Source organism: Carcharhinus amblyrhynchos, chromosome 6 (genome assembly GCF_965287045.1).
Source record: "Carcharhinus amblyrhynchos chromosome 6, sCarAmb.v2.hapA, whole genome shotgun sequence".
Classification (NCBI taxonomy): domain Eukaryota; kingdom Metazoa; phylum Chordata; class Chondrichthyes; order Carcharhiniformes; family Carcharhinidae; genus Carcharhinus; species Carcharhinus amblyrhynchos.
The window spans coordinates 45,817,051-45,877,998 of record NC_137329.1 but is presented as its reverse complement, the minus strand read 5'-3'; the positions used below and the strand labels follow the sequence as shown (position 1 = coordinate 45,877,998).

The window sequence follows — 60,948 nt, the reverse complement described above, 5'->3', positions numbered from 1 at the left end:
ACCTGTATATTATGTTTGAATAGAGCTGTAACATTGACTACTCTTCAATTCTCAACAATTGTTGTATATCCACTGGTTTGAAAAATTATTTCAAGCTGCTATTTTTCTCTAATGTTCACAAGTTGTGGAAAATCTTTAAGATACTTGTGGCCAATTTTTGGAGTTGCACTCTAGGAAGGATATCAAGTCCTGAGCAGAGAAAAATTACTGGAATCCATATGATGCATGTAGTGCAGAAGGATGCTATTCGGGCTATTGAATCCGAAAGAGCTTCACACTCAGTCCCATCCCTCTGCCCTATCCCCATAACCCCACGCAATGACCATGGTAACTCCACCTAACTTATGCATCTTGGACAATAAAGGATAATTTAGCATAGCCAATCCACTTAACCTGCAAATCTTTAGAATATGGGAGGAAACTGGAGCACCTGGAGAAATCCATGCAGACATGGGGAGAACATACAAACTCCACACAGTAACCCAAGGCTGGAATTGAACCTGGGTCCTTGGAGCTGTGAGGCAGCAGTATTAATCACTGTGCTGTCCCAACCCAAAATGGAACGGTACCAAGGATGAAAGATTTGAATTCAAGTTGAGGTACTACAGAAACTGGGGCTGCTCTCTGGACAAAAAGGTTAAGCTCTGAAAGTGATGGAAATGTGCAGAAAATCTGGCAGCATCTATCCGTGGAGAGTTACCATTTTAGGTCAATGAGTTTTCATGAGAACTAATCTTCTGTTTTTAATCTCCAGCATCAACACTCCTGACTTGTGCCTTGTAGACGGTGGACAGGCTTTGGGGAGTCAGGAGGTGAGTTATTGGCCACAGGATTCCTAGCCTCTGACCAGATTTTGTAGCCATGGTGTTTAAATTGCTGTACCAATTCAGTTTCTGGTCAATGGTAACCCCAGGATATTGATAGTGGGGCTTCAGCAATGGTAATGCGATGGTTAAATTCTCTCTGGTTGGAGTCATTCTGTGGTGCAAATATTATTTGTTGCTTGTCAGCCCCAGCCTGGATATTGTCCAGGTCTTGTTGCATTTGAACATCGACTGCTTCAGTATCTGAGGAGTTCTGGATAGTGCAAAACGTTCTGCAATCGTCAGTGAACATTCCCACTTCTGACCCTGTGATGGAAGGAAGGTCATCAATGACACAGCTGAAGATGGTTGGGCCTAGGACATTACCCTGAGGAACTCCTGCAGTGAAATCCTAGAACTAAGTTAGTTGACGAACAACCACGAACATCTTCCTTTGTGCCAGATATAATTCCAACCAGCAGAAAGCTTCTCCCTAATTCCCATTAACGCTGGCATTTCCACATGGCTGCCAGTGGGACAGGGTATGCCCAGGTATCTAGGACATTCTGTAAGGTATGAATCTATGAAAATAACTATCAGGCTGTTGTCTGACTAGTCTGTGAGACATCTTCCCCAATTTTGGCACAAGCCCTAAGCTATTAGTAAGAACTATTTTGTAGTGTTGATGGGGGCTGTGTTTACTATTATTACCAAAGCTGATGTTAGGTGGTCAACTTCCATATTGACTTTCCAGCAGAATGACACAACTAAGTGGTATGCTAGGCCATTTCTGAGACATTTGAGAGCTACCAACACTGTTGGGGGTCTGGAGTCAGGCTAGGTCAAGTAAAGACAGCATATTTCTTTCCCAAAAAACATTATTGATCCAGATGGGTTTTTATGACTTTTTTTCATGGTTATCATTAGATTTATTCCAGGTTATTGACTGAATTCAAATCCCACTATCAGCCATGGTGAGATTTGAACAGTTGCCCAGAACATTATCCTGGGTCTCTGGATCACTAGTCCAGTAACAATGCCACTGCTTCCCAGGTTTTTACAAGGGAAGGAGATAATTACATGAAGAAAAATTTTCAGGGTTATGTTGAAAGAGCAGATTAATTAAATAAATCTTTCAAAGAATCAGGGCACAGGGAGCTTATTAGCCACCTCCTGTGCCATTCTCTAATTCTATCAATAGGCTAGGGCTGGTGATCTGTCCATTAATTTGCCAGAGTGAATAACTTTCGACAATCTTGCACAATTCTTCAGTAACTTCTTGTACACATCTTTTTACTACCATTGTTTCTGTCATCCTTGGATGCTAAGACCAATTATGATTCAAATACTATTTTGGATGTGATCTGCAAATAGCACTGATAACAATCTATTGATCTTTATGGGCTGGGTGATGCACAGATGTATTGGGCAATGCGACTCTTTCAATCTGGAGTACTGTTGCACCTTTTATGGGTAAGCTTTAACATTTTTATTTGCAGTGAAACTTAAGTTTATTTGGATAATTTAAACAGCTTGCTTTTGGTTATACTGACCTTTTAACCTGCTTTTTTTTTTACTATCAAGGACATCATGGTTTCAAGAATAGCAATCACGTTAGTGGACACTGATAACATGCTGAAATTTTTCGGTGAGAAACTCAATACGCTCATTGAAGGTTTTAAATCAAATGAAGTATGGCTGAAAGAAATCCAGGAGGAGGCCAAAAAGATGTTTGTCAAGTAAGAATAATGTTCTAGTCTTAAAAGATAAGAATATTGAGTAAGAGAGATATTGTCTGAGATTACAAAAATGTTGTTTAGCAATAATACTGACTTGCACGTGTATGGCATTGTAAAACGTTCCAACATACTTCACAAAAGCATTTTCAAACTAAATTTGACCTATTGAGCCAAACAGATCATGTAAGGAGCCCATTCTGCATGTTTGTGGTCTCTAAAGAGTTGCATATAATTAAGTTTAACTTACAGACTAGCCCATTGGATCCATGCTGGTGTTTATTCTCTGTTTGGGCCTCCACTTGTTCTTCCTCATTTAACTCCCATTAGCATAACCTTTTTATTTCTCCACATGCTTATCTAGCCTCTAACTCTGGGTAAATTTAGAGAGAATGGTGGGGAGTTAAGTGTTAGAGACCTACAAACATAAGGTGATGGAGAATAATGTCAAATTACATCAGTAAAAATATAAATCAAGGAATGAAAACATCAGGATGCAGTTAGAGAATCCTAAGGTGAGGAGTGAGCAGCTGAAGGAGTTTAGGCATAGAGCAGCAGTATGGATATTACATAAGAACATAAGAAATAGGAGCAGGAGTAGGCCTTTGAGCCTGCCCCGCCATTCAATAAGATCATGGCTGATCTGTCGTGTCTCAGTTCCACATTCCCGCCCTCTCCCCATAACCCTTAATCCCCTCGCTTATCAAAAACCCATCAACCCGCGTCTTAAAAATATTTAGCGAGGCAGCCTCCACCACCTCAACGGGCAGAGAATTCCAGAGATTCACCACCCTTTGAGTGAAGAAGTTCCTCCTCAACTCCGTTCTAAACCACCCCCCCCCCCTTTATCTTGAGGCTGTGCCCCCTAGTCCTCCTGTCCTTTCTGAGCGGGAAGAGTCTCTCCACCCATATCCTATCCATCCCATTCATCATCTTGTATGTCTCAATGAGATCTCCCCTCGTTCTTCTAAACTCTAACGAGTACAAGCCTAGTTTATTCAGCCTCTCCTCATTAGCTCAACCCCCTCAACTCCGGTATCAGCCTAGTAAACCTCCTCTGCACTCCCTCCAAGGTCAAAATATCCTTGTGTAAGTGCGGCGACCAAAACTGCACACAGTACTCCAGCTGCGGCCTCACCAATGCCCTATACAGCTGCAGCAAGACCTCACTACTTTTATATTCAATCCCCCTCGCTATGAAGGCCAGCATCCCATTAGCCTTCCTGACCACCTGCAAGCTGGGTTTTTGCGACTCATGCACAAGGACCCCGAGGTCCCTCTGCACTGTCGCCTGCTGCAGTTTTTCGCCACGTAAGTAATAGTCCTTCCTACCAAAGTGGACCACCTCGCACTTGTCAACATTAAACATTAAATTCCGTTAATGTCAGATATTCTCAACAACTTGGCCCAAAGGAAGATGATGACTTAATTTTTTTTTAACAAGTCTCTCGAGTCTTTAGTTTCTGGTAACTTCTAATCATTTTGGCATTCAGTAAGATTACAGCTGGTATGGCTTTGCCTCCACATTGCTCCCTATCCTCCTTGATTCCATTGTAGATGAAAAATCTGTAATTTTGGCCTTGAATATGTTCAATGACCCAGACTCCACTGTTTTCCTAGGGCAGACAATTCCAAAGAGTAATAACCCACTGTGGGGAAAAATCTCATTTCCACGTTAAATAGATGAGCTTAATAGCCCCTCCCCCCAAGGGAGGTGTTGATCAGGACTCCCCACCCTAGGTGGCTGGTTCCTGCCCAGGGCAATTTAAACCCTTAAGGCTAATTGAAGATCTTGGCACTGGGGAGGGAAGCATACTGAAAACCACCACCTTTCCCCTCTTGCTTTCAACCTCTCTTGCTATGACCCCAATGCCACCCACTCTGATCTGGGGATCTGATGGCAACCTTGAAAGTAAGCTGAATGATATACCAGCAATAGCCACAATTCCTGTGGTGCTGCTAGTCCTGGAGCACTGTCAGTCTCTTTTTGGCGGCTAACCCTCAGGACTGAATTTTTGTTCTACTGGTGGTTTATGTGGGAGACCAACACTATCCAGGATGGTGTCTGATTGTGTTGTGGTTCCTGAGAAGCATTGTCATATTCCCACCAGTTCTCGTACTGATGGGCAATTCTGCCCCATATTCTGGAACTCTGCCTGTAGTCTACCTTTGGATCTTCTGCCAAGATCCCTCAAGATCTGATGTTTCAATACGATCATCTCTCATTCTCCTTCAGCCCCTAGGTGCGTAAGCTCAATATTTCCTCATCAGATAATCCCAACGTTTGCTTATCAGATCACCCCTTCTAGTGAACCTACTCTGAACTACCTCCAATGCAAATATATCTTGTATGAAATAAGGAGACCAAAACTAGATACTGTAGGCTAGATGTGCTGTCAGTGCCCTATAGAGTTTTAGCAAGACTTGGCTACGTTTATATTCCATCTACTTTGCAATGAAGGTCAACATTCTATTTGCCTTCCTAATTATTTACTGTAGTGGCATGTCAACTTTGTGATTGTACAAGGACACCCAGATCTCCTGCTTCCACTTCTGCCAAAGTGGAAAACTTCTCATTTTCCCATATTAAATGCCATCTGCTAATTTGTCAGCCACTTGCTTAACCTATCTAGATCCCTTTACATATTCTTTCTGTCCTCATAACTTGATTTCCCACTTATTCCAGCATTAGCTCAATCCACCCTGTCACCCCTACTTACCTTCTCATCCTTCCGTTAGGAATTAGAGATGATGTAGAAAGGATTTACATGAATGATATCAGGGATGAGGGGCTTCAGTTAGAGGTTAGATTGGAGAAACTAGGACTGTTCTTTGAGAGGAGATTTAATGGAGCTATTTAAAATCATGAAAGGCATGGACATTTTAGAATGGAAGCAGAAAATGCCAAAGCGTTGTGGAGGCTGTTGTTAAATATGTTCAAAGTTTGAGAGATTTTTATATTGGTAAGAGAATCCAGAGTTATAGGGGTAAGGCAGAAAAGTGGAGCTGAGGATTTTCAGATCAGCCATGATCTTGATAAATGGGAAAGCAGATTCAATGGGCTGAATGGTCTACATCTTATGGTCCAATTGAAAGTAAGAGTGGAGAATTAATTCTAAGTGAATCAAACTTTGGTTTCACTTGAGTACTACTATGTCCAGTTCCAGTTTGCATGTTACAAACAGGATATAGAAGCATAGGAAAAATAAAACTTATCTGGATTAAAAGATTTACCACAACAGGCTGGATAAAGTGGATACAGCAAACGTTTTTACTTTTGTTCTTGCCATAAAGACAATCAATTTAAGAATCATCAAGCAATCAAATGGAGAATTCAGATATTTTATAGAATTCTAGAATGGTTACGGTCATTCAGCCCATGTCCCTAGCTAGTTCCACTTCACCTTTTCCCTAAAGCCCAGCAAATCTTCTCTCTCTCTGGATAATTATCCATATCATTTGGATGCCATGACTGAATCTGCCTCCAAAGATCTTTAAAATTGTTTGCAAAGAAGTATTCTCATGTCTGTTTTTTGTTTCTTTGCCATTTGTTTAAATTGGCATCCTCCTTGCACTTCAGTGCCCACTGCTGATCTTTGATCACCAAGTGCAGAGGGAGGAAAATCTCATAAGCCTGGACTGGGCAAAGGTGATCTTCAGATACAGGCAGCAAGAGATCAAGGAGGCCTTCTGACCCAACATCCTCTCCGCTATGACTGTTTTGTGGCCAGGTGGTCCTCGTGAGGGGGACCATAAGATGTAGGAGCAGACATAGTCTTTAGTCCATCACACCTGCTTTGCCATTCAACGAGATTGTGACAGATCTGATATACTGATCCTCAATGAAGCTTTCCACCTTATCCCTATAACCCTTGATTCCCTTTGTGGATTTCAAAATCTGTCTGTCTCTGCCTTGAACATACTTAATGATCCAGCCTCTAAAGCCCTCTGTGGTAAAGAATTCCACATATTTGCTAACCTCAGAGGAAATTCCTTTTCATCTGTTTCAAATATATGCAGAAAAGGTACGCAAAGTAGTGGTATTGTGCTAAATTTTCTTATTTCTTGCTAGTTCACAAACTAAGTCATTTAATTGTTATTTTATGTCAAATTACCACCTGTAGCTCCCAGATTAAAGTGAAGCATAGTTTCTACTACTTTAAATGTCCAATTTAAAATAATCCTTTTTTAATTTCTACAATTAATGTTGCCATTTGAAATGTGTTAAGTGCTCTGCATTTCAAACAAATGGCCGTTTACTCCATAGCTTACTCTGTCTAATGTTCAGTTTCTCACCACCTCTTGTCTTTTTTTCCTTACACTGGTATTGAGTCCCCATCAACTGATTCATTTATTCTGATTCTCCTTGAACAATTGTGATTTTCTTCTCTCCTGAGAAAAATCTGTATCTTCAGGTGCCCATATATTTTGTTTTTATTGCCAGTTTTTCATCTTCAATCGAAATCCCTGTCCTTTCAGACTTGAAACAGAAAGGACATTAGATGTCGAGACAATTGTACTGGTGCAAATTACAGGTGTTTGATAAACACTAGAATATTCCCTTCTGTGCAAATCTATTCTCTGGTGGCCATGGGTTTTCCCTTTAAACCATCCCAGCACTTGTATTTAAAAAAAAAAATCACTGGCACTAGTGCATTGCAGAGACCGTAATAACTTGAATCTATCCTTAACTCCCTTGTGAAGGGACATTGTAGTGAAGAAATACTGTAATTCATGTAGAAATTAACTACTTAAATAAAAATATTTTTCAGTGACTTTAATGCAGAGCCTGAGTTGATGCCAAAAACACCTTCAGAGAAAAAAAAGCTTAAGAGGCGCCCATCAGTTGTCCAGGATCCAAATAAGAGGTAAGGGTATCAATGCTGCAAGACAATGGCATAAACTCTTCCAAACATTTTCATTAACTGAATTTGAGGTCTAACCTTGTAACAATTTTTTTTATATAAGGTGAGTTTCCATTCTCTATTGACCCGTACTGGTCTCCACTGATGTTGTGCTGAACAGTCATCTAGGAGATCTCAATCAGAAAATGCTGGGTAAACTCAGCAGGTCTGGCAGCATCTGTGGAGAGAGCAGGATTAATGTTGTGTGCCTAAATGACCTTGATCCTGTGGCAATAAATCTGTGATAAGAATGGGAAAGGTGGAAGGAATGGAATTTTCATATAGTTTCCTTTTAAAATGTTTGTGCTTTGGAAGAATTAAGAGCCTTTCCAGTTAAGTGGAGTGCTTTTATCGGTTCTTGTTGACTTGTATGGTAAAAGTAGTTGCAATAGAGTTTGAAGGTATGACTTAATTGCTAGTCTCGGGTCATTTACTTGACAAACCACGGTGGCATTGCATGTGCTGTGGCTACCTTTAGTGCCTCAGGACTTACTGGCAGAAAAAAAATTAAAGATCAGTCTTCCTGATGGAAAAATGCTTTCTGCTGAAAGCAGAATTCGGCTCCAATATTTCTCTTTCCATTCCATAATAAAAGCAACAAGCACTCAGTGCTTTTGTGGGAATTATTTGCAAGCTTCTGTACCTTTAGAACGATGGTTGTTAAAGTCGTTTTTGTGTATATCCTTGGCCATAGCATTAAAGAAAAGAGACCAGAATCCTCAACATGCCTGATATTTCACAATCTGGCCAATTTCTGCATATGTATAGTTTGAGCTGTCAAGCACAAGACCACATGTAGTTTTATAAGCAGAATTTAATTTAATGTTGATTTAATATAGATGTTAGTTTCTCAGATTCTTGTAATTTAATATTGGAATATTTCAAATGTCTTGTATTAATGTTTATAATATCAAAATGCCTTTTCTGGAATAAATTTATTTGAGTTTTTGTCATGGCAAGCAAAAATAGGTGGTCAGCTTTTCTGTGGTTCACAGACAGTAAGTTTTAGATTCGCTGCTTGAGAAAAGAACTGGAGAACGCAGCAGAAAATCTTTAATTCTGATAAAACATGCTGTAATGGCATGGATAAATCCAGATAAAAGGCTGTGTTTGGTTGTAATTGGTATAAATTTTACTGCACTTATTTGAGTAGGGAAACTTGTAAATTGCCAGTTGTTGGAGTATATTTCAGTTTTTGAACTTTATTTCCAGGTTCTCTCGAAGCAGAAAAAGTTTAAGGCGTTCATCAATTCATCGGCCAAAACAGACAAGCCGTATCTTTGTGGAAGATATCAGTGACTGCAACAAAATAGTTGAGCAAGCCCATCCTGTTCGTCTGACACGATCGGCATCACGTGCAGCAGCAGTGACTGCTAGTCTAGAAACTGAAAAAATAAGTGTTTGTCCTATTGTCCCAGTTAATGGTAGAGTTCCATTGGCTGAACTGTCACTGAATGATTGCAAGAGTGCTGAATTACAAAAAAGTCAGGTGGCCAGCTTAACCCAAACTCTGACTTTTGAAGATGTGAACTTGCTTCAAAAAGCAGTTGGAGGAAATCTACCTCCTCCAAGTGGACCTGTTTTGGGAACATTGAGTCCAACTGCCTCTGCAGTGAACACTAATAGTCCAAACCATGAAGAAGCAAAGCTGAAAACGGATGTTACGAAAGAAAATGCAGTTTGTGAAGAGGCTGGCTCAGCTAATTGGGAGCTGAGCAATGCACCATCTGCAGGTGGGGGTTCCATACCTAGGGAAAATGAAAATAAGCTTGTTTGTAACAGCACAAACCATAGATCAGTACGGAAAAGTACTGCTGGTCGCAGATCCAGTTGCGTCAGGTTGATGGATAAATATTCATTGAGTGTTCAAAGGGCTACTATGGTGCAGGAATCTACCAGAAAGTCATTGCGTAAATCTATTGCCAGGAGAAAAAATATATTGGAGTCCTCTGCTTCCAGTTGTAAGTATACCTGTTTAAGGAAAATTAACAGCTTTATGTTGCATTCTGTATGCAGAATGGTAACTGCAATACCCACTTTGTAGATGATGGACATATGCAGTAAAATGATCTGTTATTGGAGGGGTTACATAGCCTACATAGTTAATCCCAGAATTTGCCCAAAAGGGGAGGTTTGTTTTAGGATGAGGGTAGCAGAGTTTTAAAAAAGAGATCGAGAAATTACTTTTGTCAATGAGTCATGAGTCTGGAATTCAATATCTTAAAGTGTGGTGGATGCTGGGAGTGAATTTAAGAAGATTTTTAATTGTGTTTGAAGGGCTAATGTGAACAAGCAGTAGTTGAGGCCGTGTTGAAATCAGCCATGATTGTATTAAATGGCGGAGCCGGCTCAAGGGGCTGAATTGACTATTCCCACTCCTAGTTCTTATTCTTAGGAAATGTTTAAAGTTGTGAAGGATTTGGAACAAGACCTATCCATGAGAGGCTCTTGCCTTCTCTTCCCTAAACAGTTTAGCGGCTGAGTTTCTGTAATTCGTTGGAAGCTATGTATGGAGACAACCAGCAAGAAAGACAAAATTTAAGATGGATAATGAAATTATACAAGACTAGGAATAATTGTAAGTGAGAAAACAAAAGTCCAGATAGTAAGAGGAAATGGCTCATGTCTTGTTGCAGTGGTGACTTAAATGGGCAGTCCCGATTTTCCCATTGCCCACTGCTTCCTCCCTCCTGCACAATGCGCCTTAACTTCAGCACATTTGAATCCAGGATGCTATCATGTAAAGATGAAAGGCAAGACAACCTTCCCCATCCGCTTGATGAGGGAATTTCATGTATGAAATACATTTTACTAATTTTGTTGTGTTGTGGTAGACTAATTGCAGACTCTTTAAATTTGCTGCTCATGCCTGACATGAATCTTGATTGAATTGATTGAGCTTTGTGAACTTTGTTCTGTGCCAGTATTCTTTTCTCTGATATTGAAAAATGCCAGTATTATTTTCGTTTTGTGGTGAAATGGTTTGCTTCATTAATGTCCATCTGTTTTCTCCATAGACTGTAGCTCCATCGAGCAAGTGGCAGAAAAAGAATGGTGAGATTTTGAGTTTTTGCTCAAGTGCAAGTATCACTGGGCACAGGAAAATAATGCTCCCTGTTCAGGGGAGCAGCGAGTGTGGGGAAAGAACCTGAAGAACTACTTTAATCTTAAATTCAATATCCCATGGCTGTTGCTGCAGCTTTTCCATTTACAGGTTACATCCTTCCTGTTCTTGCTGCTCCTCCAGAGACATTAGTTTATGATTGAAGGAGCAGCAATGGCAAGAAACTGTGATCTGGAGGAGCTGGTGTAGTTATATTGGCCAGTTTCACTTCCACCACACAAGGGACTTTCAGCTGCAACATTACAAATTGCGTTGAGGTCTCTGAGGAGGGGAAGAACCCAAAAATAATAAAAGGAGGGAGATGGCATCTGGGAAACCCAGTAACAATGCTGGGAACCAAGACCTTGGGGATGTCATCACTTAACCTCTTGCCAATCCGGACCTGACATCCAGCCATGCTGATGGGGAGGAGAGTGGTCTCACCTTTTCACAGTGACGGAGCCCAGATCAGTTTTTGTTTTGTTTTTAAAAAAATGAGAAGTTAAAATAGTTTGCTGAATCGCCAGTTAACTGTATGGTGCTGGGTCTGGTGCCACTCATTATCGCTTGGTGATGTAGCATTCATTTGTGTGTATTTTCTTCTGAGTAGTTGGATTGTTTAGTAACTTGATGTGTTCTTCGGCGCTCACTTCATAAAAGAAATATGAAGTGGGCAGCAGAGTGCTAATTACTTGCTGTTGCATTTTAAAAGGGGCTGCAGATGGGAGACAAATTCCCTAATTTATACCAAGTAGTTAGAATTTTCATTTTTTTAAATTGAACATAAATGTATTTATTGTAAATTAACAAAAACGTTCATAAATTTATAGGAAACTGAAAACCAGATCTTGGCTCTCGCCTTCCAACCTAAGATGATATATTTGTTCTGATATTTGTGCTATCTTCTCTATTTAAAGAGAATCACCTTGTGATTCTGCTTTTTTAGATTGTTACCTTGTAGCTAATGTATACTTGCCAAAAAGCTAATGATGTATCCATTGCTTAACATCTTAGTTTCAAAATGTTGCATGATGTAGGACATTTGGAAATGCCAATATTTTGTAATTGCAGTGTTGATGTGATTGAGCTTGAGCAACCAAAGCAGAATCAGCTGGCCCTTTTGGTAGGTATAGTGCAAATTGTATTTTAATAAATATTTTTAGCATTTAATTCTGTTTTTGTTTTTAATTGGTAAAAGTGAGAGTAACTCATATGCATGTAAACCAAGATTGAGCTGTTTTGTCTACAGGTTCCTGAAAATCAAGATAATAGATGCACTAGAACTCCCATAAAAATTGCAATGAGCAATCTTGAGAATGTGTCAATGCCACAAGGGTCCAGGAATTCACCAGGAATCCAGAGCAAAAGTGTAATTGGTAAATTTTAAAACTTCAATGGGCTGTATTTCAATTTTACTTTGGAGAAGCTGAACATAGTTGCGTGACTTGTTTTCTGAGATGTTATATTTGTTAATCTGTTTGTTTCTTTATAAAGACTAGGCTCTGTAAAGTTTCCTGTTTTGAAAGTACATGCGCACACACCAGTTCCAATGTGCCAAATCTTAGGTTTATTTGACTCTTCCCAATACCACTGTCATGTGACTTGTCCAGAAGTTACACCTGATCCCTACATGAGGTTAACCGAACCTGCACAAATTGTCGACTTCAATCCCCTCTGATTTGACTGCAATTTACAAAATTACCTCAGTACACATCTATGATTTGGCAGGAATTTGGAAATACTGTCTCAATTGGGCATTATTGGTGTTGATTGTAGGACTGAATCTGGAGATGACCAATCTCCTTTCACCTTCCTGACTGCTGTAACAACATTCTGGTGTTGTCCTTCTCTTATGATCACATCACAAATCATAAACACATCTCCTGTTGAATCATCTGGTATCTTTTCATTCCATGCTCTGGTCTGGACAGGACTGAATGGAGATAATTGGTTCTCATCTTGTTTCATTGAAGAAACAAGACAATCTCTGTCCCAGTTAGGGATACCTGGCTCCAGAGTTCACAGATGTGTAAAGCCCCCTCCCTCCCTGTCAGGGGCTATTTGTACAAAGTAGTAGCTGTTGTCCAGGGCCATTTGTTTATGATAATTGCATTCTTAATTGATTTATAAGACAATCGTCCTGTACTATTTGTTAAATATTCTTTTCAAGTCTCTCAATGAGCTAGGATGACCTTTCTGAGCTGTTACAGTGAACCCTGTCCTACCTGTATAGCTCACCTGTGAGGTTTATTTATAATTTACAGTTTGTATTTTTTGGGGGTTTAACATCCTATGATCTTGCAGTTCAAGGAGGTCATGTCCTTTTGCTCTGTATATAAAATGCATTAAAGCTTTTAGAAAGTGAAATAGGGAAGAACAGTAAAATTTTGAACTGGGCCTTTAGAACAAATGGGGAAGAACTCAACTTTTGGGGGCAACAAAATTGTCATCTCCCAAGAAGTTGTAAGAAAAATACTGAGCACCAAGGAAGTGACTGTGTTTAACAAAAATAACCATTGCTGTACAGCAGCAGCTATTGAATGTCCTCAAAAATATCATTTGATAATCAAAATTGTAACCTCAACTGAGCTTGAAGGCAGCAATGCTGCTTTAACAAAGCATACAATTTGTATCACTGTGTACTTCATATCTAAGACAAATTTACATTTAGAGAGCCTGTGTAATTTGGATAAAAATCTCATGCAGAAGGTGGTGCGAATATGGAGTGAGCTGCCAGAGAAAGTGGTTGGGGTAGGTACAGTAGCAACATTCCAAAACTATTTGGATAAGCACCTGCATGGGAAAGGATTAGCGGGATATGGGTTAAAAACTGGCAATTGGGGCTAGCTGGGAGGGCTCAATGATTGGCTTGGGCCAAAGGGCCTGTTTCTGTGCTGTACTGCTCTGACTCTAAGATAGCAATTTAATATTTTTGTGAGATAAAGAAAGCTGGTGTTCTGGTATAAGTGGCACATGGGTAACTTGGTAAATTTTATAAACTTTGAGGTGAAACTTGAAAGTGGGTGAATTCTTTGTCATCTTGTGACCTGTTACTGAATCTACTGTTCCAAAAGGTTCTTGTTCCAACCCTTGCTTACCTTGGAATGAAGGGGACTGCAGTTGGCCTCTGTCCTTGAGATAGATACAGGAAAATAGTTCTGAAAAACAGACTTTACTAAATTGCATGCGCTTATGTCATAGTGCAGGATCAGGGTTGTTGTCTCCCACTTATTTCCTCCTTTACTATACAAAAATATTGTAAACTTGCATTCAACTGTGTTCCAAAAGAATGTCATTTGAGGAAGGTGCCCCAGAAATTCTAGCCTTGTATTAAGTTACTGCTTACAGCAGCTGGCAACACTACTGTATATCTGATTGAGAGCTACATGGATAGCACATTTTATAGATGTGGTCACCCCAGAGTGAGAAGGAATGGGTGACCACCAGTTAACTTAAAAAGAAACTGGCAGGTAGTGCAGGAGTCCTTTTAACACATCCAGCTATCCAACCGGTGTTCTGTTTTGAATACTAATAAGAGTAATCGATGACCTGGAGTGACCACAAAGGCATACAAGGAAAATTGGGAGAGCAAAGTTCTTTAGTTAAGGGAAGCACACAATCAGAATTTAGAGTGGAGGGGGTGGGGGAAACAAACTTGGCAGGGATGTAAGAATAAAAAGATGATGATGATCCTAAATTAGGGTTACTGTGCATGTATGTAAATGCGTGAGGTGTGGTAAATAAGGTTGAATTGGAGGTGCAGATTGCCATGTGAAAATATGAAGTGGCTATAGCGAAGTCGTGCCTTGAAGAGCAGGACTGAGTATCAAATATTTGTGGATGTAATGATAAGGGAGAAAAGGAGGTGGGGGGAGGGGGCACAGGAAGTACTGCTGTGCTGAAGCAAGAGTATGTTCCAGAAGGATCAAGGGTTGAATTTATTTGACTAGAACCAAGGAATAAATAAAAAAATGCAGTTACTTTAGTTGGTGACCTATTAGACCACACCAAGCAATGGGAAGGATGTAGAGTAACAATTCGTAAAAAAAAAAATTACGAAGTACAAAATTGAGCATTTAAAATGGGAGAGTTTAAATTTTCTGAATACACTGGGATAGTTGTAGTGTAAAGGGCTGAGGGAGACAAGAGTTTCTAGAGTGTTTAAGAAATTATTTTACAGTTTTTTTTTGTCCAATGAGAAATTAGTTTTTTGGAATGAGATGGGCCAAATGGATCAAATGTCAGTAAGTGAACATTTAGGGGACAGTGATCCTTGTATTGTAAGATTTAGGCTGACAATGGGAAAAGGACTGGGAGCCATCCAGATTTATAATCGGGGGGGGAAAAGACAACATCAGTGGAAGAAGAACAGATCGGGGCTGAATAAATTGGAATCCAAGCTTGGCAGGAAATGCATAACTGAACAACGGACTACCTTCAAAGAAGAGTTTGCACAATCAAAGTACATTCATTTGAAAGGACAAAATAAGGCAAACCAATCTAGGGCACCCAATGTCAACAGAGATAGAGAAATTTAAGACAATTTAAAAAGGTTTGCAGGTGACAATTGAGAAACAGGCTGAAATAGATGGTTCAGAATGTTTTTTACAAAAAAGCAAACAGGGAGTATGGAAATAGACTGACAGCTAACCAAAGTGAATCCTGAAGTCCTCCATCGGCATTTAAATTGTAAGAATGGTAAGTGGCAGAGAGGGATCGATTTAGGGACAAAAAAAAAGAGTATTACATATGAAGGCAGGGAGCATAGCTGAGGTATCAATAAAGACTTTGTCTTCACATAAGAGTAAGGTGCTAGCCTGGTCCTGTGAAAGAAGAGCTTAAAATTGATCAAGAGGAGGTATTGATTAGGCTGTTTGTATTTCAAGTTGATAAGACACCAGGACTGGATCAGATGCATCCAAAGGTCCTGAGGGACTGGAAATTGGAGGCATCGGCCATAATAATTTTTCAGTCTTCCTGAGACAGCACTGGAGAGTTGCAAACCAAATGATGTAAAGATTAGCTTAGCAAGAGCAAACCAATCCGTTTAACTTTAGCAGGAAAGTTTCAAGAACCAGTAATTCTATACAAAATTAATAGCCAAATGGATAAATGTGCCTTGGGTAAGGGAAGCCAGCGTAGATTCCTTAAGGGAAAATAATGCTTAACTAACTTGCTGAGATTTTTTTTAAAGGTTAGAGGGTTAATGAGGGCAATTTTATTAATATGGTGTACATAGGCTTCCAAAAGGGATTTGTTGCAGTGCTACACAACATATTTGCGCAAAGTTATTGCTCATGGGATAAAAAGGACAGTAGCCTCACATTTTACAGTGCTGAGATTTGTATTTTTTTACATTTTTGAAACTGTCCTGTGAACCAAGGTAAAAGTCATCCATATTATCAAGAGGTATCTTCCTAAAGTGTGAAAGCTAGAAATAGGCCCAGCTTCCTAGGCCCTAGATGCTGGAACTTTCTCTGTAAATCATTCTGGCTCTCTACTCTGTTCCTGTCTTTTTAAGGAACTCCAAAACCACCTTTGACAACCACTTGGTCTCCTGTATGGCTTGGTATCAGATTCCATGAAGTTGTTTTTACTGAAGTATCCTCTACGTTGCAAGTTGCTGTGATTGTAAACGTTTGACGTGACTGAATTTTGTACTGAATATCTGAAACTTACATGGAGACTTTTTGTAGTTTGAGCTACCTTATTAACTTGCCCTGTCTTCTAAAAGGTTTGTGAATGTACTTCTCCAGATCCTTTTGTCTCCAGATCCATGATCCCCTCAAATGTATCACTTGTTGAGATCTCCATAGCGACCAATAGCTTTTTAAAAATAAATTTGAACTTCTAGTAGTTGAAAGAAAGACATCTTCAAATTTTAAGATGTTTACTGCAACAAAAACTAAATTCCTAATAACGAAATACTGAACTGAAATTTAAAAAGTTGGTCTGTATGACCGGATCAGAATCATGCAATATAACTGTACCTGATGTTTCATGTTCAAAGAAGGGTGATGAGACCAAAACAATAATGGCTAGAGAGATAGCGATTCAGTTCTCCAATGTCCACCTATTATGGAATGGATCTGAAGGGAAACTGGTTGGTTGGAGCTGAACAGGAATTGGGAGAGCGCCAGAATGAAAGCTACTGAATTAATTGAGATTGAAGCTAGTGAGTAACCATTGCAGAGTTGGATTTACTTGTGTTTCTTGCTGTTTTAACTTTACAGATAGCAATACTGATGAACTGAATTCAAACAATGAGAGGCTTGGGTGAGTGTGTGGACTATTGTGTGCTGGATTTTAACTACATGAAAATTTTAATGAACTGAAATAAAACGTAGCACTGGTCATATGACCAATATTCTATTACCAACTTTTCTAGTTTCAAATACCAGAATACAAAATTTCTCTTTTACATATTTCTTTTTACTATGAAGAGGGAGTGGACATAGAAAAATTCTGCTATTGCAATATAAAGAGTTCATAAATGGTCTGGGATTCTGTATATTATTGTTGTAATTCTTTATTCCTACAACTTTAGAAAGCAGTCTGATTCTTAGCCTGGGACAGATGGAAGCATAGTTTTGTTAAACTCAACTGAAGCATGTGGCATGAAATGACAATCCCATGCAGGTCTCTAAATGAGACCACAACTTTTCACAATATACATTAATGATTTGGAAGAGGGAACTGAAGGCACTCTTGCCAAGTTTGCAGATGATACAAAGATATGTAGAGTGACAGTTGCATTGAGGAAGCAAAGGGCTGCAGAAGGAGTTGGACAGGTTAGAAGAGTGGGCAAAGAAATGGCAGATGGAATACAATATAAAAAAACTGTGAGGTTATGCACTTTGGAAGGAGAAATGGAGGCACATTTCTAAATGGGGAAAATGCTTAGGAAATTAGAAACATAAAGGGACTCGAGAGTCCATTGTTCAAGATTCTGATAAAGTTAACATACAGGTTCAGTCAGCAGTTAAGAAGGCAAATACAATGTTAGCATTCGTGTCAAGAGGGCTAGAATACAAGAGCAGGGATGTACTTCTGAGGCTGTATAAGGCTCTGGTCAGACCCCATTTGGGGTACTTTGAGCCTGTATCTAGGGAAGGATGTGCTGGCCTTGGTCCAGAGAAGGTTCACAAAAATGATCTCTGGAATGAAGAGCTTGTCGTTTGAGGAACAGCTGAGGACTCTGGGTTTGTACTCATTGGAGTTTGGAAGGATGAGTGGGGGATCTTATTGAAACTTACTGCAAAGCCTGGACAGAGTGGATTTGGAGAGAAAGTTTTCACTAGTAGGAAAAACAAGCTCTAGAGGGTACAACCTCAGTCTAAAGGAACGATCCTTTAAAACATGAAGAATTTCTTCAGCCAGATTATGGTGAATCTGTGGAACTCTTTGCCACAGGAGGCTGTGGAGGCCAGGTCATTGGATTTCTTTCAAGACACAGGATCTTGATTGATAAGGGGATGAGGTTAGGGGGACAAGGCAGGAGAATGGGGGTGAGAAAAATATCAGCCATCATTGAATGGCAGAGCAGACTCAATGGGCCAAATGGCCTAATTCTGCTCCGATGTCTTATGGCCTTAAATCTTGGTGAACAAGCTTGATCAATAGACCTTTTTCCTCCTTGCTTGTGCTTAGAAGTGCAATAGTTAATGGAAGAGTGAAGATCATTGCCAAAACATTTGCCATAGGACTCTGGTTTCTACTTGTGCATGATCAGGTACAAATGTGTTAAATATCCTGAAGCAAAAAGGGGGTCCAAGTTCTGTAATGAAATAAAATGAAGTATAGGATTGCATTGGCTCAGATCATGCTGTTTTGACCATCTGGTTTGGTACATAATTAGCATTATCTTTTGCTCTTAGGTGCAAAGATAGTTGCAAGCAGGGAGTGGAAGATGTGCTTAGTCATACTGCAGTATTGAACTGTGATGATTCTCCACCAAGAAAGAAGACCCCTTCGCCACCTTGTCCTGCTAGCAAGGTAAGTCTCAAGCAAAACTTTCTGTAATCTTTGCATTGCCTCATTTTAAAAAATAAACCTAATTTTTAAAAAATATACTTGTTAAACCTCCCTGATGGGTGAGAGGGATGCTATTTTTGATGTTCTTCACCATACCTTTGTCGCCAAGGGGTAACTGGATTTTGAGACCAGAAAAGATGATCTCATTTTATTGGAGAACTAGCATAGGAGCAATTCTTCAATTCCCAGTCTGTTTGCCATGGCCACTTTAATTTTTTAAAAATTATTTGCAAATTCCCTTTTAAAAGCTTCCGCAACATTTTTGTGGAAATAGAAACAAACAGTGATGACCTTACTGAATGGCAGAGCAGGGCACATGGCTTACTTCTACTCCTTTTTCATGAGTTCAATGCCCATCAAAACATAAGCAGGTAGTTCATGTGATCAATGGAAGGGATTTTTTTCTATTTGTCCCTTCAAAAACTTTTAATCTCCTCTAGACCTTCCCTGGCAACAAAAATAAGTATTTATATTTTCTGGTAATTATAGTGGTAACTTTTCTCTGAACATATATTCATATACAAGTGTATGGTATCGAAATTTGCTGATGACACCAAGATTGGTGGAACGGCAAATTGCGCGGAGGGTGTGGAGAGTCTGCAGAAGGATCTAGATAGGCTGGGCGAATGGGCCAGGAACTGGCAAATGGAATTTAATGTTGGCAAGTGCGAGGTGGTCCACTTTGGTAGGAATAATGGTAGGAAGGACTATTACTTACGTGGAGAAAAACTGCAGCAGGCGACGGTGCAGAGGGACCTCGGGGTCCTTGTGCATGAGTCGCAAAAACCCAGCCTGCAGGTGCAGCAGGTGGTCAGGAAGGCTAATGGGATGCTGGCCTTCATAGCGAGGGGGATTGAATATAAAAGTAGGGAGGTCTTGCTGCAGCTGTATAGGGCATTGGTGAAGCCACAGCTGGAGTACTGTGTGCAGTTTTGGTCGCCGCACTTACGCAAGGATATTTTGGCCTTGGAGGGAGTGCAGAGGAGGTTTACTAGGCTGATACCGGAGTTGAGGGGGTTGAGCTTTGAGGAGAGGCTGAATAAACTAGGCTTGTACTCGTTAGAGTTTAGAAGAATGAGGGGAGATCTCATTGAGACATATAAGATGATGAATGGGATGGACAGGATAGAGGTGGAGAGACTCTTCCCGCTCAGAAAGGACAGTAGGACTAGGGGGCACAGCCTCAAGATAAGGTGGGGGGGGGGGGCGCAGTTTAGAACGGAGTTGAGGAGGAACTTCTTCACTCAAAGGGTGGTGAATCTCTGGAATTCTCTGCCTGTTGAAGTGGTGGGCGCTGCCTCGCTAAATATTTTTAAGATGCGGGTTGATGGGTTTTTGATAAGCGAGGGGATTAAGGGTTATGGGGAGAGGGCGGGAATGTGGAACTGAGCCACGATCTTATTGAATGGCGGGGCAGGCTCGAAGGGCTAGATGGCCTACTCCTGCTCCTATTTCTTATGTTCTTGTGTTCTTATATATCTATGATTTTGCCATCCTCAAGTAAATTTCCCAAATGGATAATCTTTTCTAAGTTTGGAAGGATAAGTGGGTCTGATTGACTGACTGTTACAATCCAGGACAGAAACTCCAAAATATTTTGAAGTCCACCTAGACCACAAATTTTTTGCTATTTGGATTTGGCTAGGGTGAAGATAAGCATGAGATGTTTCACAATGATTCAATGGCCCATGAAGGAGCTTTTATCAAACAAAATTTATTTAAGAATACAGTTAATACATAAAAATTATTGGTAATTTTCTCAATTGCAAACAAGAAAAAAATCAACAATGATATTGTATGAGCCTTAACATCTAAGTGCACTGTTCCAATACAACAAACCTCCTTATAAACATACACTTGTTCCAGGTTTAGCACAGAAAATAAGAATGCTAACGTGGTTTTGCAACTCAGCGATATCTGCTGTGACTTAGTCTTTTTGGATATAATTGAAACTCTGACTTTCCAGCCTTGTAACTTCCAGCTGACCTCCAAGATAGAGCTAAAGCCCATTCTACCCTTTATGTTTGTGCCAGCAAACCACTCGCATCAATGTTTTCACTCTAGGAAGGCAAAAACTGCTTCCAACATAGCAGAGTTTCTAATAGCTGGGAGAGAGACATTGCCTTCAGCCAGGAGTCCACATGCCTTCTAACTGAAAAAACAGTAATCAGCCAAAAACTGAAGATAAAAGAATGACAGGTCAGGTGACAAGCAATCATTCTTCCCCCAACAATTCAAAGGGATCGTCAACTCCTAAAAATCCAGGATGTTGCATTAAGCCCGGATAAAAAATTAAACAAAACTCCATTTAAGCAGCAATAAAAGGACATCTATGTTGACAGATCAGCAACAATAAGCAGAAAAAAGCACAGCTGCTTACAAACTAGAGAGAACATGACTTAAACAATGCATTTCTTAAAGGCACAGTAGCATTACATTGACAAAACTTCCATGTCCAAGAATATTTGAAAATTTGGTATTGGAACTTCTGCTATTTCCTTTGGTTTTTTTCAGTACTTTGAGATCATGCTCTCAAGACCCTAATGATTTTTGGGCTTTTGTATATTTTTCAATACTGTCCACGGTCATGGTATCTAATTGCTCCTTCTCGTCAACCTTTTCATTCGCATTGCTATATGTTTGAGACACGTGACAAAGTCCTCAATTTAATAGCATCACCTCTTTAATTGAACTTAGTTTTTTTAATTTGAAACTATAAAATCCCTCATTGCTTTCTTATAACTATAAGTTTTTATGTGGTCCTTTCCTAATTTTTCTTCTTTGCTTGCCCTCTGGTTTGAGTCACCATTTGTGAGATTTGAGGAACACCATACAAAATTATTGGTTCATACAGCCTGGCACAGTGTAGAGTTTTTCACTGTCTACAATCTGATGAATACATATTTCAACTTAAGGCAAAAATCAAGGCTTATGAATTTCTCGTCCCATTTCTCACTTTCTTCAGAAATAAGATTGCCATCCTTGTATATCAAAAATCTTTTATTTGCCATCTATTTTGTTTCTCCAAATTAAGTTGCTTCTTAAATGTGTGATTGCAAATATTTCTACTCTCACTCCCTCAATCCCCGATACAAAGTTTGCTTGAACAATTTTGCTCTTGTAGGTAGTTCGACCAAAACACAAAAGCTTCCTCCAGACAGTTCAGAAGAATCAATTGCTGATGACTCCCATTTCTGTTGGCCGCTCAATGGTGAAGTCCTTCATTAAGCGCAATACACCTTTGAAAATTGATCCCAAGGTAACTACTGCTGCTCATCTCCAGGATGTTTATATATCTTTATATACAAAAAATTGTGGATGCCTTGCTCACTGCTAGTGGGAAAACTGCTCTTAGTTTAGCCATGAATGTATTTATTCTATCAATTAAACGTTTAATGACTTTTAATTTCCTCAGTTTGACAGTGCTCGTAGTAAACAAATCTTTACAGATTGGATTTTGGGGTTTGACATATAAGGGTTTGAAGCCTACCTGAAATAACCCATACTATAACTTGTATTCTCATTGGAATTTTATTTTGCTTTTCCCAGTGTTGGAGACTGTCCTCCAAGGGTGCCCTACCCTATTTGGCTATTCAGATAGCTTTTCCATTAATCTCCCTCTCCCAAACTATTTATAAAGACATTTGATTTTAAATGTAAATCAGAGGGCAATGGACTTCTGATCTGAGCCTGACTATCTGAGCCTATTTAGGGCGGCACGGTAGCACAGTGGTTAGCACTACTGCTTCATAGCTCCAGGGACCTGGGTTCGATTCCCGGCTCAGGTCACTGTCTGTGTGGAGTTTGCACATTCTCCTCGTATCTGCGTGGGTTTCCTCCAGGTTCTCTGGTTCCTCCCACAGTTCAAAGATGTGCGGGTTAGGTTGATTAGCCATGCTAAAATTGCTCTTTAGTGTCCTGAGATGCGTAGGTTAGAGGCCTTAGTGGGTAAAATATGTAGGGATATGGGATAGGGCCTTAATGGGATTGTGGTCGGTGCAGACTCGATGGGCCTCTTTCTGCACTGTAGGGTTCTATGAAAAATCTCTTCTTTTTTTGGAAGGGTATTTTTTCACACGTGAGTAAAAATCACCTTGTATGAGTGGCTGCCTTGTAATTGCCTTCTATATATCTTAGGAAAAGGAAAAGATGCGTTTGGAAAATCTAAAGAAGAAGCAAGAAAAAGAAGAAGAAAGGATGCAAAGAGCAGAGGAAGAGAAGAAACATAAATTGGAAGAACTTAAAAAGTAGGAAAATCTATTCTCTCTGACTGTTTTGCAGGTTAAGAGATAGAATATATCTGATAAAACACTGAGCACAAATATTTGTGAGAACTTTCTTTCTGTTGGATTGCTGTTTTTTTTTCCCCACTAAATATCTGATTCTTGCTCTGACTCCAGACATACCACATCTTTCACTCTTCAAAAATTAGATTTTAAAGCTTGGATCCCATTGCACAATTTGAAAAGAAGGGAATTTTTAATCCTGGCCATATGTTCCACCCAGTGAAAGCTTCTCGTTCTTTACTGGGTCTATTTCAAACTAATTGCATATGAAGTATGCTGGAGTGTGATGAATTGCTATATCAGTGCAAATTCTTTAACAAATATTCATTGCAAACTAGGAAATGAACCTTTTTGTATCTCAAATAACCCCAGTAATTTTAGTGCCTGTAAATCTCTGCAAATCCTGTGTTGCTTTTTGTTACGTCTGGCAGTTTGCTAGAAATATCATATTGACTTGAAATGCCCAGACATTCTTTGTCATGTTTTTTTTTTTGCTACATTTTCAAATGTTACTCCACGCTTGGCCAAACTCTCTCTTCCTCCTTGTGCTGGTGTATGGCTCCATGGAAATTGGTAGCTTTCTAATATTTTGTCCTAGTGGCTATTTGTGAGCCTCCTTGATGGGGTCAGTGTTATCAGACAGTTAGAACATGGATGGGGCTTTGTCTATATTTCAAACCTTGTATAGAGGATGCATGCTGTCCCACGCATTATCTTCCTTCTATCTCAATGTTTGGTCTGGTGGCTCAACTGTCACAATGTAGTTACAGATTCTAACCACCAGATGACTCTGCAAAGTTACTGAAAGTTCTGCTTTATTTATTTCCATCACATATGTAATATTAACTGATCAGCACAACAGGAAATTCATGTTTACATATAGTGTCTCATCATGTCATTTTGTATGCCAGTATACAAACCAGCAAAAAGTGTCAGGAAAGAGTTGACACTATATTTTAAAGGAGCTGAAGTATAATATAGAAAATGAGTTAAAATGAGAAGTGTAACTCTCTTCTGTGCCCCATCATAAATATTTCTCCAAACAAAATTAAAACATTATATGCAAATGGTTTTTGCTGCATAAATAAATTGCTGGGTCCTAGATTAGTTTTGTGGAATCAGTGAAGGGTGGAGGTAATTTTGGGTAAGGCAACGGCCTGGACAACCTGGAGAAATTCTAAACAGTGAAAATTTTCAAAGAATAAGGAAATGAGCAGGATAACTGAAGTAACATGGTAATGGAGTTGGGACAGTGTTTGAAGACTCCAGAAAAGCAAGCTGCACAAGGTTTTGATAAACTGGGGAACAGTATGGTAAAGATAAAATCGTCATAGGCTGCTCTTTCCTTTGAGGAGGAGAGCTCACCGGTGGTGATTTAACCTGAGGTTCACCGCTCCTCAAGCAAGGTGCAAGGTTGAGATGGTAGACCTTCACAAATAACAGTAGCTGGTATGGAAATTGTCCATGCTGTTGCTTTGTATGTGTAGCTCTGTCTGCAGCAAACTGAGGAAAGATGAGATGTACCACAGTAAAATGCCCAGTTTGACCAAGTGTACAGGCCTTCAGTTGGGGCAGCATTACTGGATGGAAATAGAGCTGGAATGGGGCCATGAATGGCCTGAGCAAGGAAGTATAAAGGTAACGAGACTAGAATAAGAAATCAATGTTGTAAAATAAAAACCGTTTCTCCTCTGCAGATGACAAAATGATAGAGTTTTGATTCCACTAAGTAAACCTCTAATGGTTGAAACCTTCAACTGCATTGTAGTTGATTCAGTAAAATTGAATGAGAAATGTGGGCACTATGCAAGATGGGTTTTATTGTTCTTTTCCATATTGCTTCTCTGGACAGTGATTTTAATTCAATTGTTTTTCCTTGTACAGAAAGCGGGAAATGCGGCTAAAGCGTGTTTTGGAAACTCGTTCCCGAGCTGAACAACAGGAGGAGGAAAAGAGAAAAAGAAAAATTGAGCAAAAAAATTCACAGATTGAGGAAAAGAATGAAAAGGTATAATAATTGATAAATGTAACTTATTGCAAGTAATCCAAGTATCAAACAAGTAGGGGAACATGTTTTTTTCCCCCTTTACGTTTTATGCAGCCTCACTTGGACAGATCAGTGGTGCATTCCGCATCTCTTTTTACAGATGCGCGAGGAGCGACTGGCTGACGAAAAAATTAAAAGGAAAGTGGCTGCTAAAAGGATGGAAGAGGCAGAAGCTCGAAGATTGCGAGAAGAGGAAGCTCATAAACAAAAATTGCAACAGCTGGTATAGCTATTGTAGCATTGAAATGCATTATTTATTGTTGCTTCTGTTTCTTTTACCCCTGAGGGATGATAACTCCTGATAGTTTAATACTTGTCCACAATGCCCTTTAATGTTGAACTAGGAAAAATTGTCAGTGGGCTATTTAGCCTGAGCATAAAACAGCTGAGTTTGATTCTATTTCTTAATTTGGCATGATGACCAGCTCTCTTGCTTTTATTCTAGGCCATGAAGTGAACTATTGTTGCATATTTTTAAAAAGAAAACTTAAAAGCTGTTTTAAGATTGGCTTGGTGATTACTTTGAACCATTTGAATTAACTTGCTTGAAAACCTTTTGGCAATGTTTACCAGGTGTATGAAGACAACCTGAGACAGTCACCAAATAGAATCAAAAAACATTCAAATGGCACATCCATCTGCCTTGAGCAAAGATTCCTTTTCAAGAGATGTAGCCTTTTGGGTCAATGCTCTCTTCATGCAGCTGCAACAAGAATTTTGCACACATCTGTTGTGTTTATATGGGTCATAAAGAGCCAAGGAGATTTTGGTATCACCCAGATGTGCTATCCATGAAATGAGATGAAGTTAATTATCTCTCGGCATATTTAAATCTTTCAAAAATTGACATTCTTCTTTTGATGGGGAGTAAATACACTACTTTTATATTGTTTATCAAATATTTTACATCGTATCTTATGTTTCATTCTTGCTTCCCCTCCCAATGCAAGAGATTTAAATTGCATTCTGATATAATATAATGAGAGTAGTGAGTCTCCTTGCTTCTAGTCCAAGTATCTGATTTCCTCGAACTTTGATTATAGTGGCATACCAGTTGAGGTTAATACATCCTATCCTGGGCCAGTCTTACTACTACTGTCATGCCCAAAGAGGTGTTAGTGTTTTTTTTTAAAACATGGGACCACCCCACCAAACCTTAAAACACTCCTGGGAACGCACTTAAGTCACTTAAGTCACTTAAAACAAAAATTAAATTACTTACAACCCCTCTGTTACAGGAAGTGACTATATACCAAGGTACTGAATGTATAATGTCAGAAAATGTGGGGTGGGGGCGAAGGCAAAGGTCCTGTTTTTCTTCACTTGGATAAATCTTCCCCAGCATGCCATGGTTAGCCAGTTCACAATGTTACCTTTCCTTTATTTGCGTATCTGATGTACAGGAGCTTTAGTACAAATAAGCTAACATTTGTGCATTCTTTTCTACCTCTCTGATTATGCTTCCCACAACTCTGGGCTATCTAGTTTTAGTAGTCCTTTAAAGACGTGTACAACAAATGGCATGTTTTAAGTGATACTTAATCCTATTAAGCAAAAGTATAAACTTGTGATTTTGCTGGTGTTAATTGCTTCCTTCAAATTGTTATCAACTGAGAACAATTGATTGGTGTTTAATCCTGCAGGAGGAAGAACACAGAGAGCTACAGCAGTGCAAGAAGAAAGAGTTGGAGCAGCAACATAAAATGGTAGAAGCCAGAAAGCTTCTAGTCCAGCGACAAGCTGAGCTGGAGAGAGAGCGATTGTGTAAGCTGCAAATGGCTGCAGATAGGGAACAGGAAAGAAAGCAGGAGCAAGAGACCAGCCAAGCAGAGAAGTATGGAGCAATAAAATGTAGCAGCTGTCATAACTGTATAGGAGAGAAAATTAATCTTGGACTCAAATACTTGATCAAATGCGTGATCACTTTTTTTGTGATATTCTTGATTCATTCCCTCAAATTTGAAATGTTTTCTTCACCCAGTACCAGTGACTCACTAACATTTTTATCCAAGGACCGCTTGAGCAGGGCGAGACAACCCAGTGGGCTACATACCAGTCCTGCCTCCACCTACATTCACTTGCCACGGCAAAAAGCTGATCAGAATTAATTTAAAGACTGGCACTGTTGTTGAGGTACCATTGAGTTGTTGACTGGTTTGAAACTGGAGAACCTCAGTCTTGTGTTGTTTCAGATTTAGCCAGTTCCTCCTCTGTCTTCAGCCCCATAAGTGTTGAAAATCTGTTCTTCCAGTCATTGTATGATATGTTGTTATAATGACATATATCTTGCTTATGAAACTATTATTGCTTATGTTTGTCGTGCATGTGGGAGTTGGTCTGGTTGTGAGATGTCCCATTAGAGATGGGATGAGGAATCTGGTTGGTACACTTTCATGGCAGCAATATATATTTTGGACCACCTGGAGGATCCTTGCAAACCACACTGAGAATTACTGTCCTATACCATAGAACTGTGATCTCTAATACTTCACCTGAAATATTATGCAGCTCAAAATTTTCCGGACTTGATTTCTTAGAAAGTAAGAATGTAGAATCATAGAAACCCTCCAGTGCAGAAAGAGGCCATTTGGCCCATTTGAGTCTGCACTGACCACAATCCCACCCAGGCCCTACCCTCATATCCACCTGCTAATCCTTCTAACCTACACATCTAAGGACACTAAGGGGCAATTTTAGCATGGCAAATCAACCTAACTCGCAGATCTTTGGACTGTGAGCAGAAACTGGAGGAAACCCAAGCTGTACTATTGAGTATTTACACTGATTAATTGAAGGTGGAATGAAATCATCCCATCCACTATTTTAGAATCCTGATGATAGTGGAGTATGATAGGTTATGCCAAAGAGATAAGTGTTTGAGACTTATAACTTGAATTAGTTTTCCTCAGAATTCCCAGTGAGTAAATGGGCAGTTTCCCCCGTCATTGAATACATCCTCTTATCCTTTCACCGGATCTGAAAAGACTGTATTTAGGTGAATGTGGGTGACACAATGGTACAGGTGGTTAGCACTGCTGCCTTACAGTGCCAGGGATCCAGGTTTGATTCCAGCCTTGGGTAACTCTGTGTGGAATTGGCGCATTCTTGTTTGCATGTGTTTCCTCTGGGTGGTCTGATGGCCTCCCATAGTGCAAAAATGTGCAGGTTAGGTGGATTGCTCATATGTCCCAAGCTGTGCAGGTTTGGGAGATTAGTAGGGTAAATGCATGGGATAACAGAGAGTGGAGGTTGGACCTGGATAAGATGCTCTTTCAGAGAGTCAGTGCAGACCAAATGGGCTGAATGTCTCCTAGCACAGAAAGGAGTCTGTGATTCTAGGAATTGGTTTGGGGATACAGTGGTTGGTAAAACTGGAATTGGAACAGAAACAGTTGTTTTAAATAAACAGTACTGATTATTGCGGAATTTGTATTGTCCTACCAGTTGGTGAATTTGACTAGATTGTGCAGTGTGGCTTTCCTTAAGTGATTTTTTTTTTTGGCATCAGGATATGAAGTTGAAACGTTGTTAAACTGAAATGCTACCATTCGGAGTTATTCTTCCACTGAAGACAATGGAAAGTTTATGAAACATTCAAGGGATTCAAACTAAATTCTGTTGATGCTATCCCAATCCTTGTCATGAGACTGGAATAGTTGCAGAGATGTTATCCATTTTCGACTCTACTGAAACTCTTTTGTTGTTTTGCTGTAATACCTGAATGTGACTGTTTTGGAATGGAATGTTCTGCTGTAGACTTGCAATTGGTGGAGAGGCTAGACTGAAATATTTGTTCTGTAGAGGCTAATGGCTCAAATACAAATGGTCTACATATGTGATAGTTGACGATGATTCTTGTGTTGATTTTGTGAAAATTGGGACTTAATCTGCTTCTACTTAATACTCATGAATGGAACCCTTTTCCACAAAGGTTTAACATGACTGATTAGTCTAAAATTTGCCAGGACTATTTTTTCTTTTACATGTTTAGTGTCTTAGGACCTCCTGTTTTAAGTCACTCCTTGTCTGACCCACTAGTGAAGCGAGTTTACTGAAAACTAGTAAAGATTGTATCCAAATAATTTTCAAATTGGATGGAATTTTGTTTAAGTAAACACAACTTGTGTTCAAGGACTAATTTGGAAAGCAAAATTATATATGCATTGACCTTGTTGTGCTGACTAACTTTTGTGCTGATTAACTTTTGCTAACCTTAGTTCTAGGAATATTTTTAATTGCCTTTGATTCCAGACTTGTGATAGAGAACCTCTTTTTATTTGTATCTTGTTGGCATCTGCTCCCATTTTTCTAACCAGGGGATGAGGTGGTGAGCCTTTATGATAATGGTGCTATGATAATTGTGTTAGGAAATTGATTAGCTATCATTGAAGGGATGACTATTATAGATTAATGTCAGAATGGTCTGTGGCTTGGAGGAATTAGGAGTTATATTTCCACAACATTTCCCTTCCTAGGTAGGAGATGCTGTCAATGTAATTTTGGTAAATTACTGCAATGCATTATGTAGATAGTCAGAATGACACAAGAGGCCATGTGACCCACCAAGTCCAAGTTGTCCTGTAACTATTTATGACTCTGCAAGTTTATTCCCCTCAGTACCTTTCCTGTTTCCTTTTGAATTTGTTGATCATCTCTGCTAACACCCAACCCTCAAGCAGAGTGTGTGTTTGTTGCCATTGGTCGTGTTTATTCTTCCTCACAGCCGCCTTGAACCTTTTGCCCACAATCTTGTAAATGTGTAACCTAGCCCTTGTATGAGCAATTTTTCTTTGTTTATCTTTACCTAAATCTGTCATAGATACCTTAACTCTTTTTTGCTTCAAGGGGACCATGCCCAGCTTCTCCAAATTAATTTTGCTACAAACCTTTATCCCTGAAATCATTCTTCTAATCTCCTCTGCATCCTAAGTTGGTGGCCAGAAAGAGATGTAATAACTTAGTTGCAGCATTATTGAGCAAAAAAAGTGAAATTATGAAGCTCAAGATCCCAAATGCTACTTACTGGACCTTGGTTCAATTCCTGGCTTGGGCCACTGTCTGTGCAGAGTCTGCACGTTTTCCCCGTGTCTGCATGGTGTTCCTCTATGTGCTCCAATTTCCTCCCGCAGTCTGAAAGGTGTGCTGCTTAGGTGCATTGGCCATGTTAAATTCACCCTCAATGTACCTGAACAGGTGCCAGAATGTGGCGAATAGGGGATTTTCATAGTAACTTCATTGCAGTGATAATGTAAGCCTACTTGTGACAATGTAAGCCTACTTGTGACAATAAATAAACTTATAAGCTGTCTTGCCATCATTAAACGTGATATAAAATACACGTGCACACAGTATACCATCCTCAGCCAATTTATTTTATTTTCAACTGACACTGGCCCTCCTCCTCAAGTGTTGCTGGTTAGACTGGTATGTGTTTCCCATCTTTAATTGCCCTTAAAGGTGGTGGTAACTGCTGTGGTCCATGTTGTGTAGGTGTACGTGTAATGGTATTAGGGAGAGAGTTCCAAGATTTTGACCTTCCAACAGTGAAAGACAATGCAATTCTAGTAAGAAGTCTCAACACCATGCTAATGTCCAGTGAGACTTCTTACTGTGCCCACCTCAGTCCAACACCAGTATCTCCACATCAATGCTTGCAGGAGGTGTTGTTCCCATGTTTATACTACCTTTTATGCTAGGTAGAGGTTGCGGGTTTCGTAAGTGCTTCTGAAGGAGCCTTGGTGAGTTGCTGCAGTGCCGTTCGTAGCTGACGTTCACTGCTGCCACTGTGCATTAGTGGTGGAAGAAGTGGCTGGAGTACCACTCAAGCAGGCTACTTTTCCTGAATGGTGTCAGGCTTCTTGAATGGAGCTGCACTCATCCAGCTAGTGGAGAGTGTTCCATTGTACCCCCAAATTGTGCCTTATACATGGTGGACACGCTTTGGGGAATCGTGAGGTTAGTTACTTGCTGCAAAATTCCCAATCTGTGACCTGCTCTTGTAGCCACTGTATTTACCTGGTTGGTCCAGTTCTGTTTCTGCTGATGATAACACCCTAGGATGTTCCCTATTTTTCCACACGCTCTGCAGTGTTCATTGTACAGAACCTACAAGCAGTTGCACAGATTCAAACCAACACCAACCTGATCATCCTCCAATACTAGTACAAACTTGAGAGCGATTGAAAGAGAATCTCTTCAGATTAAAGTTGAGTATTTTGTTGGCTAGGTTAGGTGTTTATATTGACATGCTGGTGTTATTTCTCTGTGCTGAAGTTCAAGATCAGCAGACTCGTGTTAAATGTATTGCTTCAAAAATAGAAATTTGCAAGAACTAGTGAGTAACATATTCAACTTTTAACAGAGAATGTGAACGTTTGGAGAAAGAAAAGGCCCTCCAGTTACAGCAAGAGCTGGACCGAACAGCACGAGAGGATGTTGCACTGCAGGCTCAACAAGAAAAGAGAGAGCTTCATGAGAAAGCACGAGAGAGAAAACAGGTAAGGGACCTCACCTTAGTGGCATTCTTGAGATATAACACCCTTAATAATCTTGAAATTTCTAAATGGGAATACAAACTGATACTTGTCCGTTCTATCCATCAGTACATTTCATGGCAACTTTGAGAACTGATTCCATTATAGTTCGTAATTTCTGTTGTCGCAAGTTGTAATTTATCCTCATTACGTAGTAAATGTATTTAATTGCACAAAATGAAGGTTTTTGCAGCAGAAGGACTAAAGAATAGACAAATTTGGGTGGTAAAGCTGTCTAGCTTCTGAAATTTGTATAGTGTTTGTGATTTCTAGTGGTAATGACATTATTGCATCAGTTACATGATGCAAAGTAGATGCTTAAGTTTAATCTCTACTTTCAGACAGTTGCTTCTGTTTTGAAAAGTTGTATTCAATGCTTCCCTCATTTAAGTTGATGAAGCTTTTTGATGAGTTGTTGACTTGTACAGAGCAGGAAGTACCCAGTTCATTCCCTTGAATTAACTGATCTCCTGGAGAGGAATAGAGATGCTAAAATTGTACTTTTTAGGAGGTGAGGAAATCGAGTTTCAACTGCCAACTTGTAGTGCCTTTAACAGAGTAAAACATTCCAAGGAATTAGTAACATTGTCAGAGGTTTGACATGGAGTCACATGAGGCAATTGACCAAAAGTTTTAAAGGAGCATCTAGGAAACAGGGGTAGCGAAGATTAGAATCATAGAATCCCTGCAGTGCAGAAGGAGGCCACTTGGCCCATCAAGTCAATCCCACTCAGATCCTATCCCCATAACCCCATGCGTTCACCCTATAATCCCTCTGATATTAACAGTCAATTCAGTGTGACCATTCCCAGTCCCCTGCTCTCTGTCCATGTTGGGTTGAGATGTGGGGGAGACATTTCAGAGCCTCTGCAACTGAAGGCATAACCACTAATGGTGGAAAGATTAAAATTGGGGGTACACAAGAGGCTGGAATTACAAATGTGCAGGAAAACTTTAGAAAGAACAGGTAGGCTGTTTGAGTAGAGGAGGGTAATTTAAATTGATATTTAAAATTGTAAAACCCCAGACACTGAAATGGAAGGACATAGTGCCCTAGAGAAGCTAGGAGGCATAGATTTTAAATAATTGGCGGTAGATTAAAAGGGAGTTTAGAAATTCTTTCATCCTGAGAATGGTAGCATTTTGGAACTTCCTGCCTGAAAGGATGTCACATTTCTTTAAAAAAACTTTGAGATATGCACTTGAAATGCCGTAACCTACAGGTTACAAACCAATAACTTGGAAGGTGAGATTAAGCCATATAGGTCTTTCCCAGCCAGTATAAATATAATGGACTGATTAGAGGTTTCCTTTACCATATGTTTTGAAAGGTGTGAGGCACAAAGAAAATTACAGCACAGGAACAGGCCCTTCAGCCCTCCAAGCTTGCACTGACCATGTTGCCCACCTGAACTAAAACCTCCTATCCTTCTGGGGACCATATCCCTCTTCCCATTCTATCCGTGTATTTGTCAAGACACCCCTTTAAAAGTCACTACTGTATCCGCTTCCACTCCCACCCCTGGCAACAAGTTTAAAAAAAAATCTGCCTCGTACATCTCCTTTCAACCTTGCCCCTTGCACCTTAAACCTGTGCCTGCCAGTAATTGACTCTTCCACCCTGGGGAGAAAGTTTCTGACTATCCATTCTGTCCATGCCTCTCATAATTTTGTAGACTTCTATCAGGTCACCCCTCAACCTTCACCATTCCAGTGAGAACAAACCAAGTTTCTCCTCATGGCTAATGCCCTCCATACCAGGCAACATCTGGTAAATCTTTTCTATACCCTCTCCAAAGCCCCCATGTCCTTGTAGTGTGGCAACCAGAATTGAACATTATATTTCAAGTGTGGCCTAACTAAGGTTTTATAAAGCTGCAACATGACTTGCCAATTTTTAAATTTAAACTCAATGCCCTAGCCAATGTCTTCTTGACTACCTTCTCCATCTGCATTGCCACTTTCAGTGACCTGTGTACCTGTACACCCAGACCATTTGGCCTATCAATACTGTTATTTACTATGTATTCCCTATCTATATTAAACCACCTGAAATGCATTCTCATTTGTCCAGATTAAACTCTATCTGCCATCTCTCTGCCCAAATCTCCAACTGATCAATATCCTGCTGTATCCTCTGATGGTTCTCATCTCTATCCAAAAATCCACCAACCTTTTGTGTCATCTGCAAACTTACTAATCAGTCCAGTTACATTTTCCCCTTATATATTTGTTACAAACAGCAAAAGTCCCAGCACTGATCCCTGAGGAACACCACTTGTCACAGCTCTCCATTTAGAAACGCACCCTTCCGTTGCTACCCCCTGTCTTCTTTGAGCCAGTTTTGTATCCATTTTGCGAGCTCACCTCTGATCCCATGCAACTTCACCTTCTGCACCTGTCTGCCATGAGGGACCTTGTCAAATGCCTTACTGAAGTCCATGTAGATAACATCTACTACACTACCCTCATCAATTGTCTTTGTCACTTCCTGGAAAAACTCAATCAATTTCGTGAGACACAACCTCCCCTTCACAAAACCATGTTGCCTCTCACTAATACGTCCACTTATTTCCAAGTGGGAATAAATCCTGTCTCGAAGAATCCACTCCAATGATTTCCCTACCACTAATGTAAGACTCACTGGCCTGTAATTACCTGGATTATTCTTGCTACCCTTAAAGGAACAACATTGGCTATTCTGCAATCCTCTGGGATCTCCCTTTGTAGCTAGTGAGGATACAAAGATTTCTCTCAAGGCCCCAGTAATTTCCTCTCTTGTCTCTCTCAATGAAGTTAAATTGGGAAGTTTCAAGGCTATGTAGGGATTTGAAAACTAGTTTAACTACTTTAAAATTGATTTGTTTCTCTAGCAAGTTTTGATGTAGATCAATGAGAGGATCAGGTCCCCTGCCCTATCAAAAAAAAAAGCCTTGTGATCTTGCACAAACCTCATATGAATATCACTCCATTGTACCTCTTGTAATTGATCCCAGTGGAGGTTGATGTGTTCATAGTGGGAGTGAAAAGATAATTTTGATTAGGGATTTGCTCTGATATCTACCTACTTAGCTGTTTTACTTTCCTGCCAGCTTGTAGCAAATGGAACCAACATGGTGAACTACTGTTTTTTTTTGAAAATGTATTATTAGCTTTGGCTTTTCTAACACTGAAGCCTTTGCGATTAATATTTGTGTGTCCCTATTTGTAGGAAGAGCAGCAATTGCCACAGCTGGAAAGTCAGTCTCTAGAAAATGAGAGAACCACAAAACAAAAATTGGAGCAAGAAAATGAGAGTAGTCTTTGTGGAGATCAGCAAAGAAAATGGAAGGACCAGAAAGTGAAGGAAGAGATCTCCAACAAAAGTATACTGAATGTAACTGTGGAGGTGCATGTGAGTGTTTTAGTAATTGAGGTTGAGGGACAATGAAGTATGACAGGAGACTCTTATTTGAGCTTAGTATAATCGCCAGTTAGAGTATGGCTGGAACTGTTACCATTTTTGTTCTTCCTTTTAGGCTGATCCTTAATCAGATTTGAGTCTACAGACTATAATATATAAATGACGAGCAACATTTTTCAAATGTATCAGCATTTCTTGTTTTCTGCCCAAGGGCAGGTCTAATACCACTATTTCCTCCATGGGTAGGGCAAGGAGGCAGATCCTAGTCAGAACAAGGATTGAACCCCATGCTGTTGGTACCAGTCCAATCCACACTACCTGTCCAGCCAACTGAACCCCCAGAGGAGTCCAGAATTGTATGTTGTAACCTGGAGCTATGAGTAGTGACGGTTAAGACTCCAATTTATTTTTATCACCAAGGCTCTTGCTGTCTGCCATTAGCATATGATGCAAGTTGATACTGAACCTGTTTGATCCCATTCTCCAAACCTTCCTTTGGCTATCAAGTCCTGTAGGGGGCTTGAACCCAAAACTTCTGGCTTAGAAGATGGGGGCACTACCACTGTACCACAGGAGCTCTTGCAAAACGTTTATCTTAAGACTATATACAGTACAGACCTCCTTAAATACCGAGCAGAACTTGTCGTAAAGAAATCTCTTAACAGTCTTAATCTGCCAAACAGAAGGTGAAAGCCTGCCTGATTAGTGCAGAAACAATGATGCAAGATAGAGAATGAGTTGTCATTTGGTGGTAGGGGTGAGGGAGAAGAAAAGGGAGGTGCTTAGAAGGGATTAATAAATTAAAACCAGTATGATATGTTAAGGACAGATTTTTGACAAGCATATTCGTGTCTTTAGTGAGGGCTGATGAGGGGTAATCTAGTAAGGTTGTGTAAGTGGACTTTCAAACAGTGCTTGATAAAAATACCTTATAATAGATTTGTAGCAAAATTTGAAGCCCATGGGATTAAAATGGCAGTGCCTACATAGCTATGGAATTGGCTAAGGGACAAAGCAAACTGATTGTCAGCAGTTGTTTTAGACTGGAGAGAAACCTGCAGTGATATCCTTCTAAGGTTGCTATTGGAATTGCTATTCTTTATACAATATAATTTTTACAGTATGATACAGATATAGCAATGACCTGGACTTTGTACAGAACTTACATCTTTGTAAACTTTGAAATTTTAACTCAAGAATGTGATCCAAGATGTGGTGGTTAGGCAAATAAGGCATAGACTGGTGAAATGGTGGAGATATGGTACACTAAATTTATTTTGATAGGAAAGATGAGGTGCAAAATAACTTAAATGGTGGTAGTTTAGAGAGAATGCTGGAATAGCGGGAGTTGGATGTAAATACATGAAGGTGGCAGGGTATTGAACAGGCGGTTGGAATCCTTGGTTTTGTAAATTGAGGAAGAGTGCAAAAGTAACTTTTTATTAAAATGCTGGTTTGACCTTCACTGGAATACCATGTTCAATTGATGTGGAAGCTTTCATGAGGGCGCAGAAGAAATTTACTAGAATTATCAGTGTTGAACATCTCATAGTATTTCCAAAAAATATTTTGGGTTGCTCTCCTTCAGAGTAAAGAAACTGAAGACTTACTGGAGATGTTTAAAATCCTGAAAGATCTTGATAATAAGAAGAAACCGTTTCTAGTGACAGAGGACCCATATATTTTAAGATAACTGGCAAACAGCAAAGGTTACAAATGATTTTCTAGTTAGTTATGAGCTGCAATGCATTGCCTGAGCAAATTCAATAATAAAAGCATTCATAATGGCTCTCCTTGAAGTTAGCCAAAGTAAACTAACTTTTGCTTTTTGCATCTATTTTTGAAAATATAAAAGTAATCATTCATATATTGTGCAGTTCTTACTGTGTTTAACTTTGATCTAAAAATTGTAAAGCACACCTTTTGAGCATGCAATCATAGGGTGTCCCCGTCAATATAAGTTTCATCCTTCAATGTTATCGTATCATTGTGCTAGTGATAGAATTGGGTATCTTTGTAATTTAACCATAATTGTTAAATTAGCTTTTGACAGTCTCAGCAGCTACATGAATTCACATTTCTGTTCTTGCATCCCCACCCTTCTGTTTTTCCCCATTTGATCACACTTACAAGTGAATTGAGCAGTTTTGAATTAAGCATTGTTAGGGTGTATTTTGGGCTTGCATATCTTTTTGTGACTGTCTAAAATGCTGTTGATACCTGCTTTGGAGTAAGTGGTCCTCTCAGTCACAGGAGATTTATGGCCTGTTAATGGAAAGGGAGTGAATTGGGTGAATGAAAAGGTATCCCTTGAAAGTGGTAGTGGGTAGAAGGGTAAGAAAAGTATTTATTGTAAAGAAACTGAATTGGAATCTTGTTGGAAATTGTTGGTAGTTCAACAATCATGGGATTTTAATGGATTTAACTTTTTTCCAGCACACTCCAGTATTGGAGTCTTACACTATGACTCCTAATAGCTACTCCAAAGTCAAGTTTCCTAAAGTAAATCTGGAAAGTTATGGCATGGACTTGGAAAGTGAAGACTCAACAGATGATGAGGAGGCACCCCGTAAACCTATCCCTTCTTGGGCTAATGGTAAGGTGCTAGCTTTAAACAATTCAAGAGAATCTGTTTGCTATCTCCATGATGAAATGAACAGCTTACTTGACTCTCTCTTTGAAACATTATTTGTCCAAGGCATTTAGGGATTGTATATTTTAAAACTGTACACACTTGCCAATATCTGATTTAAAGGCCTCAGTTTGGGATACAATGTAATTGTTTTTTTTCCAGAAACCTTTTGTTGTTCTGTTTTATATCTTGTACTGAGTGCACCAATAGATCAGCCATTTTACTTAATAAGTAGAGAAATCCATATAAGTCAACAAAGTCCTAAGTTTGAACCCAATATCTACTCAATTAGCTGATTTTAATTGGGGCAGCAATAGGTTGCAACAGTGGAAAGTGAAAATAATCTAATCCTCCTGATTTTGACTTGTAATTAATTAGATCATTTTGGAACAAAAGTAAACTACTGCAGATGCTGAAAATCAAAAATAATAACAAAAACGCGGGAAATACACTTATGCGCTTGAAATGTTCATTTTATTCTCGATCAGCAGATGATGCCTGACTAGTTAAGTTTCTAGCACCTCCTGTTTTTAACTCTTGTTAGTTGCATTTGTTTTTCAAAAAGGGCTATTGAAAGTTCACAGAAAAAGATTAAAGTGTTAATTTCCTCCTTTTCAATTTTTGCACAGTGCAAACTAAACAACAAGGTATATAACAAGGTGGAGAAGATCAGTGTGTTCAAATGGACATTATCATGTGTGACTGCTCTTCCTCCTTGCCTTCCACACCCAACCAAATGGTAGCTCTAGATTACAAACGGAAAGAGGAGGGGGGGCACTGTATTAAATAATCACAGTTTACATATGCATTCAGAGTTTATCAGTTGTTCAAGGATGTGTAGATAAACTGGTTGGAATGCCATTGACCTAACTTTATTCCAGTTTTATGCAAATTATTCCAAAAGCTTGCTAAGTTCCTTGTTAGTTTATTGACTCCGTTATTAATGAAGACAAACCAATTGCTCTTTCTCTTCTATTCTTCCCCAGTCCTTTACTCTTGTCTGCTTGCATTCCTACCATCCCAGGCCTGAAAAGCCCACAGTTACTCTGCACCCTCCTTGACTTTCTCTGAAGGGCCTTCTTGTGAACAGCTTCATCACCTGTTCAATCTTCCCTTGCTGACATTCCTATTAAATATGTTTGCTGATCATGTCCATCTTTATCCTCTTGCATGTTCCTTGTACTCTCCCTGAAGCCCCTTGCATCTTGCCTTCAGACTTTCAGCTGCCTAGCCTTTGACTGACTGTCTTTTTGCCTTAATATTCTGCCCCTTGGTCACAAATGACATCTCTCTCAACTATGGTAAACTTCTTTTGTGGCCTGTATACACCTGTTACATGGTCATCTACACTGTTGCCTCTCCTCCATTGTTAAGTTGGTTGGAACTGTCCTTTCCAGATCCTTCTAGTTGTAGTCAGAGGGATAGGTGTAAATAGCTTCTCTTATTACTTCTGCATTATTGCTCCTGGATTTGCCCTAAGGTTCAATTGTTCTTCCCGTCCTTATTCTCAACCTATTCCTTTTGTCATGTACACTTAATCACTTTGGAAGAATCTTTCCATATACCAATAACTGGTAACAGTAAATGGCTACCCTACCCAAGCAGAAAGTTGTCTGCTTAATTTAGTTTGTATTTTCACTGAGTTGTAAAAAGCTGTCCAGCTCCAGTGCATCACATTAGCATTCAAACAATGTAATGGAATTTATTTTTCTATCATCAGGTAAACAATTGCAGCAAGCGCTCATCAAACAATATTACCACCCACTTGATGTGGACAAATTCTTCGATGTCATTCAACCCCCGAACCTTGAGAACATCTTTGGTAAAAGCAAGCCACGTTACCTGAAACGCACTAGTTCTGCAGTTTGGCAATCACCGCCAGTGTTAAACAGCATTAAGAATGTACCCTATGGTTTTATGAAATACTGAAATATCACTGTATATAAAATGACATTCCAAATACTGTAGTGAGTAAACACTCCCTATCCTCATTTCTGACCATTTTCTATATTGCTTTTGCTATATAGAAAATCTTTATTGCCTGATTACCACCACCTCATTTTATAAATGAACAGCTCTAGCAGCTGTTCCTCAGGAATCTTGTACATTGTTTTAAAAGTTTTCATACACAGGTTTTTAGTTCATTTTCATTAGACTTTTATTTGGTGCGTAAGTTCAAATCTTGAAAATCTCTGCCTCCTTTCAGGATTATGTGCAACATTTTAATGGGAAGTTTCAAACCAGTTCATGCTTTGGGCATGAGCCTGCTGCACAAAACTCTAATTTACTCTAATTGGCAAACTCAGTACCTGATGTGTGAAATTCCAGGGGGGAGGGGGGGTGGGAATCTCATTTCTGCAATGCACAGTGCTTTTCTGTAGTTGGGGCAGAGGACAAGGAGCTTTGTTATGCCTCTGTCTATACACCTTATCTCAAATGTTGGGTGTTTGAAATAGGTTGATTTCTAATATTTAATTGGCGAAATGCACATCTTTGTGCATTTTAAAAAGGACATTTCCATTGGAGCAAATACTTTCTAACTTCTAAATAATTGGTCTTGGGTGATTGCCATTAATTTTGAAAGCTTCTAGAACAGCACTTTAACAAAAATACTTGAAGCTCCATTCACTTGGACCAAGATATCTGGTTCAGTTCTTTCTGTTAACTTCTGAATTAAGTAATCTCAGTTGGGATGGCACTTTTAAGTGCTGAGATCAATATAAGCACTTCTGCATTAAAGACTAAAAACTGGCCAGAGTTTCCACTTCTGTGTTGTTTTCCCTTGTTGAAAGTGCATGGGGATGACTGAGGACAGAATCAGGCTTATCTGATGGTTTTTTTTTCCCTCTCAAATTGGCCAACCAACCCCACTACTTAGATTTGTATGTAGGATGGTCAGTTAGCAGGACTCCTGAAAATAGCCATGGGAATCATCACCAAGCATGAGTTGCCTTAGAAGGAAGAGGGAAAACTGACAGAACTCCTTGGTGTTTGAAACACTGCAATGGTGCAACATTCATAATTTTACCAAGAGGCTGAAATTTTATGGTTCAAAAAGACTTCAAATGCAGTGCAAATCTAAGCTGTTTTCAGTTTTGTAATGAGTAACTTGGTCTCGCGTTTGTTGTAAATAAATCATATTCAAAAGTCTAAATGAGGGGAAACTTTCATTTTGAAAACGTATTTACTTTAAATAAAGAGTTTGAGATGCAGTCTGTTAACTTTATTCTTCAAATAATTAAAACAATATAATTTACTAAAATGTAAAGCTAAACTAGAATATTGTATTTCACAGCCCATTTGACATTGGTTATTTGAGACAAAAACCATAGGGAAGAGTTGGAGGATGGTAATTTATCTTTAAACCATTGCATCGTTAATTTTAATTTAATGAAATCTCTAAGATCTGATCGGAACTAGCATTAAATAAAAAAAACCCACAAGCTATTGGTATGCTAGATTCTTGAAGGTTGGCCTGGATAGATCTCCTTAAATATCGATTCACTGTCTGACCTCTTAGCCACTTACTGAATGTTTTTCAAAGAATATAACATGATTCATTCATCCCTCATTTCACATTCAGCTCTCTGATTACTTGGGTTGGGGAATTGAGAAGAGAAATATTACATTTGCTTGACTAAAGTCTAATCCCTACTTGAATGAAAAATGACTCTCTGGTCAATATAATTGATTGAATATTAGCAAACAAAATGCATCCATTTCTGTATACTTTAAATTGCAAGTGCAGCAATGATCCCTGTGGAGACTGTCAAACCAAAAAAAAACCCCACAAGAAAACCAATGGACAAGATTGTATTTTAAGTTGAACAAAAATCAGCAGCAAATTAAATATAAATTGCTTGACAAATTGTGGCCATTAACTAGCAGATGCAACACATTGGTTTACTTGTAGTCCATTCAGTATATGTGACACTCAATTCACTTTCTCTGGTTGAATTCCAGCTCAATCCATGATTTAAGATCTCTAGCTTAAAGAAGCACCCAAGCAATATGATTTGAAAAACATTTCATCCTTGAGTATGCAACCACAATTGGTCAGATACATGGAGGAAATGGGGAAATTTGTAGCAACCAACATGGGAAAAGCACACCAGCAAACAAAGAAAAAGCTCATTTTGGAGGAAATCCCTCCCGAATGTCAAGTGGGACGGTTGGTAATGATCTGGAATTAAAGCCCAAAGGAAAATTCCTTTGTGCCTACATAGCAAAGGCCATATTGGGTACAAACTGAATCCAGTCCTATATTTGTTCAAATTCTCTCCAAAGAAATAGTCATAAGGCTCAATATTTAAATGATTCTATTTGAATCTTTTAAAACTAATGAAAGGATGCATGCCTGATTTGTCTTCAAGAGATCTATATGCAAGATATTGAGAATGATGATCGTTCTAGTTGAAATAAAATTACATGAAGTTTATTGCATTAACAATTACATGCAGCTCTACATAGGCCTTGATCTAGCCTGGGTCCTAATGGTTACATAGGTTGATTATTTGACTATACGCTTGACTCATAAAATGCACATGATGTTTTACTGATAGACACAGATTGCAGTGAACAGATTAAAGTCAATAGTGAACTTCTAACATGTACCTTTTTATCCTCCAGCCTTACATAGTGAAGTCATTATGCAGCTTCTTAAAGGTACATGCCATTGTCTGTATTAGCATGCATACAGTATCATTTCACCAGGTGCATTCTTTTTTTCCCAGTGAGGAAATTTGGAAAATGAAAGTCTTGGGAAAGAATTCTTGAGCAAAACATTTTTGTCATGACAATATGATATTCAGTTATGAATGGGAAGGCCCCAGACATCCTCATGAATTGTATAGAAAGTCTGGCAGCAAGACATAGTGAGCTGTTGCTCAGCAAAAAGCAGATGCTGCACAGTGCAAGAATAAAAAAGTTCAAGTATCAATTCAAGCACAGGCAAGTCCATGAGGTAGAGACTAGTATTAGGCTGTTCAAGGCTGAAAGGGTTAATGGATGAGACAGGAGAAACAGTACAGGACACATGATGTAAGAGGGTCAGATGGCTAGAAGTCTAGAAGGAAAAAGCTCATGGTTCATGTCTGTATTCTCATACTTCTATAAATAGTTATGTACTTATAAACCAATTATTGTTCAGGCATATCTATATCTCTGCAATCATTCTATAGCCAGTCACAACTAACATTTGACAAGATGGCAGCAGTGAACTATCTCAAAATCAGCAAAACTGAAGATGTCGGTATGGCAGCTGAAAATTGCCAAAAGCATTACAGAGAAGATATGGAGGCTGAGAACCAGAGGTGAAATCAATTTTCCAGCTGTCTAATGGTTACACCATAGCATGTGGTGGTCTGTGGAGCAGTAGCAGAGTCAAAGAACCTGACAACAATCAGGAAAGGTGAGAAAATGTTGAAAAAGACTTAAAAGCTTCCACTTTATGGCCCAGTAAGCAGGCAATAGTAGGAAAAGTTATCTTTTGGTGAGTGCAGGTTTCAGTACATCCTGCTGTCTGGGTGTGAAGTCAGTTGCATTACAAGTGGCAACTCTGGCTGCAGTTGGAAAAGAACAGAATTCTACCAAGATTAGGAGCAACTATCAAAGAGGGTCAGTGACCACGGCTTTCAGTGAAAACCTGATCAGCACTAGAAAACTCCATGACTGCAGCAGAAGTTTAAAATCCTTGCAAACCACCTAAGAGATTAATGCAGCTATGAAATCCAAATTTACGTTGCCAGATTGATTTGCGCATAAGAAGATGTTGATTATAGAACAGTGTCTATTAAAGAGCACTTCATTGTCTTTAGTAGGTTAACAGCAAGTCTTTATGAACTACTTGTAACTATATACATATACAGTAAAGGGTACAGGCAAGAGGCTGTCTCCATGTCTAGGTTTCACACATCTCTGCTCAATACCACAATCTGTCATCTTACGTCATTGTGGAGGCAGAACTGTACTCATTCCACAGACCCAGGTCAGACAAGAATTGGGTACTATGGAGGAAGAGATTTTTTAAATTTAAAATTGCATCTATATTAAATAATAAGTCAGGGTGTGCCAGTCAATACACTATTGTAATCGAGTCAAGATTAGCAAAAGGGTCCAGAAGGTGGTTGAACCAATAGATATCTTTATCAATGATCTGTATTGATTGGCTGATGGTTGTGAATATCTTGTATCTAATTGATGCAAGATTGCATTGTAGTTGGAGTAGCTGATAACACCCTTTCTGATCCACTGGAGTCCAAAGAATGCTTAACTTTGAAGAAGGTGATACACTTAAACAATCAGAGGTTCATTAAGAGCCATACTCAAAAGAGACATTCAGAAAGCCCCCAATGATGGTACAGCATATTAAAGTGTAACCAAATGGCCTGCCAAAATATAACTTTTAGTATACAGAAAAATCTTCAAGCAAAACTGATTTTTGGTTGGTGTTTTTAAGCATGCTGCGATTGGCTAAGTTGGCATGAGACTTATCAAAAGACACAAGGTGTTACACCATGTGACAGCATGTTTCCAAACAAAAAGCTAAGGAATTTTGTAGATATTTTGGAGTAAGTGTTTCCTTTATATGGGATTTGGAATCTGGACTATGTGCAGTAAGGCATAAACATGATGGTGGCTGGTATGGGGGCGGGGGAGGGTGGTGGTGGTGCTTATGGAGATCTGAATCCTATCTACACCGGCTCTCTGGCCTAATCAAATGAAGCAACTAGTTTCTGATCAATTATTTGGCCAGTTGCCAACGAAGCTTTGGTGTACAAAAATGCTGACACAAAGAGCTTATGTTCAGTGAAAACCCAGGATCGACATTCACAAAAAAACACAACATCCTGAAGAAAAAGACTGAAACCCCTATGGCAAAACCTGGCCAGGTTTTTAGTGCAAGTGGAAATCTGCTTTAAGTTAAGCTACAGACGGTGAGTATTTAGTTTCTCCATTGCAAGTACTGACTATTTTCTAAGTTGCTACAAAATTAAGAAAATTGTGTTTAAACATTTAAAGTTGGCTTACTGTTTTTATTTGCTATTAGAAGTTAAAACACAGGTTTGCATAACAAAACCAAAGAATGTTAAAGACTTTACCATGGCAAGAAAGGACGAGATACAAGTAAACCATGTTGCACGTGCCACCAAAAAGTGCCACAGTCGTGTAAAGTGCCTGCAAGGACTGCAGAATGCTTTCATTGCAAAAGGTTTGGACAGATGTGAAGAATTAAAACCTTCAGAAACTAATTAGGGGGAGGGAGGGTGCGAGGGTAGGTGATGTTACGAGGTCTAAAGTTAAGGAGAGGGTACAGGTAAGGGAAGAGGCCGAGGATGTCCCAATAATAGAGGGAGTAGGGGGCGTGAGTATGGTTGGTGGCGTTACGGCAAATAGGGTCCAGGTGAAGGCTGGGATGAAAGCGCTTTATCTGAATGCACGAAGTATTCGGAATAAAGTGGATGAGCTGGTGGCGCAGATCGACACAAATGGATATGATCTGGTGGCCATTACAGAGACATGGCTGCAGGGTGACAGGGACTGGGAGCTGAATGTACAGGGCTATCAAGTGTTTAGGAAGGATAGGCAGGAGGGAAAAGGGGAGGGCGTAGCTCTGCTGATTAAGGATAGCATCACGGTGGTAGCAAGGGATGATATTGGAGCCAAGGAGCAGAACATGGAATCGTTGTGGGTAGAGATTAGGAACAGCAAAGGGAGGAAGACGCTGGTGGGTGTCGTCTATAGGCCCCCCAATAATGATCTGGAGGTGGGGCGGGCTGTTAACGCGCAAATAAGTGCGGCGTGCAGGAATGGGACGGCTGTAGTTATGGGGGATTTCAATCTGCATATTGATTGGTCAACCCATGTTGGACGTGGTGGGCTGGAGGAGGAGTTCTTGGAATGCTGCCGGGATAGTTTCCTGGAACAGTATGTGTTGGAGCCGACGAGGGAGCGAGCTATCTTGGATCTGGTGCTATGTAATGAGGTGGGTAGAATTAGGGACCTTGTGGTGAAGGATCCTCTTGGGGAGAGTGATCATTGTATGGTGGGAGTTTCTGGTGCAGATGGAGGAGGAGAAAGTGGGTTCCCGGACACGCGTACTTTGTTTGAATAGAGGGGAGTATGGTAGGATGAGAGATGAATTGGCGAATGTGGACTGGGGGAGGGCGTTGGAGGGAGGGTCTGCTGAGGAGCAGTGGAGGATCTTTAAGGAGATCTTTATTAAAGGGAAGTCGTGTCTGACAAATTTACTGGAGTTCTATGAGGATGTGTCTAGGGCAGTGGATAGAGGAGAGCCGGTGGATGTGGTCTTTCTGGATTTTCAGAAGGCGTTTGACAAGGTACCTCACAAGAGGTTATTGCAGAAGGTCAGGGGACATGGAGTTGGGGGTGGGGTGTTAGCGTGGATAGAGGATTGGTTGTCAAATAGGAGGCAGAGAGTGGGGGTCAATGGTGCTATTCGGATTGGCGGTTGGTGACTAGTGGGGTGCCCCAGGGGTCGGTGCTGGGGCCTCAGCTATTTACCATTTATATAGATGATCTGGAGGAGGGAACCGAGTGCAGGGTGTCGAAATTTGCTGATGACACCAAGATTGGGGGAAAGGCAAATTGTGCGGAGGGTGTGGAGAGTCTGCAGAAGGATCTAGATAGGCTGGGCGAATGGGCCAGGAAATGGCAAATGGAATTTAATGTTGGCAAGTGTGAGGTGGTCCACTTTGGTAGGAAGAATGGTAGGAAGGACTATTACTTACGTGGCGAAAAACTGCAGCAGGCGACGGTGCAGAGGGACCTCGGGGTCCTTGTGCATGAGTCGCAAAAACCCAGCCTGCAGGTGCAGCAGGTGGTCAGGAAGGCGAATGGGATGCTGGCCTTCATAGCGAGGGGGATTGAATATAAAAGTAGGGAGGTCTTGCTGCAGCTGTATAGGGCATTGGTGAGGCTGCAGCTGGAGTACTGTGTGCAGTTTTGGGCGCCGCACCTGCGCAAGGATATTTTGGCCCTGGAGGGAGTGCAGAGGAGGTTTACTAGGCTGATACCGGAGTTGAGGGGATTGAGCTATGAGGAGAGGCTGAATAAACTAGGCTTGTACTCGTTAGAGTTTAGAAGAATGAGGGGAGATCTCATTGAGACGTATAAGATGATGAATGGGATGGATAGGATAGAGGTGGAGAGACTCTTCCCGCTCAAAAAAGACAGTAGGACTAGGGGGCACAGCCTCAAGATAAAGGGGAGGCGGTTTAGAACGGAGTTGAGGAGGAACTTCTTCACTCAAAGGGTGGTGAATCTCTGGAATTCTCTGCCCGTTGAAGTGGTGGAGGCTGCCTCGCTAAATATTTTTAAGAAGCGGGTTGATGGGTTCTTGATAAGAGAGGGGATTAAGGGTTATGGGGAGAGGGCGGGAAAGTGGAACTGAGCCACGACAGATCAGCCATGATCTTATTGAATGGCGGGGCAGGCTCGAAGGGCTAGATGGCCTACTCCTGCTCCTATTTCTTATGTTCTTATGTTCTTGGTGCTCAGCGGAAATTTATTCCGATGGCCAAAAAGGACCGTAGGAGGAGAGGTAATAAGCCGTGGATAACGAAGGAGGTGAAGGAAAGTGTTAAATTAAAAGCGGAGGAATTTAGAGTAGCTAAGAGTAGTGGGCGAGAAGAGGATTGGGAGAGGTTTAAATGTCAACAAAGATTGACAAAGAAGTTGATAAAGAAGGGTAGGAGAAACTATGAAGCTGGGCTAGCGCTTAATATAAAAAAGGATAGCAAGAGTTTTTATAAATATATAAAAAGGAAGAAGCTGGCTAGGGTGAACGTTGGTCCTTTAGAGGATGAGAAAGGGGACCTAGTGGTAGGGGATGGGGATATGGCTAAGGTATTGAATAACTTTTTTGTTTCTGTCTTCACGGAGGAGGACGTGAATAATTTGCTGGGTGTTAGGGATGGAAAGGTGGTAGGACTGGAGGGTCTTAATGACATTACTGTTACTAGAGAGGCGGTGCTCAACAGACTGGAGGGGCTGATTGTGGACAAGTCCCCAGGACCAGATGGAATGCATCCGAGGGTTCTGAAAGAAATGGCGGAGGTGATAGTGGATGCCTTGGTGGTTATTTTCCAGACGTCGCTGGATTCCGGGGAAGTGCCGGATGATTGGAAAATGGCTAATGTTACGTCGTTGTTTAAGAAGGGTGCCAGGCAAAAGGCGGGGAATTATAGGTCGGTTAGTTTAACGTCTGTGGTAGGTAAAATGTTAGAATCTGTCATTAAGGAGGAAATTGCGAGTCATCTTGAAGGGAATTGCTTGATAGAGCAGACGCAGCACGGTTTCATTAAAGGGAAGTCGTGTCTGACAAATTTACTGGAGTTCTATGAGGATGTGTCTAGGGCGGTGGATAGAGGAGAGCCGGTGGATGTGGTCTTTCTGGATTTTCAGAAGGCGTTTGACAAAGTACCTCACAAGAGGTTATTGCAGAAGGTCGGGGGACATGGAGTTGGGGGTAGGGTGTTAGCGTGGATAGAGGATTGGTTGTCAAATAGGAGGCAGAGAGTGGGGGTCAACGGGTGCTATTCGGATTGGCGGATGGTGACTAGTGGAGTGCCCCAGGGGTCGGTGCTGGGGCCTCAGCTTTTTACCATTTATATAGATGATCTGGAGGAGGGAACCGAGTGTAGGGTGTCAAAATTTGCTGATGACACCAAGATTGGGGGAACGGCAAATTGTGCGGAGAGTCTGCAGAAGGATCTAGATAGGCTGGGCGAATGGGCCAGGAAATGGCAAATGGAATTTAATGTTGGCAAGTGCGAGGTGGTCCACTTTGGTAGGAATAATGGTAGGAAGGATGATTACTTACGTGGCGAAAAACTGCAGCAGGCGACGGTGCAGAGGGACCTCGGGGTCCTTCTGCATGAGTCGCAAAAACCCAGCTTGCAGGTGCAGCAGGTGGTCAGGAAGGCGAATGGGATGCTGGCCTTCATAGCAAGGGGGATTGAATATAGAAGTAGGGAGGTCTTGCTGCGGCTGTATAGGGCATTGGTGAGGCCGCAGCTGGAGTACTGTGTGCAGTTTTGGGCGCCGCACCTGCGCAAAGATATTTTGGCCTTGGAGGGAGTGCAGAGGAGGTTTACTAGGCTGATACCGGAGTTGAGGGGGTTGAGCTATGAGGAGAGGCTGAATAAACTAGGCTTGTACTCGTTAGAGTTTAGAAGAATGAGGGGAGATCTCATTGAGACGTAAAAGATGATGAATGGGATGGATAGGATAGAGGTGGAGAGACTCTTCCCGCTCAAAAAAGACAGTAGGACTAGGAGGGGTGGTTTAGAACGGAGTTGAGGAGGAACTTCTTCACTCAAAGGGTGGTGAATCTCTGGAATTCTCTGCCCGTTGAAGTGGTGGAGGCTACCTCGCTAAATATTTTTAAGAAGCGGGTTGATGGGTTTTTGATAAGAGAGGGGATTAAGGGTTATGGGGAGAGGGCGGGAATGTGGAACTGAGCCACGACAGATCAGCCATGATCTTATTGAATGGCGGGGCAGGCTCGAAGGGCTAGATGGCCTACTCCTGCTCCTATTTCTTATGTTCTTATGTTCTTAAATGGATCACAACAGAATGTTCGCACACAAGGCCATTAATGAAACAGGAGTCTTACCGAAAAGAGGGGCAACAATGTTTCCTAGGTGAGATCAAAGATCCGGGATAAAATTTCTGGAATGCGCATATTTGTTTCAACATGCGGATCACTAACTTAAAATTGGATACAGAAGCAAATTGCACGGTGCTGTACAATAAGGAACTGTGGCTAGTGGACCAGCTGAAACACCAATATATTCCAAGAGGCAGTTGCAGTTCGCAGCACTGCGCTCAGCTTCATTTTTGGGCTCTTGAGATCCATTCTGCAACCTGAAGGCTGAAGTCAAGAATATAAACAAATTGAACACTACTTTTTGACCTGTAAAAACATTTGTATGAATAATCTCCTTGTTGAAGCTTCCCTCTTGTCTGTATGATAAATATTGTGACGTGAGGTGAGCTAACATGGAACTTTCTGATGAGAAATGAAGTGGAAGAATCAGCCAGTAATGTCACTGCCACTCAGATAGCTCCAAGGTGACAGGACCAATTTGTTACAGAAAATTGGTACTGCAGGAATCTGGAAATATACTTTTTTTTCCACAGTTTGTGCTTTATATGATCTATAAGGAAATGAAAAATTTCGAATGGTCAAGTCCTTTGGTAGACAATTTAAATGAAATGTACACGATCTGTGCAACTAACAAAACCATTGCTTGACAACTTTTTTTTAATTAAGAATGAGCCTGTGCAAAAGCAAGTACTCCAATCACCTGAGATATATCGGCTGCCATTCATTACATTTGATGATGTGGAGATGCCGGCGTTGGACGGGGGAAGACAGAAAGAAATCCCACAACAATAGCTTAAAGTCCAAACGGGAACTCCCAGCCACCTGACGAAGGAACAGGCTGTCCCAAAAACTTGCGGCTTTTACTACAAATAAACCTGTTTGGACTTTAAGCTGGTGTTGTGGGATGCTTTTCTATTCATTATATTTCACAGATTCTCATTTAGTTTGAAAAATAAAAATGTTCTTCCTTTGAAGAAATGAAAACAAGAAGTATTGGTAAATTAATGTGAGTCCCAGTCTAATTTCATGTGGCTTTGTCTGGTAGGATTCCAGTCCATGTTCTCAGAATTTGATTGAGGCTGTTGAAGATGCAAAGTTTTGTGTAATGTCTACACTTTGTAGGTGAAAACAGGATTCTTTCTGGAGGCCAGTCTTCGAGTGAGCTGGTGGTCAGAGACAAGCTCCTATCATATACAATCCTGCTTCCCTTCAGAGGTTAAAACAAAGACTGAAGGTGGATTTTGAAAACTGTGTTGATAAAGCAATTCAAATGGCTCACACCTTGGTCATGTGCAAAGGTGATTTGGGTGGAGTTATTTGGCTAATGAGGCCCCTTTGGTAAAACCTATTGTGTTTTGAGCTGATAATCTTAGAGTCAGACTTTAGTGTGTCCAGCTACAGCCTTTTATTAGCTCAACAATTGTTCCTTTTGATTTCTAAGTTTATTTTTTCTTCATACCTTGTTGGCATGACCATTTGGAAAACTATTTTTCTACACATTTTCTTTACAAAATTGTCAATTACTTTATTGTAAGGAATATTTTGTGATGAGGCACTTTCAATTGTCAATATTGCCAAACTTGTCAAATGTTCACTAAAAGCATTTGTATTAGACATTGTTTAAAAAACATTTTCAGAATGATTTCTACATTTGAAAAGGTTGCCTGCAGATTCATGAACAAGTCAACTGGCAATCTCAAGGAACAGACGTCGTCATTTTCGATAAAATGAATGAAATGTTTCATTTCATCTTCAAAAATATTTATGCCTATGTCCTCTTAGTAGAATTCACTTAATTTCTTCCTGCAATGGCTTTTAGCATTTTCATCCATACTTATATCAAAAACACACAAAATAAATCGAGTTTTCTTCAGAGTTTAACTTCTACTTTGCAGTTGCGCCATTATTGTGTCATAAATAACATTGACAGTCTCAACAAGGATCTTCTGTTTCCCTTGTAAATTGATTGTCTTTCATTACACTGAAAAGTAACTTCCTGCTTTTTGACTTTTCAGCAAATGTGTCAGAGAAATCTCTATTTTCTGTTAAACATAGTGCTTACACCCTTAGACACTCTCTCTTTCTCTGTCTGCAACCCTCAGACTTTCCCTCATCCTCTCATCTTGCTGGGGTCTTGTCTCACATGGGGTCTGCTGTTCCCTGCTCTCTCAGCTGGGGAATGCTGCCTCACCTCGTGTCCACTGCTTCACCTGAAATTTGTCCACTAATTCATCTGGGGGTCTCAGATGCCTTACTTGGAGTCTGCTGTAGCCTACGGTCTCATCTGGGAAATGCTACCTCAGCTTGGGTCCACTGCTTCATCTGGGGTCTGCTGCCTCAGCTGGGGTCCTCTGCTCCTTGCTTCCTCACCTGGGGCCTGCTGCTTCACCTGAGGTCCACTGCATTGCCTTACCTGGGGTTCGGTGTAGTGTTCCTATCTTTTGAACTTTCATTCTTATAAACTTACCCTCCCACTCTTCACTGCATGATATTGACAAAAGAATGCAAGGTCTCAGTGCCAAATTAAATCTCTCTAGTGACCTATCAGCAGCAAATGCGAGAGGAGTCAGCCTGTGATTGGTTGAATAGCTTTGTTCACATTTTTCAAACAGTACAGTGCCATCAGTTGGTTGTGACTGTGCTGGAAAGCCTGGCGTGTGGGTTTAACTTGACACTTAGAGACCTCCCATTTTCTCGACACTTCATTGAGGCCAATTATTCCGTTTCTTCCCAGAGTATATCCGAGGATGGAGAGGAAACTTGTTCTTCCTGAAGTGCTAATGAACCAACTGGGCCAATGAATACCTGAATGTGACCGTGATCATGACCCTTTAGCATTCTGTGTCAGCAGAGACAATGGCAGACAAAACACAGACAATAGAATGCACTGATAAAATACCATATTCACCTGACAGTACATTCGCATCTACTCATTCACCAAAACTGGTAGTCCAGGGGCAAACAGTAAAACAAACCCAGAACCAGAGATAGAACTGAGCCAGCAAAGTATACCTGTTCCACATTGGAGGACGTTGACCTTATGGCTATGGGTTATGGTAATTTAAAGGACGTAAGCTTCCTGTCTTGCCTATATAATTATCTCCAAAAGCAGCAGGCTAGAATTCCCTAAGACTTCATGAACCAGAGGCTACAGAGTCATCATTTTAGAAATAAAGGATGGCAGGTGAAACCATCAAAAGGAACCAGAGACAACTCAACAAGATAGGGAACATAGTAAACATAAAGGGCAGAAGTTTCCTTTCCCACCCACCATGGGAATCATAACAGGTGGAATACGGACCATGCAAAGGTCCATTGATCTCAGGTGGGATTTTCTGGCGTTGGGGGTGACCGCCCAAAGAAAGGGATAGACCCATAAAATCTTACCATGAGAGAGAAAAGCAATGGATTGAGAGAAGACGAGAGGAAGATAAGATCCAGATAAGAGAATGTTCCATTATACATCAGAGAGAACCAAATGTTGAGAAGTGAGGAAGATCAATCTGAAGATATTAAAGTTGAATAAAGGAAATTATGAAGGCACAAGGGACAAATTGGCTGAGGTGAATTGAGAAATTATATTAAGAGGTAAGCCTGCGTGGGTAATGGGTAGTCTCCATAGCTTATAGCACCTATGCATTATTTCAAGGTGCAAAAAGCCAGTCAGCCATGGCTGACAAAAGAAGTTGAGGATTGTAGAGGATTAAAAGAAAAGGCTTACGAAGTCGCCAGAAATAGTAGTGAACCTGAGGATTGGGAAATTTTTAGAAAACAGCAAAAGTAGGCCAAGAAACTAATAAAGAGAAAACAAATTATGAATGCAATCTAGCAAAGAAGATAAAAATAGACTGTAAAAGCTTCTATAGGTATGTTAAGAAAGTGTTTGCATGCTGCATATGCTGCAGCATGCTACAGTGCAGAGGGACCTGGGGGTCCTTGTGCATGAATCGCAAAAAGCCAGTCTGCAGGTGCAGCAGGTGATCAAGAAGGCGAATGGAATGTTGGCCTTTATAGCAAGGGGGATAGAATATAAGAGTAGGGAGGTCTTGCTGCAACTGTCCAGGGTACTGGAGTACTGTGTGCAGTTTTGGGTGCCGCACTTGCGGAAGGATATATTGGCCTTGGAGGGAGTGCAGAGAAGGTTCACTAGGCTGATACCGGAGATGAGGGGGTTAGCCTATGAAGAGAGATTGAATAGACTGGGTCTGTACTCACTGGAGTTTAGAAGGCTGAGGGAGGATCTTATAGAGACATATAAGATAATGAAGGGGACGGAAAGGGTAGAGGTAGAGAGATTCTTCCCATTTAAAAAGGATAGCAGGGCTGGAGGGCACAGCGTCAAAATAAGGCGGGGGGGTGGGCAGTTTAGATCAGAGTTGAGGAGGAATTTCTTCACTCAAAGGGTAGTGAATCTCTGGAATTCTCTGCCCATTGAAGTGGTGGAGGCTACTTCTCTGAATATGGTAAAAGTGGATTCAGAGAAACAAAGTACAGTATTCACTAAGTGTTCACTTCAATGAGATAGTAATAGACAACCAATAAAATAAGTTTAAGGTAATTTATTAGTGTCACAAGTAGGCGTACAATAACACTGCAATGAAGCTGCCACACTCCAGGTACATTGATGCAGATTTCACGGGTAGATAAGTTTCTGATGGACAAGGGAATTAAGGGTTATGAGGAGAAAGTGGGAAAGTGGAACTGATCCACTTCAGATCAGCCATGATCTTATTGAATGGCGAGGCAGGCTTGAAGGGCTAGATGGCCTACTCCTGCTCCTATTTCTTATGTTCTTATGTTTGGTTAAGGCAATTGTGGGTCCATTATAGCAGAATCAGGAGAATTCATAACGGGGAATAGAGAAACGGCAAAAAAGATGAATGATTACTTTGTGTCTGTTTTCACTAAGGAAAATATAGGAAATCTCCCACTGTAAAAATCCAAGGGACTAAAAAGAATGCAATGTTGAAGGAAATCAGTATAAGTAAGATGGCTAAAATGGATAAATAAATGGGATTGAAAGTTGATAAGTCCGGGATCTGACGTTATGCATCCCAACTTATTGAAAGAGGTTGTTATAGAGATAATGGATACATTAGTGATCATTTTCTAAAATTCTATAGATTCTGGAATGGTTCTTGAAGATTGGAAGATAACAAATGTTACCCCACTATTTAAGAAGACAGGAAGAGGAAAAAAAGGGAACTATAGACCTGTCAGCCTTGTATCTGTCTTAGCAAAAATGCTAGAATCTATTGTAAAGGATGTGATAAATGGACATTTCGACAATCATGATCAGATTGGGTATAGTCAGCATGGATTTACAAATGGGAAATCATGTTTGATGGATTTGTAGGCGTTTTAGAAGATGCTACTAACAAATTTGATAAAGGAGAGTTGAAGGATGTAGTATATTTTGATTTTCAGAAGGCTTTTGATAGTCTCCCACAGGAGTTGATTAGCAAAATAAAAGCACTTGGGATAGGAGGCAATACACTGGCAAGGATTCAGTGATGGCCAACAGGTAGAAAACAGGTTCAGAATAAATGAGTCATTCTCACGTTGGCAGGCTATGGCTAGTGGGTTACCATAAGGATCAGTAATGGACCTCAGCTATTCACAATAGATATAAGTAATTTGGATGTGGGGACCAAATGTTTGCAGATAATAGAAAGGTAGGCAGGAATGTATGATACGAGGTAGATGTAAAGCAACTACAAGAGAATTTAGACAGAGTCAGTGAGTGAGAAGAATGTGGTAGATGGAATATAATATGAAGTAATCGACTTTAGTAGAAGGAACCAAATGTGCAAAGTATTTTCTAAATGGTAAGAAACTAAAAAATGTAACTGTACAAAAAGCCCTGGATGTTTTTGTCCATAAGTCATTGAAGGCTGATATGAGGTACAGAAAGCTATTAGGAAGGCTAATGGAATGTTAGCATTTATCATAAGAGGATTTGAGTACAGGAGTAGAGAGGTCTTACTTCAATTGTAAAGAAGCTTGATCAGGCTGTATCTGGAGTATATGTGCAGTTTTGGCCCCCTTATCTCAGAAAGGATATTATTGCCATAAAGGCAATGAAGATTCACCAGATTTGCTCTGAGTTGGTGGGTCTGCCTTATAAAAAAAGATTGGGCAAACTGAGTGTGTGTTTTCTAGAGTTTTAAAGAATGAGAACTGACCTCATTGAAACCTACAAAACACTTAAAGGAATAGACTGGTAGATTCAGGTAAAATGTTTCTCTTTGTTGGCAAGTCTAGAACCAGGGGATACAATTTCAAAATAAGGGGGAAGCCACTTTGGACAAAATAAGAAGAAGTTTCTTTACTTCAGATTCACAACTCACTGCACAATGTGGCAGCTGAGTCATTGAGTATATTTAATACATTTCTGATTAACAATAACATAAAGGGTTATGGTGATAGTCTGTGTAATAGGCATTGACAGGTCTGATCGGCCATGATCGTATTGAATGGCGATGCTCGCTCAAAGGCTGAATGGCTTCTTCCTGTTCCTATGAATGTCAAACTGACTGCACCAGACACTGTAAATTTACCGAGAATCAACCAAGTCAAAGAAAATGAAAGGGAGATTACGACTTTCTGAGCCTCACAAGGATCAGGGAGAGTCATGAGACCTCCAGACCAATTAAACCTATGAAGTTAGAGACTTGTGGGGAGAAGTGGTAGCATGTAACTAACTATAAATATATTTGGATAAAAACTTGGGGGATGTGGAGGGGAGATATAGTCTTAGGGTATTCAGAGGTAAAAGATTAATCTTGGGACTGGAGAAACAGTATCATCCACATAATAGTTTAGAGAGTTACAAACTAGGAGTCTAGAAAGAGAAAGCTTCTGGTTTAGACTAATACCTGTAGTCTTGTACGTCTGTAAATGTTATTGTTTCAGACATCTGTGTATCTGCAATTATTCCATGAGCAGTCACAATTCAACATGCAACAGAGACCTTGATGGCAAAGTAGACAGAGAGAAGTGAACGTGACTTTGAAATTGAACAGGCTTATTTCCATACAGTGAGTGTTATGCAACATGAACATAAGAACATAAGAAATAGGAGCAGGAGTAGGCCATCTAGCCCTTCGAGCCTGCCCCGCCATTCAATAAGATCATGGCTGATCTGTCGTGGCTCAGTTCCACATTCCCGCCCTGTCCCCATAACCCTTAATCCCCTCTCTTATCAAAAACCCATCAACCCACATCTTAAAAATATTTAGCGAGGTAGCCTCCACCACTTCAATGGGCAGAGAATTCCAGAGATTCACCACCCTTTGCGTGAAGAAGTTCCTCCTCAACTCCGTTCTAAACCGCCTGGCAGCTCTCACCACAGTTGAAATGATATGCCCTAGTAAAAATAGGAAGCACGGGCTAGACTGAAGATAGACATTGGTGCAAGAGCCAACATTTTACCATTGTGGATGCTCAGAGACATGTACTTGGTGAAGTGGGTGTCCATGTTGCAGCCAACAAGGGCTAGATTTACCAACAATTTCTGGGCATATTGATGTTGCAATGCAAATATGGAAGTTTTGTTTAGTTTCCATGAGTCTTTATTGACACCAACGGACAATTGATAGCAGGATTGCCTGCAGGCAGTGAACTCCAGACCATGATGATTTACAACATCAGTAAAACACCAATAAAACTTGGCTAAGGCAAGTGTGATCCTACTGACTCTATTCAAGATCTGCAACAGAAATACCTGGTATGATCTGGAACATTAAGCAGGCCGCTGAACCCAAGAAGACAGAATACATACTGTTGGATATCCTAGGGATGATGCAGATACAGAAAGAGAAGATGTGGACAACATTGTCCAAATTTGGACAAGAAAAATGTGAGAAGCTCTGGTCAGAGACTTCCAGAGATCTTGTCCACAGGAGTGATTGGAGAGGGTTTAAACTAATATGGCAGGGGGATGGGAACCTTTGCAAGGATTCAGAACAAGGGAAATTAAGAACAAGAGGAAAAGACAGTTAGGAGAATAAGGAAGGTGATAGGTAGAATAATCAAGGGTCAGAGTCAGTTGAGGACTAAGTAAAAATTAGTATTTAAGGGAAAAGAAATGTTAAAAGTGCTCACCTTAAGATTTTGTACTTGAATGCTTGGAACATTCAAAACAAAATGGATGAATTCATTGCACAGATAGATGTAAAGGGGTATGATATAGTTGTTATTATGGAGATGTGGCTCCATGGTGACCAAGGGTGGGAACTAAATGTTGAAAGCTATTCAGTGTTTAGGAAGGACAGACAGTAAGGAAAAGGTGGTGGAATTGCATTGTTGATCAAAAATGATATTAATACAATATTGAAGCTAAATATTAGCATAGATGATGTGGAATCTGTATGGGTTGAGTTAAGAAACAATTAGGGGCAAAAAACATCGGTGGGGGTGGTATGTAGACCACCAAACTGTAGTGGTAATGTTGGGAAAAGTATTTGACAGGAAATCAGAAATGCATGTGTTAAAGAAACATCTGTGATTATGGGTGATTTTAATTTTCATGTTGATTGGGAGAATCAAATTAGTGACAGTACAACAGAGGAGGAATTTCTGGAGTGCATATAGAATGGTTTTCTGGAGCAATATATTGAGGAACTAACAAGGCCATCTTGGTCTGGGTGTTATACAATGAGAAAGGATTAATTGGCAATCTAGTTATGAGAGGACCCTTGGGGACGAGTGACCATAATATGATGCAATTTTTTGTTAAGGTTGATTTGATTTGATTTATTAACATACAGTGAAAAGTATTGTTTCTTATGTGCTACACAGACAAAACATACCGTACATAGAGAAGGAAACGAGAGATTGTAGAATGTAGTGTTACAGTCACAGCTAGGGTTAGACAAAGGTCAACTTAATGCAAGGTAAGTCCATTCAAAAGTCTGACAGCAGCAGGAAAGAAGCCGTTCTTGAGTTGGTCGATATGTGACCTCAGACTTTTGTATCTTTTTCCCGAAGAAAGAAGATGGAAGAGAGAATGTCCAGGGTGGGGTCCTTAATTATGCTGGCTGCTTTGCCGAGGCAGTGGGCAAAGTAGACAGTCAATGGATGGGAGGCTGGTTTGCACAGTGGATTGGGTTACATTCACGACCTTTTGTAGTTCCTTGTGGTTTTGGGCAGAGCAGGAGCCATACCAAGCTGTGATACAACCAGAAAAAATGCTTTCTATGGTGCATCTGTAAAAGTTGGTCAGAGTCGTAGCTGACATGCTAAATCTCCTTAGTCTTCTGAGAAAGTAAAGGCATTGGTGGACTTTCTTAACTATAATGTCAGCATGTGGGGACCAGGAAATGTTGGCGATCTGGACACCTAAAAACTTGAAGGTCTCGACCCTTTTCTACTTCGTCCCCATTGATGTAGACAGGGGCATGTTCTCCTTTATGCTTCCTTAAGTCGATGACAATCTCCTTCATTCTGTTGACACTGAGAGAGATTATTGTTGCCGCACCAGTTCACCAGATTCTCTATCTCATTCCTATACTCTGTTTCGTCATTGTCTGAGATCCGACCCACTATGGTGGTGTTGTCAGCAAACTTGAAAATCAAGAATTGGAAATTGCAAATTGGGTGGATATGTTGTAGTTGATTCTGAGATCAGGGTCCTGAATCTCAATAAAGGTAACTCTGGTGGTAGGAGGCATGAATTGGCCATGATGGACTGGGAAACATTACTGAAAGGAAAGATAGTGGACAGGCAATGGCAGGCATTTAAAGAACAAAAAGATGAATTCCAGAAGTTGTTTATTCTTGTTTGGTGCAACAGCAATAAAGGGAATTGTGGCCAAACCATGGCTCACAAGGGAAATTAGAGAGAGTATCAGATTCAAGGAAGAAGCATACAAATTGGCAAGAGAAAGCAATAAGCCTGAGGATTGGGAGCAATTTAAAATTCGGCAAAGGAGGACCAAGGGATTGATTAAGAATGGGAAAATAAAGTATGAAAGTAAGCTAGCGAGAAACATGAAAACTGACTGTAAAAATTCTATCTGTGTGTAAAGAGAAAAGATTGACAGAAATGCATGTAGGCCCCTTAATTCAGGAATGGGAGAATTCATAATGGGAAATAAATAAATGGCTGAGGAATTACATTTGTACCTTGCTTCAGTCTTCACAAAGGAAGACATGAATAGTGTACCAGAGGTTCTGAGAAAAACATGTTTAGTGAGGAGCTGAAGTAAATCAGCGTTAGTAGAGAAATGATTTTGGGGAAATTGATGGGATTGAAGGTGGATAAATCTCCAAGTCCTGATGATCTTCATCTTGGAGTACTTAAGGAAGTGGCTCTGGAAATAATAGATCCACTGGTGGTTATTTTCCAAAATTTATTGGACTCTAGACTGGTTCCTACAGTTTGGATGGTAGCTAATGTAAGCCCGCTACTCAAAAAGGGACGTAGAGAGAAAACAGGGAACTACAAACCAGTGAGCCTAACGTTGCTACAGTCTATTATTAAGGATTTCATACCTCAGGATTTGGAGGGCAGTGATATAATCAGGCAAAGTCAGCATGGATTTACAAAGGGGAAATCATGTTTGACAAATCTATTGGAATTCTTTGAGGGTGTAACTAGTAGAATTGACTGAGAAGAACCAATGGATGTGGTTTATATAGACTTTCAGAAGGCTTTCAACAAGGTCTCACATAACAGCTACTATGTAAAGTTAAAGCACGTGGGATTGCAGGTAATGTCTTGAGATGGACAGAAAGCTGGTTTGTAGATAGGAAGCAAAGGGTTGACACAAACAGGTCTTTTTCTGATTGGCAGTCGGTGACTAGTGTGGTTCCACAGGGATCTATGCTCAGAACCTAACTGTTCACAGTATATATTAATGATTTGGAAGAGGGAACTGATTATCTCCAAATTTGCAGATGATACAAAGTTGGGTGGGAGGATGCGCTGTGAGGAGGATGCAGAGATGCTTCAGCATGATTTGGACAGACTGAGTGTGTCGGCATATGTATAGTAGATGCAGTATAATGTAGATAAATGTGAGGTTATCCACTCTGGAAGCAATAATAGGAAGACAGATTATTACTTGAATGGGTGTAAATTGAGAGAGGTGGATACTCAACGAGATCTTGGTGTCCTCATGCTTTGGTTGCTGAAAGTAAATGTGCAAGTACAGCATACAGTAAAGAAGGCAAATGGTATGTTGGCCTTCAGAGCAAGAGGATTTGAGATTACAGATAGGGATGTTTTACTGCAATTGTATAGGGCGTAGGTGAGGCCACACCTGGAGTATTGTGTGCAGTCCTTATCTGAAAAAGGATGTCCTTGCCATATAGGGAGTACAGCAAAAGTTTACCATGCTGATTCCTGAGATAACAGGCCTGTCATATGACAAGAGACTAAGTCAGTTACAATTCTATTCAATGGTGTTTAGAAGAGTGAGAGAGGATCTCATACCAACTTATAAAATTTAACAGGGTTAGAAAGGGTAGATTCAGAAAGAATGTTCCCAATGGTGGAGGAGTCCAGAACCAGGGGTCATAGTTTGAGCATAAGGAGTAAACCTTTCACCCAGACGGTGGTGAATGTGTGGAATTCATTATCACAGGATGTACTTGAGGCCAAAACATTGTCTGATTTCAAGAAGAAATTAGATATATCTCTCGGGGCTAATGGGATCAAGTGATATGGGGGGGAAGGGGGAAATCAGAATATTGAACTCGATGATCAGCCATGATCAAAATGAATGGCGGAGCAGGCTTGAAGGGCCGAATAGCCAACTCCAGCTTCTAGTTTCTATGTTTCTATATTACAGTAGATCACCATCAGTAGATTGTTGGTTACAGTATCAG

At 40.3% G+C, this 60,948-nt stretch overlaps 1 protein-coding gene across 1 annotated transcript; it reads left to right on the top strand.

The window, feature by feature from the left end:
• The first annotated feature begins 800 nt into the window (after nucleotides 1-800).
• Nucleotides 801-40,581, top strand: LOC145343876 (inner centromere protein-like). The gene is made up of 19 exons (XM_080190355.1): nucleotides 801-812; nucleotides 2,223-2,276; nucleotides 2,388-2,542; nucleotides 7,312-7,407; nucleotides 8,656-9,404; nucleotides 10,461-10,497; nucleotides 11,618-11,669; nucleotides 11,796-11,922; nucleotides 16,780-16,822; nucleotides 18,424-18,541; nucleotides 21,705-21,839; nucleotides 22,718-22,827; nucleotides 24,751-24,874; nucleotides 25,014-25,136; nucleotides 26,557-26,747; nucleotides 31,275-31,410; nucleotides 34,658-34,840; nucleotides 37,286-37,445; nucleotides 39,202-40,581. Exons 2-19 carry the CDS (start codon nucleotides 2,223-2,225, stop codon nucleotides 39,408-39,410), a joined length of 2,802 nt encoding a protein of 933 aa, XP_080046481.1. The 5' UTR covers nucleotides 801-812; the 3' UTR covers nucleotides 39,411-40,581.
• Nucleotides 40,582-60,948: the final 20,367 nt, after the last annotated feature.

Bases quoted from the DNA above. Each gene is read 5' to 3' on its own strand.
- LOC145343876 (XM_080190355.1), top strand. From the start codon at position 2,223: ATGTATTGGGCAATGCGACTCTTTCAATCTGGAGTACTGTTGCACCTT. The intron at 2,543-7,311 runs GTAAGAATAATG...AATATTTTTCAG, and splicing joins GCCAAAAAGATGTTTGTCAA to TGACTTTAATGCAGAGCCTG. The intron at 11,670-11,795 runs GTAGGTATAGTG...TTTTGTCTACAG, and splicing joins AGAATCAGCTGGCCCTTTTG to GTTCCTGAAAATCAAGATAA.